The 61,942-nt window shown below is 48.5% G+C and overlaps 2 protein-coding genes across 2 annotated transcripts in view; one reads left to right on the forward strand and one right to left on the reverse strand.

Moving 5' to 3' along the window:
- The window catches only part of LOC311235454 (spindlin-1-like), a gene marked incomplete at both ends in the record, with an annotated part of 13,744 nt that extends 3,445 nt beyond the window's left edge, over window positions 1–10,299 (forward strand). The window contains 2 exons of the mRNA XM_084322915.1: window positions 9,576–9,752; window positions 10,028–10,299. Of these exons, the coding sequence (XP_084179041.1) occupies window positions 9,576–9,752; window positions 10,028–10,299 (449 nt within the window). The remainder of the gene's footprint in view (window positions 1–9,575; window positions 9,753–10,027) is intronic.
- Window positions 10,300–15,381: 5,082 nt separating this feature from the next.
- Window positions 15,382–50,683, reverse strand: LOC311235455 (serine/threonine-protein kinase SBK1-like; the record flags this gene model as incomplete). The annotated part of the gene is made up of 4 exons (XM_084322916.1): window positions 15,382–16,233; window positions 19,059–19,261; window positions 28,767–29,002; window positions 50,583–50,683. 4 exons carry the CDS (start codon window positions 50,681–50,683, stop codon window positions 15,382–15,384), a joined length of 1,392 nt encoding a protein of 463 aa, XP_084179042.1.
- Between the last annotated feature and the right edge of the window lie 11,259 nt (window positions 50,684–61,942).

Genomic DNA, 61,942 nt, shown 5'->3' on the forward strand with positions numbered 1-61,942 from the left:
TTTATCATGTGACCTCGACACGACCACAGGGTCTGACTTCGTTTACATCACCTTGCCCATGTACCATATCTGGGACCTATATGTTTACAATTCGTATGACACCTCAAATGAGATAAGCCTTTGATATACAACTAAATACTGTGTCCATAATGACCGCATGGCCCATTGTAATATCTGGGACCAAGGTCTGTTTTATATTCACATGCTAAAGCACATAATGTCTTTTGTTCCTATGATGTGAGATATGTACCAAGAGGTCAGACCCATGACTCGATTTTCATTGCGACACAAGGCAGACACTTGACCTTCTTACAATCTCTGCCAGGCAGCATAGCTTTCACATTTGGGCCACCTTTCACTTCCTGAAAACACACACACATAGACACACACACATAGACACACACACATAGACACGCACACATAGACACACACACACATAGACACGCACACACATGCACACACATGCATGTGCACGACAATTGACCCTTATGCGATCTCTGGCAAACAGGGACTTCCTTTATGAAACTAACTGACTACAAGTGTTTTACGGCATGTCAACTGTCTCAAGTTCACAGGTCAAGTGATGTTGCAAGACAATGCAACACCTCACTTCCTAAAAACATACACACACACACACGCCCACGCATATGTAAGCACACACACATAGCCGTGCACACACGCACATACATACACAAGCACACACATGCACGTGTAAGCATAACACACACACACACACACTTTCACTTCCTGAAGTCACACTCTCACACACACACACACTGACGGGGAGGGCTATATAATCTCCTGAATTCCATCTATCAGGGCACATGTTGGCATCTTGCATTGCTTACTGTCAGTATGTGTCCAGTCATGTGTGACTGCCCAAATAAAACGAACGAACGTATTTGTTTTGCAGTTTTCATCTTTATTTCAACAGCTCTCTTGTTATCATAGATATTTTTCCATTACACCGCGTCCCCGACCGCCAAGAACCTTGGTGTTGTCCTCGACGACCAGTTGAACTTCTCTGCTCACATCGCAGCGACAACCAGAACCTGCAGATTCCTCCTGAGCAACGTCAGAAGGATATGCCCCTTCCTGACAAAAGAAGCCACCCAACTCCTCGTCCAATCAACAGTCATCTCCCGCCTCGACTACTGCAACGCACTGCTAGCTGGCCTCCCGGCCACTGCCACCAAGCCTCTTCAACTCATTCAAAACGCAGCGGCCCATGTCACCCCACTTCTTAGGGACCTGCACTGGCTCCCCATTGCTGCACGTATCCGCTTCAAGGCCCTCGACCTAGCATTCCGTGCGGCAAAGGGAACCGCTCCCGCCTACCTCCGGTCAATGGTCTCTAACTACACACCCTCAAGACCCCTATGCTCTGCATCTTCTGGCCGCCTCAGACCTACTCCTATCCAAGCTCCGGGAGGGTCATCAAAGAGAAGCCGCCTATTCTCAGTCCTTGCCCCACAATGGTGGAATGAACTACCCACCTCAGTTAGGACAGCCGAATCCCGTCCAATCTTTCGCCGTCGACTAAAGACGCACTTCTTCAACCATTATCTGAAATAATGAAAAAAAAAAAAAAAATCTAACCCTAACTAACCTTACTGTGATGCACATGTCCTAATAAACTAACCTACACTGTAACACGCAACACTTTGATGAACATTGTTACTCAGCTGATAGAGTTGTACCCTTCCTGATGACCTGTCGTACAGAACTTGTAAGTCGCTTTGGATAAAAGTGTCAGCTAAATGACTAAATGTAAATGTAAAGAATTCCTGTTTAGTTACCGTTTAGTCCCACTGTTTAGTTAAAGGAACACGCCGACATTATGGGAAATGTGCTTACAGTCTTCTCCAGAGTCAGACAGGAAGATAGATACCAATTTCCTCTCTGTGCGTTCAGTAGAAAGCTATCCAGCTGCAAGCTAGCCTAGCTTAGCACAAATGAATGGAAGCTTAAAACTCTGGGAGAGGCGGCTAGGTGGTGTAGTGGGCAAGGCACTCGCCACCAACGCAGGAGACGCTGGGTTCGAGCCCAGCTCTCGGCGTTGCTACCAGCTTGGCTGGTCGCTTATACTAACACAATTGGCAGTGTTAGGGGTGGGAAAGCTGGTGGGTGGGTCCTGGTCGTTGTAAACAGCGACTCCTACAGTTCGGTCGGGGCGCCTGCACAGCGAGGGAAGGATCTGGAGGGAGGTAGTGTGACCTTCCACACGTTACACTCTCCCAGTGAGAGTCTGCGCTGCCAGGCTGGCTGCCGGCTGGCTGCACATGTGTCGGAGGAAAGCATGTGATAGTCTCCGGCCTCCCGGACCAACAGTAGGGGGGGGGTGCGCAGCAACCAGGAAGGGGGTTGGGAATTGGCATAACGACTGTGGGAACAGTGGGATGGGAGAAAAATCGGAAAAAAGGAAGGGGGGAAAAAAGATAATAATAAAAAAATAAAATAAAAACTCTGGGAGCGGTGTTTTTGTCCAACAGGAAGGCTAGTGGTCCATATCCGCTTCCATTAATTTGTACTTAATGCACAGAGAGGAAATTGGCATCTGACTCTGGAGAACACGGTAAGCGCAATTCCCATAATGTTGGCATGATCCTTTAAGTACTCCTTTAAATGTTGGCATGTTCCTTTAAGTACTCCTTTAAATGTTGGCATGTTCCTTTAAGTACTCCTTTAAATGTTGGTGTGTTCCTTTAAGTACTCCTTTAAATGTTGGCATGTTCCTTTAAGTGCTCTCCCCAAACAACAATGGGTCTCATTCTCCAACGGACTTAAGACAAAAAAAGATCTCTATATTTAAGACATCTTAGGGCCGGTTTTGGGATTCCCCAACCGTCCCTAAGCTTGGATTCCGCCCTGACTAAGAGCAGGATTTAGGAGCAGTCTTAACTTGACAGACTGTTGTGCTCCGTGTTCTTAACGGCTTTATTTGGGAGGAATCATAGTGATTCATTCATGTCAACTCTACAGGCCTCCTTGGAATAAATGTATCATAATTTAAATAAATATGACAATGTGTTATATTTATTTAAACCTTATATTTACTGTTGTTAGTGGGGACGGTTGGGGAATCCCAAAATCGGCCCTAAGATGTCTTAAATGACCCTAAGAGCAAATTTTTTGTCTTAAGTCCGTTGGAAAATGAGACCCAATGTAATGTGTTTACGACACATTATGCTGACATGCATGGTCTGACTGCTGTGCTCATTCAAACAGCTGGATCTGCACTGAAACAAGTCCGGGTGGGAGGCTTCCTTGAGAGCACAGCCTCTGTAGAGGTGACCCATCATGTACAGTTCACCAGCGTGACACAGAAAATATTTGCATATTTGTCATTTGCAGGCCGTATGCCCCTAGTTACACATGTACTGTATAAAGAATATATAAATAAATAAACAAAAGAAAGATGTGCTCCAATCCTAGCGGACAAAAAATAGGTTCAAAACCAGATTCTTTCTGTGTACAAGATTTATAAAAAAAACCTGAAAATGAAAAGCCACATGTACATGTATTCATTTACATTTAAATTCCCCATGTGGACAACCTTGCCTCCAAGTTGCGACACAGAAAATTGGCTTCCTATACAGAAACAGAACCAGCTTTCCTTTGATTAGTAGGAAGAGAGTTAATGATGCAGTATTCTTATCAGTCCTGGACTATAGTGATTTATAGGCTGCGGCCTCAACCCTTACATCCCTGGAATCTGTCACTCTGGCCTCAGATTCATCACTAATGATAGATACGACACTCATCACTGTGTCCTTTATGAGAAGGTTGGTTGGTCCTCTCTGACGGAGAGGCGCAACAAACACTGGTATTTGTTCATTTTTAAGGCCCTTATTGGTAAGATACCTCCTTATACTACATCATTGTTGGTAAGCTACCTCCTTATACTACATCATTATTGGTAAGCTACCTCCTTATACTACATCATTATTGGTAAGCTACCTCCGTATACTACATCATTATTGGTAAGCTACCTCCTTATACTACATCATTATTGGTAAACTACCACCTTATACTACATCATTATTGGTAAGCTACCTCCTTATACTACATCATTATTGGTAAGCTACCTCCTTATACTACATCATTATTGGTAAGCTAAACTACCACCTTATACTACATCATTATTGGTAAGCTACCTCCTTATACTACATCATTATTGGTAAGCTACCTCCTTATACTACATCATTATTGGTAAGCTACCTCCTTATACTACATCATTATTGGTAAGCTACCTCCATATACTACATCATTATTGGTAAACTACCTCCTTATACTACATCATTATTGGTAAGCTACCTCCTTATACTACATCATTATTGGTGCTACCTCCTTATACTACATCATTATTGGTAAGCTACCTCCATATACTACATCATTATTGGTAAACGACCTCCTTATACTACATTTACATTTACATTTAGTCATTTAGCTGACGCTTTTATCCAAAGCGGCTTACAAGTTCTGTACGACAAGTCATCAGGACGGGTACAACTCTATCAGCTGAGTAACAATATTCATCAAAGTGTTGCGTGTTACAGTGTAGGTTAGTATATTAGGACAAGTGCATGACAGTAAGGTTAGTTAGGGTTAGATATTTTTTTTATTAAAAAAATTAAAAATAAATAAAATGTCAGATAATGGTTGAAGAAGTGCGTCTTTAGTCGACGGCAAAATATTGGACGGGATTCGGCTGTCCTAACTGGGGTGGGTAGTTCATTCCACCATTGTGGGGCAAGGACTGAGAATAGGCGGCTTCTCTTTGATGACCCTCCCGGAGCTTGGATAGGAGTAGGTCTGAGGCTAATAATACTACATCATTATTGGTAAGCTACCACCTTATACTACATCATTATTGGTAAGCTACCCCCTTATACTACATCATTATTTGTAAGCTACCTCCTTATACTACACCATTATTGGTAAGCTACCTCCTTATACTACATCATTATTGGTAAGCTACCTCCTTATACTACATCATTATTGGTAAGCTACCTCCTTATACTACATCATTATTGGTAAGCTACCTCCTTATACTACATCATTATTGGTAAGCTACCTCCTTATACTACATTGTTATTGGAATGGAATGGAATTTTGGAACCTATGGAACCCGTTCTAGTGACTGGCTGGTCCTTAACTCATTGGCTGCCAGCTATTAGCCTTATCCTGTGCCACGCTGTAAACGATGGGAGTTAGTCACCTTGTTTGTAGAGCTAAATCTATATTCTATATTATAGCCATGGATACAATACTATAGTCATTTGACATTGAGTTTCTTCCGGTCAAGATGCAAAAAAGAGATAATTTTTCCATCCATACGTTCCCGTGTTATACTGTGGTGAATATAAGTATGGTTTTAGAGCGGTCTAGGGTAATTCATGAAATGCGTATGGCAGTATACATCGATTCCATTGTAGACATTGCCGTTTCTTGCCTGAACCTGCTATTGTTCCGGAATAAAATGTACATCATAGGTATTATGTTCCATCATGAATGCATGAAAGGGGGGGGGGGGGGGGGGGGGGGTCGTTTCTGATTATTTGATTGTTGGTAATGGATTCGTATTCAACACTAAAAACACTTATCAGCCCGATCGGATCAAGCTAAAATTGACATCAAATCGTCTTTACCTGCGACTGGGAGTATTCCAAAAACAATATTCCAATTTCTTGATCGTCATCTGGTACATCCAATGTCCATTTGCTCGACGGCATAATCCACCGGATCGAGCATATTTGACGGGCTTCAATGTAACCGGCAGAACCGTTCGTCTTGCCCGACAAGGAAAAATGTAACCCGAAACCCTTGGCCATCCCACAGCCCAGGATACAATGTTAGAAAGGGTGCTCGAATAGGGCTTTCATGTTACCCAGAGATTAATTAAGACATTTCAACTAACATTTCAACACACCCATAGCGATGCGTCGTGAGCTGCACTGTAATGTGTCGACTCAGACGTGTCGCGCGACCTTCCGCTGTAATTGCGCTGCGCGGTGCAGACATCACTCTGTCATTGATCGACGGGATATTATGACAGGGATCAGGACTGAGAGCGGGCGCCAGTCAGTCATACGGCTGATTCATGTTCACACTGGCTTCAGCCCCCTGCTGAGAGAGAGCGTAAAGATCTCTATCTATCTATCTATAACGGGAGAAGATTTAACACCTAAGATCAATTAAAATACTTGATTGCCTATATTTATAATAGTTGTGGGCCGCATCACTTATCACGCACAATTGGTGCAGACATTCACTGGACTTGAGGAGCGGAGTGAGTGCTCCTTTAAGCCTGGGGATTCTGGGAACAGGGTGTGTATTTGTTAACCTATATTATGTCAGCTGTCAGCTGTCAGCTGGCTGCTGTCACTTTCGAGGAGTAACGTTAACGTCTCTGCACTCTGTTGGATGTATGTAATTTATGTTGGGAAGTAAAAGGAAAGAGTCGACTACCGTCTCCCGTTTCATCCTTTCTTGCGCTCCCACAATAGAACCGATCTCATCTGCATCTTTGTTTACACTGTTTATTTCCCCTCATATTTTTATATTCAGATGTATTGAATAAAGTGCGGCCGGGTAGCGCAGTGGACTAAGCGTCTCTCTACCACTGCAGAGACAGTGGGATCGAATCCGGCTGCCACGGTACCTCCGGCTTGGTCGGTCGTCCATACTGACACAATTGGCAGTGTCAGCGGGTGGGAAGCCGGTGGAGTGGGTCCTGGTCGTTGTAAACAGCGACTCCTACAGGTCGGTCAGGGCGCCTGCACAGCGAGGGAGGGAACTGGGGAAGTAGTGTGATCCTCCCACGTGTTACACTTCCCCAGTGAGAGTCCTCGCTGTCAGGTGAAAAGAGGCTGCTGGCTGCAGGGGTGTAGCTCCAGATTCTGGGCCCCATGAAAGAATGTATTTGTAGGCCCCCAGTGAATGCGAGCGTGCGTAAGCGCACAAGCGGATTTTTTTTTTGTCATTTTTTTATTGATGAAAACGCATAATATGGTTTTTACCTATACATTCGGATCAGCAGTTCAGCACCTGCACTGTTGGTGGGTGAGCCTAGTAAAGGATGTCGCATTGCGTTCATCTTCAATTAATGGACCAATGCAATAGTCTACCAAAGCCCCCCCTCTCTCTATATATATATCTCACACACACACACACACACACACACACACACACACACACACACACACACACACACACACTTCAGAAACAAACATAGTATCAATGAGAGCATCAATAATACACCTGAGTGATGTCTAGTAAAAAAAAAAAAAAAAAAAAAAAAAAATTGGGCCCCCCCCCCCCCAGTGCTGGGCCCTTGGAATCATCCTAAGCTACCCCCCCCCAAGCTACACCCCTGGCTGGCTGTCTCCACATGTATCGGAGGAAGCATGTGATAGACTTCAGGGCTCCCTAGACCGGCAAGTGGGGGGCAAATGCGCGCAACGACCAGGAAGGGGAGGGGGGAATTGGCATAACGACTAAATTGGGATGGGAGAAAAAATACAGAAAAATAGGAGGAGAAAAAGTAGATAAAAAAAATGATGTATTGAATAAAAAAATATAATTGTATTGCCTATATCTATGTCTTTCACAGGTATTTGTTCATTTTTAAGGACCTTATTGGTAAGCTACTTCCTTATACTACAACATTATTGGTAAGTTCTTACACTACATCATTATTGATAAGCTACCTCCTTATACTACATTATTATTGATAAGCTACCTAATATACTACATCATTATTGGTAAGATACCTCCTTATACTATATCATTATTGTTAAGCTACCTCCTTATGCTAGATCATTATTGATAAGCTACCTCCTTCTACTACATCATTATTGGTAAGTTACCTCTAGTTCATGGAATGAACTCCAACGGTCCTTAACGCTTTAGATTATCCCCTCTGTTGCAGAGTTAAAAACCTTGATCTCCAACCTTTGTCAATCAAATTGTACGTGTTTTTAATGGATTGTTATCCTTACTTGTCTTATTGTTATGATTGTATATGCAGTGTGATTTTATATGCCTTTTTCCCCCTTAAATCTGTATGTTTTGCTTAACTCTGTGTTTTGCTTAACTCTGTATGCTTTGCTTAACTCTGTATGTTTTGCTTAACTCTGCATGTTTTGCTTAACTCTGCATGTTTTGCTTAACTCTGCATGTTTTGCTTAACTCTGTATGTTTTACTTAACTCTGCATGTTTTGCTTAACTCTGCATGTTTTGCTTAACTCTGGGTTTTGCTTAACTCTGTATGTTTTGCTTAACTCTGCATGTTTTGCTTAACTCTGCATGTTTTGCTTAACTCTGCATGTTTTGCTTAACTCTGTATGTTTTGCTTAACTCTGTATGTTTTGCTTAACTCTGTATGTTTTGCTTAACTCTGTATGTTTTGCTTAACTCTGCATGTTTTGCTTAACTCTGCATGTTTTGCTTAACTCTGCATGTTTTGCTTAACTCTGTATGTTTTACTTAACTCTGTATGTTTTACTTAACTCTGTATGTTTTACTTAACTCTGCATGTTTTGCTTAACTCTGCATGTACACTCGCGTGACTGCAAATGAGGGAAACCAAATTTTTTTAACTTTGAGTTTAAATAGTGGTTTGAAATTAAATTGCCCTGCCCATACCTGTACCTCACCTCCCCCCTCCCCCATGCTTCTCTGGCGCCCGAATTTCCCCCAATGGGATCAATAAAGGAATAATCTTATCTTATATCTTATCTTATCGCAATTATGCACACCGTTCAGCCGCTGCAGGTACCCCAGCCCCCCCCCCCCTCTCTTCCTCCTCCCGTGCTGTCTGAGCTGATTCGCATATCGCAGCGCGGGGCTCCGCCCGCCTCGCCTCAGACTGTAGAGCTGCTATTCAACACTCGTTTTAACAAAGACAATATGACTCACCGCACCTTTAACCCTTTCACTACCACACTACAGGTTAACCTTTCACTACCACACTACACTACAGACTGTAGTGTCTAACCGTCTGTAGTGTGGTAGTGAAAGGGTTAACCTTCTGTAGTGTGGTAGTGAAAAGGTTAACCCTTTGTGGTGTGGCAGTGAGAGGGTTAACCTTCTGTATTGTTGCCATGAAAGGGTTAAGAAGGACTGCACCTCTAATGGCCAGCAGCATATTTGGCAGAGAAAACAAACCACAGGAGCCCAGTTTATTTAGACATATATTAAACATTTTATTTATTCCTTTGTGTTAAAGACATAATACATACAGTATTTACATTAGGCTATACAGTACACAATACCTGCTGGCAGAACACCAGCTTTATTGAGTCAGAACCAAACTGAGGTAAAGGGAAATCTACTCACTAGAGCAAAAGATAACAAATTACATAATGTCATAACTTGTCATAGAAAAGTTCCCGTCATAACAGACCGTGACAAACAGTTTTACACTTGTGTGGCAGCTGATGACAGTGATGTGACAGCTGATGACAGTGATGTGACAGCTGATGACAGTGATGTGACAGCTGATGACAGTGATGTGGCAGCTGATGACAGTGATGTGACAGCTGATGACAGTGATGTGTAGATGTGACAGCTGATGACAGTGATGTGACAGCTGATGACAGTGATGTGGCAGCTGATGACAGTGATGTGACAGCTGATGACAGTGATGTGACAGCTGATGACAGTGATGTGGCAGCTGATGACAGTGATGTGGCAGCTGATGACAGTGATGTGACAGCTGATGACAGTGATGTGACAGCTGATGACAGTGATGTGTAGATGTGACAGCTGATGACAGTGATGTGACAGCTGATGACAGTGATGTGACAGCTGATGACAGTGATGTGTAGATGTGACAGCTGATGACAGTGATGTGACAGCTGATGACAGTGATGTGACAGCTGATGACAGTGATGTGTAGATGTGACAGCTGATGACAGTGATGTGACAGCTGATGACAGTGATGTGGCAGCTGATGACAGTGATGTGGCAGCTGATGACAGTGATGTGACAGCTGATGACAGTGATGTGTAGATGTGACAGCTGATGACAGTGATGTGACAGCAGATGACAGTGATGTGGCAGCTGATGACAGTGATGTGACAGCAGATGACAGTGATGTGGCAGCTGATGACAGTGATGTGACAGCTGATGACAGTGATGTGACAGCTGATGACAGTGATGTGACAGCTGATGACAGTGATGTGACAGCTGATGACAGTGATGTGGCAGCTGATGACAGTGATGTGGCAGCTGATGACAGTGATGTGGCAGCTGATGACAGTGATGTGGCAGCTGATGACAGTGATGTGTAGACGTGATGATATTGAACAAAGCCACAGCTGTTTGTGTCAAAACCCTGCGTCACTCATCAGCGATGGAGGCTACATGTCACTTTCTAGGCGTATCTACTGGATTCTACATTGTTCGACAGTCAGGCAGAACTTGCGGGACATAAGGCAGGGCTATTTCACATTCCTACAGCCTACTGGGGGGGGGGGGGGGGTCTTCATAAACCCTTTCACAAATAATAACTATAAAAGAAATCTCCGCTCGGACACTTCCCAGGAGATCTCAGAACGACAGCCGGACCAGAGCCTCAACGTAGTGACCGCCGGGTCACCGGTTCTGGTTGATGTCGACGGGGGTTTCGCCTCCAGTCGCCTGTACAGTTTGCACAGTAGTGGTGATTGTGCTGCACACAGTTAACGGAACACCAATCCATAACCGCAGCCACGTGTGGTGTGTGATCTATCGGCCGATCGGTTGCCATGGGAACTCGTAGATAATGGGCGGGTGGGCGCGTTGAGATTCCTTTTATTTGGGCGCGCGCGTGGCGCCGAGAGTCCATCAGTTCAGCCTGATGTTTTACGGCGGGGGACGGAGGCTGACGGCGTTACCATGGCGACAGAGATGATGGGCTGTCATGGGAGGACAGGTAAGGGAAGGGAAGGACTCAAACAAATGTACACACGCACACACACACACACACACACACACACACATACACACACACACACACACACACACACACACACACACACACACATACACACGCACACACACACTGCTAACACACCTGTCTGATACAGCAGTAAACAGTCTTTCTGGGAAAATTTTGATGATGGTACAATGAAGCATTGAAGCCGAACATACTGTTCTCAGATCTGCTTCTCGGATCTGTTGTGATCTGGCACATTCTGAGGGGGGGGGGGGGAGAGAGAGAGAAAGAGAGACAGAGAGAGAGGAGAGAGAGAGGAGAGGGAGGGAGAGAGAGGGAGAGAGAGAGAGGGAGAGATAGGAGAGAGAGGAGAGGGGGGGGGGGGTGCGTTCCATCTGGAAAATACTAATATCGGAACGGCTTTGGCAAATGTTAAAGAACGCATTTATAAGACGGCTGCCGGTGTAACGGAGGTCCGTGAGTAATATCCACAGTCATCACGATGAACGTGTGTGTTGTGAAGTGACTGTGGCAGTAAGCGGGCTACGGGTTAAACTCACTTCCCCACAACAGGGTTAATAGACACATAGGTACGGTACCCAGGAGTGTGAATTCATCTCTTAGTGCAGCGGTCTATGTTGTCGCGAGACCCGTGTTCGAAACTCCCTTGGGGCATCGACGTTTAACACAACGCAGAAGGAGTACCATACGATCGGTCACACCGGCACTCGGCACAGCAGGCTGTCCGTGGTGGAGGGGGGTGTATTGATAGTGGACAGGACTGGACTTATTGATGACCAGGAAACGCCACTGATTGTATCCTGGATATGGACAAGGAAACTATGAAAGAAGGAAGGGACATTACTTGTGCCAACACTCATTTGTGCCAATTTTTGTTTTTTGTGTCTTTCTAATTTTTCTCACATACCCCAATTTAGTCGTGCCAATTCCCTTCCTGGTCGTTGTGCTGCCCTACTGTCGGTCTGGGGAGGGTGTAAACTACCACATACTGCCCTACTGTTGGTCTGGGGAGGGTGTAGACTACTGTACCACATACTGCCCTACTGTTGGTCTGGGGAGGGTGTAGACTACCACATGCTGCCCTACTGTTGGTCTTGGGAGGGTGTAGACTACCACATGCTGCCCTACTGTTGGTCTGGGGAGGGTGTAGACTACCACATGCTGCCCTACTGTTGGTCTGGGGAGGGTGTAGACTACCACATGCTGCCCTACTGTTGGTCTGGGGAAGGTGTAGACTACCACATACTGCCCTACTGTTGGTCTGGGGAGGGTGTAGACTACCACATACTGCCCTACTGTTGGTCTGGGGAGGGTGTAGACTACCACATGCTGCCCTACTGTTGGTCTGGGGAGGGTGTAGACTACCACATGCTGCCCTACTGTCGGTCTGGGGATGGTGTAAACTACCACTTGTCTCCTCTTTCGGTCTGGGGAGGGTGTACACTGTAGACTACCACATGTCTCCTCTGTTGGTCTGGGGGGGGTGTAGACTACCACATGTCTCCTCTGTTGGTCTGGGGGGGGTGTAGACTACCACATGTCTCCTCTGTTGGTCTGGGGGGGGTGTAGTCTACCACATGTCTCCTCTGTTGGTCTGGGGAGGTTGTAGACTACAACATGCCTCCTCTGATACATGTGGAGTCGCCAGCCGCTTCTTTTCACCTGACTGCGAGGAGTTTCACTGGGAGAACGTAACGCGTGCAGAGGTTCACGCTATCTCCCCCAGATCCCCTTCCTGCTGAACAGGCGCCTCTACCGACCAGTAGGAGTCGCTGTTTTGCAACGACCAGGACTCATACCCTCGCCAGCTTCCCACCGGCGAACACTGACGATTGTGTTTGTAGAGACGACTGACCAAGCTGGAGGTACCGCTGGTAGGCGAGTGCTTAGACCTCTACGCTACCCAGTCGCACCTTTTTGTGCAAGAATGTAAAGCTATCTGTGCAATTAGCATAGTGGTGAATGGACAACAGCAAATAAACTAATGCACAGATTTGGGAAAAACCCATCAGTCAGTTTTCTCTGAAATGTGTTCTTTCATTCAGTAAAGGCATTTCTTCATCAACGCTCATACGACTAGGGCTGTACCGAATGTCATTTTTATTAATTTTTTTACATTCAAAGCTTCTATTGAAGTTTTCAAATGAAGCTTCGAATGTCTGTCGTCCTATTTTATGACGCAATCATAAAAATAATATAATAATAATCCTCAGAAAAAAATCTCAGTTTGAATAAAGGGATTAATCTGATTACATTTGTATTTTTTTTTATGAAATCAACTTTCTTTAATGAATATAACTCGTCAGTTTCGTCAACATAAATAATCCAATAAGGGCACGGTTGGTACGAAAGTGACGGTGACGTCTTGATGGAGCGCCAAGCGTACATGCAGATAGGCTACATCATTTATGATAAAGGTTTTATAAAAAATACTATAATAGTATAATACTATAATATTAGTGTAGTCTAATGTGTATCTGCAACTGTGAAGAAAAACCCCATTGGTTTAAACAGAATGAATAGACAACATTTATTTTTTTATCGAATGTTGATTTAGAATTCGAACGTCAACGTTATGAATGAAGCGTCGAAGCTTCGAACTATTCGGTACAGCCCCTACATACGACCTGGACATGTTGGCTTTTTAAGTCTGCTTCTGTGTGCATCTTCCATAGGCTTCAATAGAACCAAAGTCTGGCACTGGTGTTACGACGGAATGACCCCTCCTTCTCTTATAGTTCCCTTGGATATGGAGGTTGCTGGAGAAGAAGAGGCTGTGGTGATCTCAGCTGATCAGCAAAAGGGAGGAATGAGTCTCATACAGTACGGTTCAGACGGACCCCGGGTCGGATTCAGACAGACCTCGGGTCAGATTCAGATCAAAGACGAGAGCAGCTGCTAAACATATATTGTGATCCTATTCTCTACTACATCACGTCTTCATGTTTTCTTCATAACTTTGATATACTGTACACGCTTTGTCATATTCTGTTGCTACATACAGTGCATCGCCCACGACGACAACTGTCACACCCTGTGACCCCCGGCCCCTATTGTAGAAAATTAGCAGAGCTACAGTTGAACTACCTGACGTTACAGTGTATCGCTGGACATATTAAATATTTACAGTATAAAGTAGATCTATCTATTTCCCCGTTAACATCTTCTCGTCCTTTATAAAGAGCTTGTGCTTTAAGTAATTCAAACTCACGCTGATTGACCACGTGTAGCGCGCCCATACGGCAGGTAGAAAACAAAGAAAGATAAAGCTTCCTGTTCTTCCAGTCCCCTTCCGGAATAGAGCCGGGGAGTGACCTTTGACCCTCAAAACGAGTAGTCACCGTGAGCCAAGGAGTGGTCCTGAGATAATTCCACGACAGCGAGGATCCGTCTCAGTCGTCCCGGGCGCCCGTACGGACAGCGTCTCGTACGAACTGCTACATTTTTCATCCCGTTTTCCCAAGTTCCTTTCTTATAGTCTTTCCCCCACGTGGTCAATAACCACTTTTTACCCCACACATCGCACACAGAATCCCTTCAGTGCGAACGTACAGCAATCACATGTACTTGTGTCCGTTTGCCCTGCGGTCACTGGCCTTTGACCGGGGCAGGTGTGTCTCCGACTCCTCCGGGTCTCCCTGACGCTGTGTATTTATTAAGAGAGAAAAGAGCTGAAGACAGAGCGAGAGAGAGAGAGACGAAAACGTCGGCTCTCGTCGGAGAACGTGTTCCCCACCGAAGGCGCTTGAAGCGGTTATCGCCGTGTCTAATTCTAGCGCTGAAGAGCTGAAGACAGTCGAGAGCTGAGTGAGAGAGAGGAGAAGGTCGGCTCTCGTTGGAGAACATTGGAGAACGTCGGCTCTCATTGGAGGACATTGGAGAACGTTGGCTCTCATTGGAGAACGTCAGTTCTCATTGGAGGACATTGGAGAACGTTGGCTCTCATTGGAGAACGTCAGCTCTCATTGGAGGACATTGGAGAACGTTGGCTCTCATTGGAGAACGTCAGGTCTCATTGGAGGACATTGGAGAACGTTGGCTCTCATTGGAGAACGTTGGCTCTCATTGGAGAACGTCAGCTCTCATTGGAGAATGTGTTCCCCACCGAAGGCGCTTGAAGCTGTGTCTAAATCTAGCGTCGCTACAGTTTGTGAGCAGAAAAAGACAAATTGAAACGTTGTAGAATGTAGTTACTGAGAGAAGCGACATCGGGGGACTCTTAAATGTCGTCTGCCCCCCCAGGTCTTTGGTCACAAAACGACAGAAGCATGCGCTGGCGATGGGTCGTCCAGGGACAGGGGGCGGGGCGTCGAGCAATGACATCTATTCCTGCAGCCCGAGGGATCCGACACTGACCTTCTTAGCATCTCTCTCTCTCTCTCTCTCTGGCGGTCGCTCTCACTGTGACCGCCGCCCCCCCCCCCCACCCCCCGGCTCACACGCAGATCTCGATGGCGGTAGCCATCACCATCTGGCTCTTGCCCCCCTTGTCTCGGCCCGGGGAGTGGTGCTGCCCGGGCTGCTCCTCCCGGGGGGACAGCGGGTCAGACATGACGCTGCGCTTGAGGGGCGCCGGGCGCAGGCAGGACGTCCCCGGAGGGGTGGAGGGCTCCGGGTGTCTGTGGGAGGCGGAGCGGGCCGAGGAGGAGGAGGAGGAGGAGGAAGAGGACAAGGCGGCGCAGGTCCCGGTGCACACGCCCGAGCTGGACCTCTCGCCCCGCTTGGCGCGGCAGGACGCCCGCCGGCGCAGCTCGCTGACCAGCTCGTACTTGACGAAGCAGAAGACGTCCTTGACGCCGCAGCGCCGCTCGGGGTCGGCGGCCAGCAGCCGCTGGAACATGCGCAGGGCGTCGTCGGTGAAACGCCGCCACTGGGACGGGTAGACGCCGGCGGGGCAGCCCGCCTTCTGCCAGCGCCGGAACTCCTCGTAGAAGGCGTCGGCGGCCAGCGCCGCCTCCCAGGGGAAGTTGCCGGTGAGCATGCAGAAGACCAGGACGCCGAACGCCCACACGTCCAGGCTGGTGGTGACCAGGAAGCCCTCGGCGCGGCTGGCGCGGCACACCTCCGGCGCCGTGTACGGGATGGTGCCGCTCACGCGCTTCACGCGGCAGCCCACGCGCCGGGTCATGCCAAAGTCGGCCAGCTTGACGCGCCGGCACTCGCGGTCGAAGAGGAGCACGTTCTCGGGCTTCACGTCCCGGTGCACCAGGCTCTTGCTGTGCATGAAGTCCAGGGCCAGCCCTAGCTGCTGCATGCAGCGCTTCACCATCTCCTCCGGGAGACCCACCTGGGGGAGAAGGGAGAGGGAGGGGGGAGGGGGGAGAGGGGAGGAGGGGGGAGGGGGGAGGGAGAGGGGAGGCGGGGGGAGAGGGGAGGAGGGGGGAGGATGGGGAGGAAGGAGAGGGAGGGGGGAGGAGGGAGAGGGAGGGGGGAGGAGGGAGAGGGGGGGGAGGAGGGGGGAGGGAGAGGGGAGGCGGGGGGAGAGGGGAGGAGGGGGGAGGATGGGGAGGAAGGAGAGGGAGGGGGGAGGAGGGAGAGGAAGGAGAGGGAGGGGGGAGGAGGGAGAGGGGGGGGAGGAGGGGGGAGGGAGAGGGGAGGCGGGGGGAGAGGGGAGGAGGGGGGAGGATGGGGAGGAAGGAGAGGGGGGGAGGAGAGGGGGGGATGTGGAAGAGGGGGGTGGAAAAAGGGGGATAGGGAAGAGGGGGGATGTGGAAGAAGGGGGATGGGGAAGAGGGGGGATGGGGAAGAAGGGGGGATGTGGAAGAGGGGGGGTGGGAGAAAAGGAGGAAGACGGAGAGAAATTAGATACAAATTTGATTAAAATGTATTGCCATCACATTGTCAGCACAAGTACAGTACAACGAAAATAAGTTTGGCATCCAACCAGCGATAGCCGTGAGGATCGTGCAGGGTCGAGAAAAGAGGGCGGGGCTTGAGGCCGCTCAATTCTAAGTTTCCTCGCGCTCATTTGTAACAAGCCTGCGGAAGAAGCGTTTAAGGCGAGCAGGGCCATCACCGCCGCTGAGAAGCAGAGAGAGAGAGAGCTCTCCTCGTGCGCGGCAAGGACATCGAGGACTCAGGCGAGGTGCCGGTCCCAGGAGAGCTCTCCTCGTGTGCGGCGAGGACCTCGAGGACTCAGGTGAGGTGCTGGTCCCAGGAGAGCTCTCCTCGTGTGCTGCGAGGACATCGAGGACTCAGGCGAGGTGCCGGTCCCAGGAGAGCTCTCCTCGTGTGCGGCGAGGACCTCGAGGACTCAGGTGAGGTGCTGGTCCCAGGAGAGCTCTCCTCGTGTGCTGCGAGGACATCGAGGACTCAGGCGAGGTGCCGGTCCCAGGAGAGCTCTCCTTGTGCGCGGCGAGGACATCGAGGACTCAGGCGAGGTGCCGGTCCCAGGAGAGCTCTCCTCGTGTGCGGCGAGGACCTCGAGGACTCAGGTGAGGTGCCGGTCCCAGGAGAGCTCTCCTTGTGCGCGGCGAGGACCTCGAGGACTCAGGCGAGGTGACGGTCCCAGGAGAGCTCGTTGAAGCTGCAGCTCTCTCAACACAGAGATTGGTGGAGGTGTGTTTTCGAATATTCAAATAGTCATTGAATTATAAAAAGAAAATCTAATAGTTTGTTTTGTCTCAAAAAATATATTTTTCCATAGTAATGACTCTGTAATATGAAGTGCTTATTCTTATTTTTTTTATATTTTGGTGTTTTTTTATTATAATTTATTTTGTATGCCTATGTTTGTTACGTCTGTATTGTCTACTGTAATGTCTAAAAAATAGTAGTGTATTGAGAGGGGACCCTATTAACTGTTACACTGCTGAACGGCATGCTGGGTACAGCTCTCTAGCTAGCCAGGTAGCGTAACAGTCTGTTAACAGCTGGGAGAACAGAGACGAAAGATGACGAAAGAGAGACCGGAGATGTTACACGGTAGCAAAGTTTTGTACGTTTGCCGTGTTGTTTCACTAACCGCACACATTTCAGGCATCAGTGATGTTACGTTCAGAATGAATGCCTTTGTCCCCAGAAATACGCTAGCCTGGTCCGTTAGCGTTAGCTATTAGCAGTGACAGCAGCCAGCTAGATCGCTTGTTGGACTATCTCACTTTCCCTTTTAAGTAAAAAACAAAACCATACATTAACTCATTCAGCGCCAGCGTGTATCCCCATCCCTGCTGTCAATGGGCCACGCTTTAAAAGGCAGGCATTTTCACGTTGCGTCACGATGTTTGCAGAGCTATATATATTCTATATTATAGCTATGGAGACAATACTATGGCTCATTTGACAGTCACTATCTCTCGTCCAACATGTAAAAAATAGTACATTTTCTCATGTATACGTTTGCGTGTTATCCTGTGGTGAATAGTTTCAGAGTGATCCAGGCTAATTCCTGGAAGCTGAGTTATGGAGCGCTATGTGCATTTTGCGAAGGTCGTTCACGTTGCTCGCCTGGACACGATACTATTTCCAAATCAAAGGTATATAATAGGTATTATGTTTCATCATGAAGGCATCAAAGGGGGGGGGGGTCGTTTTATGATGCTCTGATCGTCAGCAACGGCATATGTTTCGGAGTACGTGATATATGATCGTTGCGATTTATGTGAAATCATTGTGGGATCAAAGTAGGATTGATGTCATATAGTCCTTACCTTTGCTAGGAGGTATTCCAAAATGAATATTCCAATTGTCTGTTCGCGATTTCCAGTATTGATGTCCATCGGGTCCCTGACATGAAATGGGACAAACTATGCATCAAGTGTGCTGGACGCGTTCCAAGTGGCTCGAATTAAGCCTTTCACTTGCCCGGGTACCATTTCTCCGCCCGGACCATATAAAATGTAACACACAGTGTCAAATAAGGTTTCAAAGGGTAGGCGATACTGCCACCTAGCAGGATTCGGCCGGCATTGCAACCTCAAAGTCTCAGAATGAGTCCCAATGATACACCTAGGTCCGCGGGACTGTATAGAATATTAAAATCGAATAAAAGAAAAAATATATCGGGTATACTATACTCGCATTTTGGCGCTCAACGCATGGCGAGATAACCCGACTATAGTCGTGATTGGCGCTGAAAGTGTTAACGTGTGTGTGTGGGGGGGGGGGTGTTACCTGGGGCGGAATGATGTCAAACAGGTCCCCGGCGGGGGCGTACTCCTGTCCGAACACGTAGCTGTCCTCGGTCTCAAAGAGGACGTCCAGGACCTTGATGATGAACGGGCTGCAGCCCAGCGAGCCGGTCAGACTGAACTCCCGCAGGAAGCTCTTCAGCTTCGTCTTGCTCTTGGTGACGAACTTCAGCGCCATCTTGGTGCCTGGAATGGAACCAAATACACATACATTTTAACGTCAGCGCCATCTTGGTGCCGGTAATGGAACCAAATACATATATACATTTTAACGTCAGCGCCATCTTGGTGCCTGTAATGGAACCAAATACACATACATTTTAACGTCAGCGCCATCTTGGTGCCTGTAATGGAACCAAATACACATACATTTTAACGTCAGCGCCATCTTGGTGCCTGTAATGGAACCAAATACACATACATTTTAACGTCAGCGCCATCTTGGTGCCTGTAATGGAACCAAATACACATACATTTCTTTTTTTTTAAGATGAATTTTTTAGCATTTATTGCTTTTCATGGTCAGACATGACCGACAGAGGAGGAGAGGATGAACGGGAGAGGAGGCGGGGAAGACATGCGACAAATGTCACCGGGAGCGGGAGGCGAACCGGGGACGGCCGCGTAGGTGTGCGAGGCACTATGCAGTGCGCCACAAGGGCACCCCTATACACATACATTTTAACGTCAGCGCCATCTTGGTGCCGGTAATGGAACCAAATACATATACAGTACATTTTACTATAATTTTATTCTATATCTTATTCTATCTATTTTATGCTTATGTGTATTTTCATTTGATATTTAATTTGTATGATTATTGTCCTGTATATGAGAGATATTTTATTTCACTGCTTTTATTCTGTCTATTTCTATTTATTTTATTTTATTTTTAACCTTCTGTAGTGTGGTAGTGAATGGGTTCTTTGTCACGTGGCAGTGAAAGGGTTAACTTTATGCATTGCCCTTTAGTAGTGTGGTAGTGAAAGGGTTAATGTACAGTACATGCTATCATACAGACAATAATGTAACCAAATAGACATGTAAACAATAAACACGTGTGCGCTCGCACACACACACACACACACACACACACACACACACACACACACACACACACACACACACACACACACACACAAACACACACACACACACACACACACACACACACACACACACACACACACACGTTAACCCTTTCAGGTGTGAGTTTTTGGGGGGAATCTTTCCTAAAAAGTTTATACTGATATCATTAAAATGTTCTCAAAATCCGAATGATCAATTATAACGAATAATCAACCTAATAACGAATTCCTTCTACTGCCCTCCACGACTATATGAGCAGGCCAGCCTATCGGAGGAATAACACTGACAATTTATTATATCACCCCCAAGCAAAAATATTTAAAATAAAAAATGCTGAATATTTAACATTTGACTGAGAGGAGTTAAATGTAATTAGGAAGGGAAGCGGGTATCTGATATTATGAGAGGGAGGGGAGATTCCTACTACCCCACCCTGTCTTTATATCAGCTGCTAGGAACATTCACACACACACACACACACACACACACACACGTAACCGGTCTCGTATTGCTCTGCGTTGTGTTTCAAATTCCGATTCGACCCCTGTTAATGGATTGCCCTGAGTGGGAGTTGAACCCCGGTCTCCCGCACCGGGGCCGACATCACAAACCGCTGCGCCAAGAAAGAATATCCCCCCTAAGCGCTCAGTTTGGATGCCTCTGGGGAGTGAGTTTACTTGCAGTACTGCTTAACATCCACAGCCACCGAACAACTTGTACCACGTGACTGTGGATAGACTGCGGTACCTCCGTTACACACACACACACACACACACACACACACACACACACACACACACACACACACACACACACACACACACACACACACACACACACACACACACACCCCAGTGGTGGGAAGTAACTGTGGTAATATTGACCTTGAATTTCATAGCTAATATGTGTGAATAATTAGAGAACCATAATGTAAAAGCCAGGTGTACCTTTCAACAGCAGAATGGATTTTCAGTGCTAAAGTAAGGAGCTGATACTGGTGTTACAGAGACAGCTGGGTTGAACACAGGGCAGACCAGCTTAGACTTGTTGAAGAGCAGAATATACTTACAGGATGATTAGTCATGGACACTAATTCACAAACAAAGTTATCTATTAATCAACTGTTTAGTATCAAAAGGTAAGCCAAGAGTAAAACCATAATATTATGCCTTGTATACTTTTTAGCAGCAGAGTGGGTTGCAGGGCTAAATGAGGAACGATTCTAGAGACAGTTGCATCAGATAACAGCAGGAACAGTTATTTCAACCCCCACTAGCAGAGGTACTCAACACTAGAACAAAGGAACTGAAAAGTCACACCCAACTGGTAGAAGATTTCAGCAGCGACAGCAGAGACCAGATAACTGGCTCTGATAGTATAAGACAGGACTAAAGATCATTAATCAATAAGGACATGTTTCAAAGTTAAATGAAAAAGCATGATACTTGATTGGCTTTGATTGGATTGACAACTCTATAAAGAAACCAATAAAAACATCTATATAGATATTTAGAATTAAGAATCCTGGTATATGTATCACAGTTATATTACAGAGTTTCAGTCTGGTAAATAAAGGTTGGTGTAGTCTCATATGATGTCTGGTATCAGCCTAGAAAGCAATGACTGTACTTGGGTGATATTAGAAATCTATAGGTCATTGCATGAACCATATAGAAGGAATGTTAAAGTATTGGATTCATTCAGAGGAGACTTGAGCAGCCAAGGAGGGGGGTCATCAAAAGCGCCCTCCTCTGTACTCCACACCGATGGGGGCCATCAGCAGACCCCCCCTGTTCACTGAAGGAAGACACCGACGGGGGCCATCGGCGGCCCCCCCTTCTGTTTACTGAAAGAAGACCGGTACTTGTGATTGGTTCAACCAATTTAAAAATAGTGAGGTCATTTAGGCCTATAAGTATGAGATCAGAACAGTTAGTTGGCAGGCCAGCCCACCGACCCCATTCCCCAGGGGGGGTCAGGCTGAGCCTCCCACCACGCCACCAGAGAAATGTGCTGCCGTTTCATGTGAGTAGAATCATGGACCCAATTATTGTTGGTTAGAGTAACATGTACAGATTCCGATCTGTTGACCAGGTCTACTCATGTGAAATGCTCAGAATATTCTCTATTCCATTGATAAACATGACTGCTATTTTATGTGCAACAATGTCTTGATGTAGGGAAGCCACCGTGTTCTGGGCTATTTTGATTAACCTCATCAAACCTTCTGTACAATCATGTATTATGCTGAATAATTCCTGTGTGTAACTGATTGCCTTATCCACCCTTGACCCTTTGGCAAATAAATCAGTTGTGTAACTGAGGGGTACAATTCCCTGACTGTATTGATAAGTATGGTATCATTAAACCACTACCGCTTGATGTACTTTAACTTCTGGCCATACAGTACACGATATCTAAGTATGATGAACACTTTCCCACATATGAAATTAGGTCCACACAAATATAACAGTCGAAGGTTTAATATAGCAAAAGGTATATACAACATTCACTTAATTACATTTATGATTTGAATGCACTTGTAAGGCAAATGAGTATTCGTAGGCAAATCAACACTGAATGTCCAATCTCTGGTTACGCAGGAAGCAAGTATACAACCTGGTTCTTTAGGGAACTATAGCGATGGTACTTAAGGATTATAGCGGGATACTAAAGGGGTCCTGCTGGTTGTAAGTCAGTAGGGGGGGGGGGGGGGGGTTGGAGAGCCGTCAGCTGCATCCCATCTGGCCAACGATTCCTGGGGAGAATTCAGGTACAGAACACAGTGCCCGCAGGATCTTGATCCACAGATGAATACACTTGGGCCCTCTTGTAGACGGTAGCTGTAGGCTGTAGGTCCACAACGAAGGAGAAGCGAGGCGGCCTCGGTCTGGGTTGAGCGCCGTCTCACCTGGGCTCCTCTCGGGGGTAATTCCAACACTCACCGGCGTTGGCTGTTATCCGCTCCACAAATCAAAGCACCCAAAGCAAATAGATATTCCATGCCGTATAGGCTCAGCAGTCGTCCGGGTAGGTAATCCAATGTGCAGGTCCCCCTCGGTCCTCGTCTAGAACTCCTCGGATGCAAGCACCACACGTGGTCTGCCCAGCCTGGTTAAGCTTCTAGATAACACGAGGAGGCGATGGGGGTGCTACTCACTTTAGAACTCGATACCGCACGATGCACCATACATAATAGACTATTATTAACTTAATAGAAATACGTCCCACTCGACGGTACAGTGCCAAACTATGACAATTCAGCTATGAATTTACACGAGGTCTCAATGCCTATTCTGGGGCCAAATAGGCCATACTACACCACACGTGGGTCGTGGGTGAGGCTTCACGTCTGTTACTAGGTTGGAGGGTAAAGGACTAATGGACTAAAAGAAAGTTCTACTTTACTTGCGCCATATTTATATGCACGGTGAACAAATAGTACCATTCGTATTTCGGTAGCCGTATTCCTACGCGGAACCGGGGCTAGTTGGGACATGTTCGTCGGCACTATTGAACTTGACTCAAGGGGCTTGTCTGCTGGCGCCAGGTTCTTGTCCAATGAGAGAATGAACTATTATGGGCTGTAGTAGACTAAAGGGATATTCAGTGTATATGTACAAAGAATATACAAGGGATATCAAACGATATACAAATACTATTAAATATATATCCATAAATAAATATATATATATTCGGTTTAATCTGATCCTTCACAACAGCTGCCCCCTAATTAGTCCCACCTAATTAGCTAAGCAGAGACAGATTAACCGCACTGTCTACCACTCAAGGTCCGCTGTAAGGGTCAGTCAACTCACAAAGTCGTGGGGTCATGGTCGTCATCGATAGTGTCTGGGAGTCTTGGCAGTTCTATTAGCCTCGCCACGGGTCGTGTGTAAGTCCGCCCTTGGACGAGCACTTCAGCTGCTCGGACCTTGCCATCGGCACCGGTGATCACTTTGCTTACGCGGCCAGCCGGCCACATAGCTCTGGGTAGTGACTGGTCGATAATCATGACGACTGTTCCTTCTGTCAAATTGTCTCTCTCTTTTACCCACTTCTGGCGGGTCTGTAGAGACGGTAGATAGTGGAGTAGGAAGCTATTCCAAAACTTGTCAGCCAGTACTTGACTGTACCTCCACATTCTTCGGCCGTTCGCTTCTTCAGGCCTGTACATTGTCTGGGGTAGCGCGGGGTCCAGCCGCCCCATCAAGAGTGTGTTGGGGGTGACTGGGTCGACATCTGCTACATCACTTGAGACGTAACCGAGGGGCTTGGAGTTCAATACTCCCTCGATCTCCGTGAGGACTGTCATTAGGACTTCTTCCGCCACAGTCTGGGCCCCAAGCACGGCGTACAGGGCTGTCTTTATAGAACGTACTTCTCGTTCCCAGGTTCCACCGAAGTGGGGTGCGTTCGGGGGATTAAACTGGAAGTCAATCTGGGATGGAGCGAGGTGGGTCTTAAGTTCTGGGCCCATAGCTTGGAAGCTCTCTCTCAGCTCTCTTTCTCCGCCTTTGAAGTTTGTCCCGTGATCAGACAACAATGTAGACGGTTTTCCTTTCCGCGATGTGAATCTTCGGAAGGCCATAAGGAATGAGTCTGTGCTCATGGTTGGAAGGAGTTCGATATGTATCGCTCTGGTGGTCATGCATTTGAATACAATACCCCACCACTTCTCGGTTCCTCTTCCTTTCTTTTTATACAACGGGCCAAAACAGTCCATGCCTGTGGAGTGAAAGGGCTTGTCGCCGAGTCGGAGGCGACAGGGAGGTAGGTCAGCCATCCGGGGTATGCTGGGCTGCGCGCGCCACTTTCGGCAGTCTAGACAGGTTCGCTGGAAGCGTCGCACGGCTTCTCTCCCTTGAAGTATCCAATAGCGACGTCTGATCTCCGCGAAGACTCTCTCTGCTCCTGCGTGGTGCACATCCTCGTCGTATTTCTTTATGATCAGCTCTGTGACCTTGTGTCGGCTGTTCAAGACTATCGGGTACTTAACGTCATCCGGTAGGTCGGGGGCTCTCCGCAGACGACCACCCACTCTGATGAGATTATGGGCGTCACTCTCGGGTGCCAGGTGGAGCAGTCTGCTGTCTGATGGGACGGGCTTTCCTCCCTGTAGACAGTCTAGCTCATCGGGGAACGAGTCTCTCTGGGCTCGTTGTAGTAGAAGAAGTTCTGCTTCTTCGTAGTCAGCTGCTGAAATGTCAGTGGTGGGCTGAATCTCTGGGTGGTGCCACAGGAATGTCTTTAGCTGCGCACTCTGTAGGGTGAGGCAATCATCTATGTTGGGGTCTGTGGAGGCGACTGTGCTCAATCCACAGAACATAGGTTTCTTGTTTTCAGCCTCCTCTTTACTCGCCTCCCGTGGGGTGGGCGTAGGCCACTCTTCTTCCGGGAGCTTGAGGAACTCTGGTCCGTCACTGTAGATGTTGTGACGGGTGAGGTCATCTAGGGACATTCCCCGGGTGATGACGTCAGCTGGGTTGTGTTTGGTGTCCACATACCGCCAGCTTGCTGCTTCTGTTAACTCTTGAATCTCTGTGACTCTGACTCCCACGAAGACCTTGTATCTGCATGAATCAGACTTGATCCATGTGAGTACTGTCGTAGAGTCTGACCACAAGATTGTTCTTTGCACCGGGATGGTGAGTTCACGTTGGATTAACGTGGCTAGATGCGCTCCTGCTAGGGCTGCGCAGAGCTCTAGACGCGGGATAGATTGTTGCTTTCGTGGGGCTATTCTTGAGCGAGCCAGGATGAAAGCGGTGTGTATCTCTCCTCCCTTCTCTTGGGCACGCAAGTAGGCCACAGATCCATAGGCTACTTCGGAGGCGTCGCTGAAGACGTGTAGATCCATCTTGCATGTCTCTGGCCTCACTGTGGGTGGGAAGTAGCTGCGGCGTATGTTGACGCCTGGGAGTGAGCGGAGTTCCGTCTCCCACTCTCTCCATGTGGAGGCAAGGTGTGCGGGTATTGGGTCGTCCCAGCCCTGGTCCTTGTGCCATAGTGCTCGTACAATCATCTTTGCCCTGGTGGTGTAAGGTAGAATACATCCCAACGGGTCATATTGTCTGGCGAGTGTTCTGTACACACTCCGTCTGGTGGTCGGTATCGCCGTCGACCTTCCCTGCTCCGTGGTCAGGGGTTTGTGTCTATAATGGAGCGAGTCTGTTTTGAAGCGCCAGACTAGTCCTAGTGTCATTTCTTGGGCTTCTCCTGGGATGGTCGCCATCCAGGTCTTGCTACTGGCTGCCTTGTCCGCGGGGGAGAGGCTGCGCAATACTTGCGGGTCGCTGCTGGCCCACTGCCTGAGATCAAAGCCGCCTTTGATCAGGGAGGCGCGTAGCTTGAGTAGGAGAGCCTCGGCTTCTTCTTGGGTCGAAACGCTTTGTAAACAGTTGTCCACGTAGAAACTGTTCTTCACACTGTGTCGGACCTCTTCATCTGCTGCTGGGTCCTCTGCGACGTGTTTCTGCAGTGCAAATGTAGCACAGCACGGGCTGCATGTGGTTCCGAAGGGGAGGACTTCCCATTGGTAGATGGCTGGGTGCTCATCTCCGATCCTCTCTCTCCATAGGAACCGCAGTAGGGGCTTATCCTCCTCCACTAGTCTCACCTGCAGGAACATCCCTTTGATATCCCCGCTGATAGCCACCTTGTCCTGGCGGAAGCGTAGTAGCACGCCTAGTAGAGAGGGGCCGAGTGTGGGGCCGGGCAAGAGCTCTTTATTCAGATTCTGGGATCCGATCTGGTAGCTGCAGTTAAACACAATGCGATCCTTGCATTGTGTTTAATTGATTAGTCGAATAGTCGATCGAAAGGAGCCGTAGTCGACTGCCAACCTCTTAGTCAGATGCAATTTTTATTTATTTTTTATAATTTCCTCCAAAAGCAAAGAGGCCTAGAAGCGTGGCTAACGCCTAAGAAAACGGGCACAGAGGCACTGAAAGAGGAGTTCACTCAAGATGTATCCATCAGTGGACCAATTGCATGCTTTCGTAGAGGACAAGAAGCCTTCAGTCGACTTCTTCAGACATTAACTCATTGACCGCCGGGGATTAGACGGGTCCTGTTGTAGCTATGCCATGCTTTAAAGATAGGAGTGCGTCACCTTGTTTGTAGAGCTATATCTATATTCTATATTATAGCTATGGGGACAATACTATTAGACAGTGACTTTCTTCCGTCCAAGATGCAAAAAAAAGAAAATGTTTCCATGCATACGTTCGCGTGGTGAATATAAGTATAATTTCAGAGTGGTCTGGGGTAATTCCTGAAAGGCTGAGTTATAGCCTTATACGTAAATTCTACAAAAAAATATTTTGAATTCTATTCCAAAAATAATATTCCAATTGTTTGATGTCCATCTGGTCCACGACATAACCCACCACATTTGACGCGCTTCAATGCAATCGGGAGAACCGCTCGACTCGCCCGACCCAGAAAACTGCACCGGAGACATTTGAGTGTAACACAGGGTCTGGAACAGGGTTTACTGCACTCTCGATACTGCCACCTGGGAGGATCTGGCCGGTATTGCACCCTTGGGGTCGCCGCAGTATGCCTTCTAACAGCAACATAGGGTCCCTGACATTGAATAGAATATTAAAATCGAAAAAAAGGAAAAACGATCAAATAATGTATATATACGTGGTTGGCGTTCAAAGGATGGCGCCCAATAACGTATAAACGTTGTTGACGGAGAATGAGTTGAGCACCCCGCATAGCCCAAATGGAATGACCCCCCCCCCCCCCCATTTGCACCATAAATTGGTGCAGAAAAGGCACACATTGGTGCAGAAAGGTACACCAGAATGCAGGAAATGCTCGAAATGCTGTTCACAGCTAATCAAATCAAATCAAATCAAATTTATTTTAAAAGATTAAAGATAGAGCTGATAGCGAATCTATTTGAATCTAATGGTGCCCCATGCTGTGTCTTCAGATCCTGAAGTTCCTGTGTCCAGTGTGTCTGACTCTACTGGTTTACTACCAAGTCTGTTATGCCTGCACCACTAAAAGTGGCTGTGTGTGTGTGTGTGTGTGTGTGTGTGTGTGTGTGTGTGTGTGTGTGTGTGTGTGTGTGTGTGTGTGTGTGTGTGTGTGTGTGTGTGTGTGTGTGTGTGTGTGTGTGTGTGTGTGTGTGTGTGTGTGTGTGTGTGTGTGTGTGTGTGTGTGTGCGTGCGTGCGTGCGTGCGTGCGTGCGTGCGTGCGTGCGTGCGCGTGTGTGTTATTTTATCGTTTATTTTTCTGTCACTCACTCTCTAATTAGCCTTCAGAAATAATTACAGTGTGATTTGATATCTTTTTGACGTCTTTTGCTTTGTAATACAATATTGTCACGGTGCTCTTTCATTAAAATGTGTGTATTTTAATACATTTCTATTCCACAATCTTTATAATACTGCTGGAAGGATTTTTCTTTTTTACTTATAAAACCTGTATCATTTTATAATTTGTATATATATATATATATGGTTGATGGATCGACTAAATGGATCGGTATATCTCCCAGCCTCAACCGTGTACATACACACTGAATCACCGGGACTCCGGTGACCTTTGACCTGGCTACGGGCCCTCTGACCCGCTGACTCACCCTGCGTGCGGTGCGCCACCAGGTCCACCTTGCCGTAGGTTCCCTTCCCCAGCTCGCGGATGTGCTCGTAGTGTTTGGCCACGTCTGCCGCCGACAGCGAGGTGATGGCCAGGGCCTGCATGTCCTCCACGGGCGCCCCCCCTCCTCCTGCTCCTCCTCCTGCTCCCCCGCCGCTGCCCACCTGTCCCGGCCCGGACGGGGACAGAGACAGGCTGGTCTTGACGCTGTTGGGCAGACTGTGGGGGGGAGAGAGAGAGAGAGAGAGAGAGAGAGAGAGAGAGAGAGGGAGATGATGTTCTCAGTGTTCTCTGTTAGGTGTATGAGTCACAGTGCATCTGTGCGTGTGTGTGCGTAAGGTATTCCTTTATTGATCCCCTTGGGGAAATGCAGGCGTCATAGCAGCACGGGGGAGGGGGGAGGGGAGATACAGGTATGGGCAGGGTAATAGTAGAAGACATAAATATAGCCAATAAAATTATAGAAAGATAAAAATAAGCAGTATAAACAATAGAATTAACTCTGAATATAAGCGTATGAGCAAGTAAGCAGTGTAAACAAAGGTGCAGATGAGGGTCTGTATGTCCTATCAGTTATATTATTATTATTATTATTATTATTATTATTATTATTATTATTATTATTATTATTATTATTATTATTATTATTATTATTATTATTATTATTATTATTGTTATTATATTATAAATATGGTCAATAACACTTAGACTCTGAATATAATAGAGAATAAATATACGTTGTAGTCTAGGTCCAGTTTAGGTTAGTTCCCCGGCTGCTGGCAGCAGTCCCTGCCTACCGTCCCTGTCCTAGTTCTGCCCGCTGTTGTGGAGCCTGATGTCGAAGGCACGAGTGTCGAGGGGGGGTATGAGATTTAAACTGTCCAAAGGATACTAATGTCTCTTTGCACGAAATTAAATAATGTTACGGTATTAATATAGCCATCAATATCTTATGCCAAATGATTAGGGCCTATTACAAACAAACAAACAAAACTGTACATTCTATCAATGAACAAGTCCGAGTCCTCGTCTGCCCCTTCCGAGTCCGAATGCAGTCAATGCTCGAGTCCGAGTCCAAGTCCGAGTCATCATCAGTGCTCGAGTCCAAGTCGAGTCACAAGTCCTGAAAATCAGTCCAGGACTCGGACTTGAGTACTACAACACTGTAAGGGCCAGACAACACCGCGTCACGGGGGGGCTCCACCACCACCACGCCTTCGACGGACATTAACTTCCCTATAATCAATGCAGTGTGGGGGTGTGGGGGGGGGGGGGACATCTGTAGAGGATCTCTGTAGACATATTGGATTTCCTGTCCCTGTTCCTGCTTTAACCTGCTCTCAGTCATGGCTGCCTGAACGATCGGCTTCAGACAACAGTTACTGACAGAACGCTATGGGAAGATCAATACCACCCCGGCTGGGGAAGGAGGGGGGGTCTCAACGGAGCTGGTAATGCATTTCACAGATCACCGTCTCTGCTCTGTGTATCTGGCAATAATATATTATCCCGCCCCGCCCCGCCTCACCCCGCCCCGCCCGCCTCACCCCGCCCTGCCTCACCCCGCCCCACCCCGCCTCACCCCGCCCCGCCCGCCTCACCCCGCCCCGCCTCACCCCGCCCCGCCCGCCTCACCCCGCCCCGCCTCACCCCGCCCCACCCCGCCTCACCCCGCCCCGCCCGCCTCACCCCGCCCCGCCTCACCCCGCCCCGCCCCGCCCGCCTCACCCATACATTTATTTAACCTTTATTTACCCAGGCAAGCAAGTAAGAACCAATTCTTATTTTATTTATTGTCAAAGTATGCATGTTGGTTTAATAATAATAATAATAATGGATTGGATTTATATAGCGCTCTTCTCTGACTGACTGTTGCTCTGACTCAGAGCGCTTCACAGAGTCCATTATTCGTTCATACACAGTCATACCGGTGGTGGTAAGCTACAATTGCAGCCAGACTCACGGAAGCGTGGCGAATAATCAACGCCTACGGCCCCTCCGACCACCACCAACATTCATTCACATGCATACACATTCATACGAGGCAAGTAGGTTAAGTGTCTTGCCCAAGGACACAACGGCAATGGGATGGACATGGGCTTTAGCGGGATTCGAACCACCAACCCTTCGATCATTGGACGCCTCGCTCTACCCCTGAGCCACGCCGCCCCACAATTAATTAATTAATTCAACAACAAGAGATATGTAATGTTAATTTTTACTTTTTTAATGATCATATTTTGCACAGATAATGCTTACATTTAGAAAGCCTTTTGAATGCATCCAGTGAAATTATTAGTTACCTGAAATTATTCAGTTTTTTTGGGGGAAACCCTGCATATATCGGTATCGGTTGATATCGGTATCGGTATCGGAAATTAAGAGTTGGACAATATCGGAATATCGGTATCGGTAAAAAAGCCAATATCGAGCATCCCTAGTTGTAACAGAAATGTAATGTTGTAATGGAATATTGTAACGGAAATGTAATGTTGTAATGGAATATTGTAACGGAAATGTAATGTTGTAACAGAAATGTAATGTAATGTTGTAACAGAAATGTATCGTTGTAACAGAAATGTAATGTTGTAACAGAAATGTATCATTGTAACAGAAATGTAACGTTGTAACAGAAATGTATCGTTGTAACAGAAATGTAACGTTGTAACAGAAATGTAACGTTGTAACAGAAATGTATCGTTGTAACAGAAATGTAATGTTGTAACAGAAATGTATTGTTGTAACAGAAATGTAACGTTGTAACAGAAATGTAATGTTGTAACAGAAATGTAACGTAACAGAATGGCTGATTGTGTGCAGAGTCTGAAACGGGTCAAAAAGGGACTCTGAGAGGCGGAAACTGCGATTTTAACAGTCAGTCACGTGTCAGTCACGTGTCAGTCACAGTGTCAGTCACGGTGTCAGTCACGGTGTCAGTCACGCATGCTAAGTGTGTTGGAGTGCGTTGAACCACAAGCGTGGCATTCTTTTGTGTGACGGCTGTAGTTGACTTCACCCACAGATGTAATGATTTATTCCATTGTCTCTGTATCTACTGTGTCTGTCTTTCTTTCTTTCTCTCTCACTCACACACACACACACACACACACACACACACACACACACACACACACACACACACACACAACACGTCAAAGATAATTTCAGTTACACACATGCACGCACACACACACACACAGCAACACATAAAAGGAATTGCAGTCACACACATGCACACACACTGATGACCCTCTCTCTCTCTCTCCTCTCTCCTCTCTCCCTTCCCTCCTCAGCCATGCTTTTGTTCTCCACTCTCTCCTCTCGACCAATTAAGATTACTCAGCTATCTTGAGGGAACAGCGCAATAAATATTGCAGGGAGAATTAAGACAGAGGAAACTAGGAAAATAGGATGCAGCCATTTGCCGCCTTGTAACCTCTCTCTCTTTAACCCCTCTCTCTCTGTAACCTCTCTCTCTCTCTTTAACGTCTCTCTCTCTCTCTCTCTCTCTCTCTCTCTCTCTCTCTCTCTCTCTCTCTCTCTCTCTCTCTCTCTCTCTGTAACCTCTCTCTCTTTAACCTCTCTCTCTTTAACCTCTCTCTATCTCGCTCTCTGTAACAGACCAGTGTTTCCTGACCCCCAGCTAGTCAACATGGTCGTCATCCAGAGCGTTTAGGTTCAGCGATTACAACGTTTTAAAATTGGACAGTGGGAGAGGGTTTCACCAAACCTGCCATGTTTCGGGATTAAGGTTATATTTTAAATGAATGTACAGTAATCCGTGAGCGATTACCTGCTTAACACTATAATCAGTAATGTAATACTCGGTAATGTAATCTCTCTGATTACTTTCCCTCCAAAAAACGCATGGCGCTATATAGAAATTCCAATTCTGGATACTTTCAATACTGTTGTAATCATCCACAGCCATTTAGCACTGTTATTTCAAATGCCAAAACCATATATATATATATATATATATATATATATATATATATATATATATATATATATATATATATATATATATATATATATATATATATATATATATATATTAAGGGTGGGAATCACCAGAGGCCTCACGATACGATACTATCACGGTACTTGAGTCACGATGTGATAGTATTGCGATACTAAATATATTGCGATATGCTGAGTATTGCGATATTTATATTGCGATATATTGCCATTTATTACCTTTTTTCAACTGCAAAGTAAAACTTTGTCAACATGTTTTATCTAATAAAATAAAGTTCAGTCTGTTTATCTCACTTCAATAATTTTTATTGCAGAACATGGTATTTTCTCAAGCAGACAGATGTAAACACTGTAATCTGTGTTGCATGTACCTGACAAACTGAACTTGTTTGTATTACAGTCATATTCCAACTTAACTGAATGCACATGTGTGCGTGTGTGGACTACTGTACTATTACAGGTATTGAAATGAACAATGCAATTATACAAAAAAATATATATACAAATGTTTTTTTATGAATAATTAAATATCGATACTTGGCGTCCCTGTATCGATACAGTATCATCGCCACGCAAAGTATCGCGATACTACTACGTATCGATTTTTTCCCCCACCCCTAATATATATATATAAATATATGATATACGGTATATACATATACTATCATACAGAGTTATATGGGTAGACTACAGTACGAGGTAGGTAGTTATGACTAGGTTAAGAGTAGGTAAGGGATATGTACAGATATAATTATATGTGGTATCTACAGATGTAGGTTTATATTATGCAGGTATGTACAGACAGATGTGGATAGATATATATACGGTATGAATAATAATAATAATAATAATAATAATAATAATAATAATAATAATAATAATAATAATAATAATAATAATAATAATAATAATAATAATAATAATAATAATAATAATAATAATAATAATAATAAATGTATATATATTGCATGTACCACTCTGGGGACCACCCACCCTGAGCTGCCCCCCCCCCCCCTATCAATCACAGTGAGATGAGGGAGAGTTTATTTACTGGCATTCCTCCTCAGCTCTGCTGGGGGGGGGGGGGGGGGGGGGGGAGGGCACGGAGCGTAATCACATTACTCAGCGCCTGGGAAGACAAAGCCCCCCCCCCCCCCCCCCCCCTCCAGAACCCTAGGATACTTTGTGTTCATTTCCTTTAGCGAAACATGATTAAGAGGGTCTTGAAATACCATGGGGGGCGGGGGGTGGGGTGGGCTAGGGGGGGCGCAGGGGGGGGGGGGGGGGGGTGGGAGCTCCGCACAGCTGCACTGACGTTATAAATGCGAAGCGGAATCTTCCATGCAGCGCTTTGTAGGTGTGTGGATGGAGTTATGAGTTACGGACTCTGTGAGAGGCTCTCTGTGTCTGTAGGCGCGTGCACGTGTGTATGTGTATGTGTGTGAGTGAGTGTGTGTGTGCGTGAGTATGAGAAAGAGAGAGAGTGTGTGTGTGCGTGAGTATGAGAGAGTGAGAAAGAGAGAGTGTGTGTGTGTGTGTGTGTGTGTGTGTGCGCGTGCGTGCGTGTGTGTGTATACAGTACATTGTGAGTGCATGTGATTGTGTATGTTTGAGTGTGTAGGTAGGTACATGATTATATCTGCATATATTACAAAATATGTTTGTGCGCCTATGTCCTTGTGTGTCTGTGTACGCGTATGAATGTATGTGTGTGTGTGCGTGTGTGTGTGCGTGCACGCGCGCGCGCGTGTGTGTGTGCGTGTGCGTGTGTGTGTGTGTGTGTGTGTGCACGCACGTGTGTGTGTGCACGCACGTGTGTGTGTGTGTGTGCGTGTGTGTGTGTGTGTATGTGTGGGTCATTCCGGCAGTGACACTCTATCAAAGGGCCTTTGTGTTCCTCCCTCAGAGGGAGCAGCTGCAAGCCTCCTCACTGAGATCCCACCTGAGAGAGCTGCCCCTCCTCACTGAGCTCCCACCCTGCCCTGTGTCCACGTAGTAGTGGGGGTCTATGGGAGTTCATGGTTATATAGTGGTTGTCTATGGGGGTCCATGGATATATACAGTACAGTAGTGGAGGAGAGTCCACATCAAGTCCCCTGAGCCGGCTGGAGACAAGGAGGACCGGGAGGAGCATGTGGTAGTCTACACCCTCCCCAGACCGACAGTAGGGCAGCATGTGGTAGTCTACACCCTCCCCAGACCGACAGTAGGGCAGCATGTGGTAGTTTACACCCCAGACTGACAGTAGGGCAGCATGTGGTAGTCTACACCCTCCCCAGACCGCATGTGGTAGTCTACACCCTCCCCAGACCGACAGTAGGGCAGCATGTGGTAGTCTACACCCTCCCCAGACCGCATGTGGTAGTCTACACCCTCCCCAGACCGACAGTAGGGCAGCATGTGGTAGTCTACACCCTCCCCAGACCAACAGTAGGGCAGCATGTGGTAGTCTACACCCTCCCCAGACCGACAGTGGGGCAGCATGTGGTAGTCTACACCCTCCCCAGACCGCATGTGGTAGTCTACACCCTCCCCAGACCGACAGTAGGGCAGCATGTGGTAATCTACACCCTCCCCAGACCAACAGTAGGGCAGCATGTGGTAGTCTACACCCTCCCCAGACCAACAGTAGGGCAGCATGTGGTAGTCTACACCCTCCCCAGACCGACAGTGGGGCAGCATGTGGTAGTCTACACCCTCCCCAGACCGACAGTGGGGCAGCATGTGGTAGTCTACACCCTCCCCAGACCGACAGTAGGGCAGCATGTGGTAGTCTACACCCTCCCCAGACCGACAGTAGGGCAGCATGTGGTAGTCTACACCCTCCCCAGACCGACAGTGGGGCAGCATGTGGTAGTCTACACCCTCCCCAGACCGACAGTAGGGCAGCATGTGGTAGTCTACACCCTCCTCAGACTGACAGTAGGGCAGCATGTGGTAGTCTACACCCTCCCTAGACCGACAGTAGGGCAGCATGTGGTAGTCTACACGCTCCTCAGACTGACAGTAGGGCAGCATGTAGTACTAGTAGTCTACACCCTCCCCAGACCGACAGTAGGGCAGCATGTGGTAGTCTACGCCCCCTCCCCAGACCGACAGTAGGGCAGCATGTGGTAGTCTACACCCTCCTCAGACTGACAGTAGGGCAGCATGTGGTAGTCTACACCCTCCTCAGACTGACAGTAGGGCAGCATGTGGTAGTCTACATCCTCCCCAGACCGACAGTAGGGCAGTATGTGGTCGTCTACACCCTCCTCAGACTGACAGTAGGGCAGTATGTGGTAGTCTACACCCTCCCCAGATCGACAGTAGGGCAATGCACGCAACGACCAAGAAGGGAATTGGCATAACGACTGAATTGGGATAGAAAGGCAAAAAGAAAAGAAAAAGACGAGGCCTTGGACTGGTGTTACATTATAATGCCCCCTGGTCATCTCCAAACTGGTGTTACATTATAATGCCTCCCTGTCAGCTCCAGACTACTAAATCATCACTAAGCTTTTTTTAAAAGAGATCCCTGCCTGGAACCTCTTACTTTTCACAAGTATTTCATCCACTCGTTTCTCCTCCAAGGGAGATTTGCTCATGGAGATATTGCTCCGACTAGCAAGTATTTGAAGGGTTTATCATTTAGATAAAGGTCAACTCTGAATCAGCTTTCACCGAATGTGATGTTGTCGAACCCAGTTCACAGGGCTGGGGGCGAGATAAATCGAGATAAAACTATTATTGTGCCGAATGCCGCGTTGCTCTCATTTACAGTCTTGTGTTGTAAATGCAGCGCACCCTTCCTTCACAGCGGTGCACTCCACCCCTCGTCCCCCTCAAACCCAAACAGTAGTTTCAGCTCCTGTTGAGAGGGAGGAGGGAGGAGCCACGACATGTGAATGGTAGATAGATAGATAGATAGATAGACAGACAGACAGACAGACAGACAGACAGACAGACAGACAGACAGACAGACAGACAGACAGACAGACAGACAGACAGACAGACAGACAGACAGACAGACAGACAGACAGACAGACAGACAGACAGACAGACAGACAGACAGACTACAACGACTACCGCCCTGTAGCTCTCACCTCCATAGCCATGAAGTGCTTTGAGAAGCTAGTAAAGGGCTACATCTGCTCCTCCCTCCCCATCAACATGGACCCCCTGCAATTTGCATACCGCCCCAACAGGTCCACGGAGGACGCCATATCCCATGTGCTGCACACAGCAGCATCACACCTGGACAAGAGGCAGGGGAACTATGTGAGAATGCTATTCATCGACTACAGCTCGGCATTCAATACCATAGTCCCCTCCATACTCATAGCCAAGCTCAGGGACCTGGGCTTGGGCTATGACCTCTGCCAGTGGGTCTTGGACTTCCTGACTGGCAGACCCCAGGTGGTGAGAGCAGGCAACTGCACCTCCTCATCCATCACCCTCAACATAGGGGCCCCCCAGGGCTGTGTTCTGAGTCCCCTCCTCTACTCCCTGTACACACACGACTGTGTGGCTCAGCGGAGTAGCAATACAATCGTCAAATTTGCTGACGACACAGTGGTGGTGGGCCTGATCTCTGCCAACGACGAGAGGGCCTACCTGGAAGAGGTCAAGGTCCTGGCGGGATGGTGCCAGGAAAACAGCCTCTCCCTGAACGTCAGCAAAACAAAGGAGATGATTGTGGACTTCAGGAGGTCGGGGGTCAAGGACTACAGCCCCCTCAGCATCGACGGGGCACCGGTTGAGAGAGTCAACAGCTTCAAGTACCTCGGAGCCCACATATCCGAGGACTTGAAATGGACCATACACATTAACAGTGTGGTGGAGAAGGCACGACAACGCCTCTACTTCCTCAGGCGCCTAAGGAAGTTCCAAGTCAGCCAGAAGATCCTTAAGAACTTCTACTCATGTACAATAGAGAGCATCTTGACCGGCAACATCACCTCCTGGTTTGGGAATAGCACTGCAAAAGACCAAAGCAGACTACAAAGAGTGACACGTTCAGCCGAACGCACAATTGGAGGGGGGCTCCCCACTCTCCAGAACATTTACAACAAGCGTTGCAAGGGGAAGGCTAAGAGAATTATTAAGGACTCGAGCCACCCGAACAACTGCCTCTTTGAACTGCTGCCGTCAGGCAAGCGACACAGGAGTCTCAAGGCGAGCACAGAAAGACTCAGAAGTAGCTTCTATCCCCAGGCCATCAGGCTGCTAAACGAACAATGAATGAACACTACACAACAACAACCACCAAACACACATAGCACACACATCCACACGCACACACTCACTTTAAACAAACACACTGTAGCACCCACTACACACACTTTATAGCACACACCCACTTTAAACAAACACACTGTAGCACCCACTCCCCACACTTTATATTTATGGATGAAGGATTGCACTACAACTCGTACACCTTACTGTAAATTGTACCTAAAATTGTACCTCATCCCATTTCTGCTTTGCACTAGATAGTACTGTACATTAGTACACTGCATAGTATTGTGTATTGTATATTATATGGTAACTCAGAACATTGTACATATGTCTATACCGAACAACTGTGACCTCATTCTTCTTCTAAATTCATGCTATATTATGTTATTATGTTATTTGATACTATCTTGTCTAGCACAGTCTCTGGAGCGTAACAGTAAGAAGCATTTTGTATGAAAGTATTCTGTACTTCTGTATGACAACTATTAAAGAACTTGAACTTGAACTTGAACAGACAGACAGACAGACAGACAGACAGACAGATAGATAGATAGATAGATAGATAGATAGATAGATAGATAGATAGATAGATAGATAGATAGATAGATAGATAGATAGATAGATAGATAGATAGATAGATAGATAGATAGATAGATAGATAGATAGATAGATAGATAGATAGATAGATAGATAGATAGATAGATAGATAGATAGATAGATAGATAGATAGATAGATAGATAGATAGATAGATAGATAGATAGATAGATAGATAGATAGATAGATAGATAGATAGATAGATAGATAGATAGATAGATAGATACTTTATTAATCCCCTTGGGGAAATTCAGAGTATCTCACTGCAGTTCACACAGCATACAGATGTTGACAGTTCATCAAGTCCAAGCACATGATAAAATCCAACTAAATCATATCTATCAATGTCAATAAGAGCGTGGTGAGATAAAAAGCAGGTGTATAAAAACAAGTGTGTAAAAACATGTGTATAAAAACAGGTGTCTAAAAACCGGTGTAAAAACAGGTGTGTGTGGTAAATGGTGCATTTATATAGCAGCTCTTATCCAAAACTGTAACGTTTGGGGTTTTGCTCTCCTCCTCTGGTGGTAATTGACCCGTCTATCTGCCATGATTGCATTCATTGGCACCTGGTGTGTCTAGTTACGGTGGCTTTATATGCTCTTCCGTGTTACAGTAACACTGTCGAGGCTGGGTTGTAGCTACGTGAACCAAAATACCAACTCTCGACTTTTACACAATGATGCATTGTGGGTATTGAGTTGGCGTTGGCAGCATGTTCCGAGTCGGTGGCGTGAGGATGACGGAAGGGGAAGCAGAGTCGCACCGCCGGGAGGGGAGCGTTTTGCCGATTGAATGTTTTGAGTCTGGTCCTGGTGTGCCGGAGCGGTGGTGTCGAAAGCGAGAGAGACTTAAGGTTACTTGTCGAGAGAACTGTTTGATGGGATATGGAGACATGGAGGCGGCTCTAGCATGGAGGGTGGGCTCCCGTTGTCGTGCTGTGTTCCCCGGGGATGGCAAGGTGTATCTGGGGTTTGTTTCCTGGATCAAGGGTGAAGACTGCAGGGTCACGTTTGACGGATATGTAGGGAATGAGCCGTTGGGTATGTCCGCCTTGCTGCTCCCTGAGGGAGTGAGTTTGGCGATGGGAGATGACAGTATGGAGTGTGGTTCGGGGGGTGAGAGCGGGGGAGAAGGGTGGAGTAAGGTGGAGAAGAGGGGCAGGGATAGTGGGGGGAAGGGGGTGAAAAGGAAGAAGGGTAGGGGGGATAGCTCGAGTGGATCAGATGGTGAGGGTAGAGGCGAGGTTGTTGCGGAAGTGATTCATGTAGTGGTTAGGTTTGAGGGGGTGGGGGGAGTGAGCAAGTTAGGGTTGTTCGAGCTGCCAAAACTCGTAGGTAAGCAGTTAGGAGAGGTAGAGTATGCTAGAGTTTTGATAGATGGGAATTTGGCAGTAGGGTGTGTAAGTGTAGGGCAGGTGGAGATGGCTAGGAAGATGAGGAGCATTGGTGGCGTGGGTATAAGGGAGGTAGTGAGAGTAGGGGAGAAGAGGGAGGGGGGATGTAAGGGGGTGATAGCTGGGGTACCGGTTGAGGTTAGCGTGGAGCAGCTGGTGGAAGGGTTAGGGAAGGACGGGCGTAATGGCATGGTTAAGGGTGCAGAAAGGATGAAGAGGGGAGCAGATAGGGTAGAGACGGAGACGGTAGTGATTAAGTTTGAGGGTAAGGTTGTTCCTAGTGTAGTGTTTGTAGGGTATAGGATGTTTAGGGTTAGGGAATTTGTTCAGAGTCCTCTTAGGTGTTATAGGTGTCAGGAATTTGGCCATGTAGCTGTTTCTTGTAAGAAGGGACAGAGGTGTGCTAGGTGTGGCGGGGAGCATGAATATGGGAAGTGTGGGGAGGGAGTGAAGCTGAAGTGTTGTAGTTGTGGTGGGGAACATAGTGTAGCGTTTAGGGGTTGTGCGGTGATGAGGAGGGAGGTTGAGGTTCAGAGAGTGAGAAGGGATGATAGGATTTCGTATGCGGAGGCAGTTAGGAAGTTAGGTCAGGGAAAGCAAGGTGAGGAAGGAGAAGGGCATTTGGCAGTAAGGGTAGTGCAGGAGGATCAGGGGAAGCAAGGTGTGGATAAGGGGTTTAGGAAAGGGCATTTGTCGGTAGAGGAAGTGCAAGAGGAGAAAGAGAGGGTGTGGGGGGTGAAGTTGGAGATAGTGGCATTTGTGACGAGAGTGGTGAATACTATAGTGATGGTTAGCAGTAGGACAGAGAGGTTAAGGTTAGTAGTTGAGGCGGCAGTATTAGACATGGGTATGAAGGGGTTGACAATAGGGCAAGTATCGAGGGAGTTAGGGAAGTCAGGGAAGAAGGTTGTTGTGAGGGATCAAGTAAGAGAGTTAGGGAAGGGGGTGGTGAGTGTTCAGGAAGGCCAGAGTCAGTCGCTGGAGGCAATGAGTGACTCATAGATTAGGTTGGATAGGGTGGTGATGTTAGGGATGGGTTTTGTTTTGTTTGGTGTGTTAGGGGGTTGAATGGATTTGGTCGTGATCTGACATTGAACCGTTGAATAAGAAAAAGAAGAGGGGAGAATGGAAGACTGGCCCGATTTCCGGGTCGGTAGGTGGCGGTAAATGCCCCATTTATGGTGGCCGTCCGCCGTAAAACACCAAAAAGAAGAAGAAGAAGAAGAAGTAACACTGTCAGTCGATCACTGAACTTTGCCGTGAGTAATACTATGCATTCATGTTAAAGCCTTGTCGTCCCTCTCGCCACGGAAGATAAGTAAGATATGTGTTTGCTTATAGTTATCGGGTCATTGATGCCTAGCCGTGTTTAAATGCGTTTTTGGAGACTTGCTTTCTCCACCTTTATTTTCCCCGTTTATGTTATTGTTTCGTGTATGCACCTTGCTGTTGTATTTTGTATAAGAGTTCACTCGCTACTAGGGATGTTCGATATTGGCATTTTTACCGATACGGATATACCGATATTGTCCAACTCTTAATTTCCTATACCGATATCAACCGATACCGATATATGGAGGGTTTCTCCCCCCAAAAAACGTAATAATTTCAGGTAATTAACATTACATATCTCTTGTCGTGGAATTAACGCAACATTATGCATACTTTTGACAATAAATAAAATCAGAATTTGTTCATACTTGCTTGCCTGGGTAAATAAAGGTTAAATAAATGTAAAAAGAATTATAAAAAATCATTTTTATTTTTATTTATTTTTTGATACCGATAATTTGCTATATCACATTTTAATGCCAATATCGGCCGATAATATCGGTAGGCCGAAAATATCGGTAGGCCGAAAATATCGGACATCCCTACTCGCTACTCAAGATAAAGAGTACTGCTTCATTTGTGAAAATCAACATCTGTCTCTCGTCGTCTCTGTTCTCCACTGCACCTGGGTCCAACACACCTACACAACCGTAACACAAAACATATATTATAGGGGTTAAATGTCTTGCTCAAGTACACTTGGACACGCTGCCCGGGAGGAGCGGGAATCGAGCCGGGAACCTTATGATTACCGGACGACCGCTCTACCTCCCTGAGCTACTGTTGCCCCCCGCATGTGTAAAATCACTGATAAACGGTGTCTTATTTTTGTAAGCTCATCGTCGCTGTAAATGAGGGCAATCTCTGTGTCTCACGGGTTGAAATAAAGGTTTGAAATTAAATGAAATGAAAGATCACTGTTCTGTCCTGTTTTGCACTTCATAACTATTTATTATTATGTTATTCTTATTTGTGAAAAAAATCATGCACTGACTGTAATGTCGAATTACGTTCCATTTGTATATACAATATGGTGAATAAAGTCATTTGAATCTGAATCTGAATCACAGGTTTTCATCTGTGTTCCTTGTTCCACCGAGAGGCTCTGCGCCGCCGTGTGCCCATGGCTCCGTGTGCCCATGGCTCCGTGTGCCCATGGCTCTGTTAAGTTGCATGTGGGGAAAACCGTTGATTTTGCACATTTCCCAGGATATGATGAACGCTCTGCCAGGTCGGTGAATCATGTGAGATAGAAACGCGCACCAGGAGCAGCGGAGCGGCCCTTTAATGATGTCACACGCGCGCCCCGCGGCCTGGTGAGTGTGCATCTAGTTTGCGATGAATAATTTAAACTGATGAGAATATCAACCACCAAATGTTCAGCACAGTGGTCTCTATTGTAGGTTCGGGACCAGGCGCGTCGTCTCCAGTGAGGTTAAAGGAACACGCCAACATTTGGGGAAATTAGCTTACCGTCTTCTCCAGAGAGAGACAAGCTTAGCACAATGCATGGAAGCGGACAGTGCCGGTTAGCCTTCGGGAGAGGTGTTAGTTGGACAATGCCTAGGCTAACCGGCACTGTCCGCTTCCATTCATTGTGCTAAGCTAGGCTAACGTGCAGCCAGATAGCTTTCTACTGAACGCACAGAGAGGAAACTGGTATCTATCTTCTCGTCTCTCTCTGGAGAAGACGGTAAGCTAATTTCCCAAAATGTTGGCGTGTTCCTTTAAGGTGAGCTTTAAAGGAACACACAGACATTATGGGGAATGTGGTTTACCATCTTCTATGGGGGCAGACAAGAAGATAGAGACTGTAACGAGTGGATTTGAACCTGGGACCGTAGGATTCACAGCCGGCCGCACCAACCAGCTGAGCTACATGGGTCAGACCCATTAGCAGGTGCTGATTGACTGCAGAGGTGCGTTCCTGATTGGCTGACTGGTTGCACTGTATTTTAATGCCGCCACGTGCACGCGCGCTCCCGGGCGCGTGCGCATAAATGTTCCCTTGCATACGCACAGACTAAAGACAGTGCCTAATAATTGCCTCTACGAATGGAATGTAACACATTTCATTCACAAGTTTTGTGTGAATGTATCTGAGAGAACGTATTTGAACACACTTGACGACCTGAGCTATTGTTATGCAAAGTAGCCATGTGGGTACTTAGCGAGTTGGCGCATCAGTCGAGTGCAGCGCATTCCTCAGGTTTGGTGTGAACGGTGGTCTGACTCAGGCAGAGCACCGTTCACACCAAACCTGTGAATGTGATTGCCATGAATTGTTATGCTTATGCGAGGTAGCCAGGTACACGCGACGAGTCGAGTGCAGCGTGTTCTTGCGTGCACGCGCTTCTGCTCACAAAAGCTTGGTTGCACGTCGTGCAACCCCGTCCCATGAGCAACGCACCTCTGGTTGACTGTGACCGACCAATTTCCTCTCTGTGTGCGTTCAGTAGAAAGCTATCTGGCTGGGCGCCCTCGTGGCGCACCGCATAGTGCCTCGCACACCTACGAGGCCGTCCTGGGTTCGCCTCCCGCTCCCGGCGATATTTGTTGCATGTCTTCCCCACATCTCCTCCCATTCTCCCTCTCCTCTATCGGCCCTGCGTGACCAGAAAAGCTGTAAAAATGCTCAAAATCATTTAAAATTTTAAAGAAAAAAGCTATCTTGCTGCAAGCTATAGCTTAGCTTAGCACAAATTAATGGAGGCGGATACGGACCACTAGCCTAGCCGTTGGCCAAAAACACCTCTACCGGAGTTTTAAGGTAAGCTAGTGGTCCGTATCCACTTCCATAAATTTGTGCTAAACTAGGTTATAGCTTGCAGCCTGAAGCTTTCTACTGAACGCACAGAGAGGAAACTGGTATCTACAGTATCTTCTTGTCTGACTCTGGAGAAGACTGTATGCACATTTTCCATAATGTTGGCGTGTTCCTTTTAACGCTTTAATTGCCAACGACGAGTATACTTGTTATAGCCCGCCAATCGTTGGACGCCAACAACGAGTTTACTCGTTATTATGGTCGTTATTTCTTTTATTCGATATTTCCATTCATAAACATGCAGGCAGCTGTGTGTTATCACTGGGGATGGGTCTGAGATCGTAAAAGTCCAATACCGCCGCCTGCCGATGTGGCTTGGTGTCTGGGCCAATCTACGGCCTGCGGGCGGAGTCTAACTACTCGGGCAAGCCAAGCGCTTATAACGCATGCATCGACGAGGGTCGGGCCCCCCTGGTTCGTGTTCATGGCTGGATTACGTTGGAAACACAGTCGACATCAGTACTTGGAATTGCGATCAGATAATTGGAATATTCTTTTCGGGACAGATCCTGGTCAAGGTAAGGACTATATGGTATCAATATTGCGTTGGTCCAAAAATGCCTTCATGCGATCGGGGCGTGTGTGTGTGGCGTGTTCCGTTGGTAGCGATCAAAGCACGGAGGGGCGGTCCCCCCCCCCTTTCATGCATCCATGATGAAACATAATACCGATCATCTAAAATTTTATTTGAGAACAGTAGCTAGTCCAGGGAAGAAACGATCACGCTTTTACTAGAATACAAGTTGCCGGCGATTACCTAGCATTTTGGAAATTACACCAGACCGCCCTGAAACTACACTCATATTCACAACGGTATAAAACGGGAATGTATGGATGGAAAAATTATCTGTTTTTTGCATCTTGACCGGAAGAAACTCAATGACAATCGACTATATTATTAGATCCATAGCTATAATATATAATATAGCTTTAGGCCTGCAAACACAGCCACGTATCCCCATGTTAAAAGGCGACAGCATTTCAATGGTAAGGTAAACAGCGACCCCTGGCGCTGAATGAGTTTTAAGGTAAGGGTTAAAAGATGAAGAGAGAACCATCAAGTGTTCACTTTATTACAGCCTTATTAACAGATTACTGGCCTTAACCCTTTCACTGCCACATGACAGAAGGTTAACCCTTTACTATGTTGTGTGATAGTAAAGGGCTAACCTTCTGTATTTAACTGGCTGTCGTGTGGCAGTGAAAGGGTTAAAGATCTCACGTGGAAGGAAAGATGTGGGATATGTGCAAATATCCTGGGAAATATGCAAAAACAGAGGTCTTCCCCACAATTACCCGAACAGATGAGGCTCTTTGATCTCTGATCTCTGAGATGAGTGCTCGCTGTGAAACCATTTCCTCTCATAACTGAATGAAGGGGGGGGGGGGGGGGGGGGTGACGGGCGCAAGTGGACAATTCTCATTCATCAGACTGTGATGTGAATCTCATCAGGGATTATGGTCATAAATACACTCTGGAAATGGGGCTCTCTGACCCCCCCTAATGCAAACCGTATGAATAATGCAAGCGCGTTAGATTTGCGATATGACCTTCATCGCCCAAAACGAAGAGTTTGTCGTGCGGAGAGAGGGTTGAATACGAATGCAGGGGCCGGGGGACAGGGATGGGGGATGGGGGACGGGGGATGGGGACAGGGGACGGGTGACAGGGGGTGGGGGATGGGAGCGGGGGACAGGGACGGGGGACCGGGACAGGGGACAGGAACAGGGGATGGGGGACAGGGGATGGGGAATGCTAAAAATAATAAAAAATACAAAAAATAAAGCTATCTTGCTGCAAGCTATGGCCTAGCTTAGCACAAATGAATGGAAGCGGATACGGACCACTAGCCGTTGGCCAAGGGACGGGGAACAGGGACAGGGGACAGGGGTTGGGGGACAGGGATGGGGGACAGGGACAGGGGATGGGGGACCTCTCACCCCTCCCTTCTCCTCCTCCCTTCCTCCTCTCACCCCCTCTTCTTCCTCTCCCTTCCTCCTCTCACCCCCCACCTCTCCTTCTCCTCCTCCCTTCCTCCTCTCACCCCCTCTTCTTCCTCTCCCTTCCTCCTCTCACCCCCCACTTCTCCTTCTCCTCCTCCCTTCCTCCTCTCACCCCCTCTTCTTCCTCTCCCTTCTTCCTCTCCCTTCCTCCTCTCACCCCCTCTTCTTCCTCTCCCTTCCTCCTCTCACCCCCCACTTCTCCTTCTCCTCCTCCCTTCCTCCTCTCACCCCCTCTTCTTCCTCTCCCTTCCTCCTCTCACCCCCCACTTCTCCTTCTCCTCCTCCCTTCCTCCTCTCACCCCCTCTTCTTCCTCTCCCTTTCTCCTCTCACCCCCCACTTCTCCTTCTCCTCCTCCCTTCCTCCTCACCCCTCCCTTCTCCTCCTCCCTTCCTCCTCTCACCCCTCCCTTCTCCTCCTCCCTTACTCCTCTCACCCGCCCTCTCCTCCTCCCCTCCTCCCCCCCCTCTTCTTCCTCTTCCTTCCTCCTCTCACCCCCCCCCCCCCCCCTCTCCTCCTCCCCTCCCCCCCCCTCCTTCTCCTTCTCTGTCCCGGAGAGATGGAAAACGAGGGTGTAATGAAAGCAGTAATTAGATTGCAGTGTCTGTCTCCAGTCTCCGCTCCTGTAATGGACCGCTCGCTCCACTGATGACTCATTATCGGCGTAGACTGATCTCATGTGTCCAATTTACCGTCAAAGTGCTCGACGCGCCGCGCATCTGGGTCACTTCAGAGGCGACAGGTGAAACGCATTGTGACTGATATTGTTTCTCTTTCGCTCTCTCTGCGAACACTGGGACAGAGCGTGCACACACACACACACTCACTGACACACACACACACGCACACGCACACACACAGGAATCTCTCTTTATTTTTCTCTCTTTGTCTTCTTCTGCCCTCTATCCCTTGTGCGCATGCGTGTGTGCGTTTCATTTAATTTCCAACCTTAATTTAAACTCAGACACAGTTTGCCTCCTGAGCCACTGTCGCCCCGAGAATATGACGACAAGCTGTTTTACTCTCATGAAGCCTCAATCTAAAGCCAGGCTGGACCTCAGGCTCTTCTACCAACTGTCCGTCTGCAACACTACTATCACCGACATCTAAGAAGGGAGATCCCCCCTTGAATGGCCCTTCTAAGGTTTCTCTCCTCCACACTGCCTGTGGAGCATTTTTTCCTATTGTTAGGTTTTAGTGAGTTTTTCCTTACCTTCGCGTGGGGTATGTCTGGGAGTGTTGCATTCTTTCATTTATTTGCATTTATTTTAAATTTGTTGGACCTTATGGTGTCCTTGTTCTGTTCTTGACTTATTGTTATGTTTTCTTCTTGACTTGTGTAACGGCCAAAATGGACTTAATGTGCAATGGATTTATGTGACCAGGGGGTGGCGCTTCTTTTATATAAGCGTCAGGTACACCTGTAGGAGGAGGAGTTTTGACCCGGAAAAGGCAATGGTTTTTGACCGCACGTACGACGCAGGTCTCAGGTCGAAATGTTTGTATCCAATTAGGTATCATATTCATTATCATTTAATCAGTTTAAGGAACAAAAAACAAGGATATTCTGTTTGCACGGTGAAGCAAATAAATATCATTTTCCAAGAAAGCTGCCTGCATTGTGTCATTGGGACAAGGACTGTTTGGTATGAGACCAGGAATATAACGGCGCGTCAGCCAGTCTAACTGGGGATCAAGATTTCTCAGTAGCTCCGTATAAGACGGGAGCTCCTTTAATATTAGTCAAAAACCGCGCACCAGTTGGACTCTTGCTTGGAGACTGGGGAAGATTCGATGCGTTAGGGGACGTCGGAGAATCTCCACCGGAGGAAGGCGAGGAGCTGCTGCTGTTGTTGTGTGGAGGAAGAGGATTCTACTGTTGCTGCTGCATCGCGGATCCGCCTGCAGCCGTTCGTGGAGAAGGAAGACACCGGTGCTGACCCGAAGTGGCTGAGGATCAGTACTGGACCGCGAGTACTGATCCGTGAGGCGACATCATGGTACCCAACGCAAGGAGGTATGTGAATAGCGCTATATAAATACATGGCCATGTAAAATTGTGTGCACACATAACTTGGGGTTGAGCGTAAATCCATGGTTGCTGAAGAGGAATAACACTTGACTACGCGGACCTTTTTTGTAGTGACTATGTTGCGCGACTCGTCACCAGCCGTCTCGTTTTAATTCAGACAATCTAATAACATGGCGACACGCAAAACGGCATCAAACGTTTCCATGGAGACCACAGCGCGCTCCGCTGTTAGCGGTGACGTCACTGGGAAACGTGGCGTTAAAATGACTGCCAAGGCTGTTGCAGAACATTGTGGCAAATTGGATGCCAGCAGAAAACGTAAATTTAACATGGCAGCCAAGATAAAAGATTCAATTCTTGGTTTCATGTTAAATAATGAGAAGGAAAAAGTAGAGAATGCTCTTACAGATTTGAATCAGGTGTGTTATGAGGCGAAATGCATACATGACAATCTTCTGTTGGGTTATACGTTACATGATGAAAAAGAAGAACAAGACACCTGGTTTAAAGCAAAAATGTTGTCAATCAATGAGTGTATTTCAAATGCAAAACTGTGGGTTTCAAATATTGAAGGTATAACGAATGTACATGATGAATATGATGGTAAAACAACTGAAGGTGATTTGCATTTAATGGATGATGGTATTGCTCCAAATGACAGTGTGTCAAACATTGTGAGCAAATATTCAAAAACAAGTAGCAGGTCATCTGCCAGGATCTTAGCTGAAGCCGATAGAGCTGCACTTCTCGCTCGTGCTGATTCTCTAAAAGAAAAACATGCTTTGGAGGAGCAGGAGCATCAGTTGAAGGAGCAGGAGCATCAGTTGAAGGAGCAGGAACTAAAGTTGAAGGAGCAGGAGCATCAGTTGAAGGAGCAGGAACTAAAGTTGAAAAGAAAAAAGGAACAACTAGAGGTGGACACTGAATTGGCTGCAAGCACTGCAAGGTTGGCCGTGTTGCACTCCTCTGAAAGTAAGCGTTCATCTCATGCACCTTCAAATGCAATGAATTCCTATTTTGAAAGGGAACACCACAAGCTAAATCCTGTTGCAAGGGAATACCAACCTGGGACATTAACACAACGAAGTAAATTGACACAATTGTCAATACCACCAAACAAGCCTGTGGATGTGAGACCAAAGGAACGTGGTCAATGGCATAGCACTGCTGCTAACCGCCAATATAATCACAACCACAAGGAACAGGAAAGCAGAATGGGAACAACTGACAATGTTCAAATCAATTCAAACCAACCTGCAAACATGCTTACCATCATGGAGAGGCAAAATGAGATAACTGCTGCTCTGGTGCAGCAACAGCATTCCAGGTCTCTGCCACCACGAAATATCCCAACATTTGAAGGTGACCCTCTCCAATACAGAACATTCATCAAAGCATTTGAACAAGGAGTGGAGGAAAAGGCAACAGACGCTGATGCTTTGTATTATCTGGAGCAGTTCACAAGAGGACAGCCACAGGAATTGGTGCGTAGCTGCCAGCATATGGCTCCTGAGCGTGGTTACGCAGTGGCAAAGGGTCTTCTTAAAGAACACTTTGGAAACCAGTACAAAATAGGAAGTGCCTACATGCAAAAGGCCTTGGCATGGCAAACAATAAAATCTGAGGATGTCAAGGCACTTCAAGCCTACTCCTTATTCTTGCGTGGCTGCTGCAATGCAATGGAGGAGCTTCAGTACATGCAGGAGTTGGACATGCCTGTCAACATGAGGGCCATTATATCAAAATTGCCATTCAAGATGAGGGAGCAATGGAGGAGTACGGCTCATGGCATAATGGAAAATACACAGGAAAGAGCTCACTTCGGTGATATGATCAGGTTTGTGGAGCGACGCGTCAGTATTCTTTCTGACCCTCTGTTTGGTGACATACAGGATCCAAATTCTGGTGTGGTTGGCACAAAATCTCTCACCAGGTTTAAATCATATCCACCCAACAGAGTAAAAGGAAATATTGTCGCCACCACAGTAACAACCATGGACATATCGGAGAGAGCCAAGGAGCTAACATCACCAACATCAAGTACAAGGAATGCTAGGAGAGCTGGATGCCTTTTGTGTGCTCGCAGTCACTCATTGGAGGAGTGCAAACAACTTCAGGAAAAGCGGCACAAGGAGAAAATACACTTTCTGAGGGAAAAGGGAGTTTGCTTTGCATGCTTATGTGTTGGTCACATGAGCAGAGATAGCGAAAGGCGCTTGGAATGCAAAGTCTGTGGTCAAACTCACCCCACCCTGCTTCACATTAAAAGGCAACCATCTTCTCCAGAACAGTTAAAGCAACCAACGTCACTGCAAACATGTGGACATACAGGGGCCGGTAAGGACCGGTGTGTGTTATCCATTCTCCCTGTACGTGTGAAAGCAGCAAAAGGAAATGCCATCATACAAACCTACGCCTTCCTAGACCCTGGTAGCTCAGCCACATTCTGCTCTGAACGCCTAATGCAGAGGCTGAATATCACAGGCAGAAGAACCAACTTCCTGTTGAGCACCATGGGGCAAGAGACAGTTGTTCCAGCTTACTCCTTGACTGGGTTGGAGATAGCTGGTTTGGACAGCGATGACTTTTATGTTCTTCCGGAAGTTCTCACACAGAAGAAAATGCCAGTCACGGCTGAGAACATGGTGACACCCGAAGAACTGTCGGAATGGCCATATTTGTCCAACGTACACATCCCACGCCTAAAAGCAAATGTCGATCTGTTGATTGGAACCAACGCTCCCAAGATATTGGAACCTTGGGAGGTCGTCAACAGTCACGGGAATGGCCCGTATGCTATAAGGACGGTGCTGGGATAGGTCGTTAATGGTCCACTGAATGGAAACAGTGGTGTTGTGGAGACAGAGTTTCCCTCTGCTATGGTCAACAGGATCTCAGTGTGCAGACTAGAGGAAATGCTGGCCAATCAGTACAATCACGACTTCAATGAAGTAGCTGTGAAAGAGAAGGAAATGTCTAGAGAAGACGTAAGGTTTCTGGAAATTGTGGAAAGTTCAGCAGTGCTTCAGGAAGGGAGGTACTGTTTGAAATTGCCTTTTAGGAACAAGGAGGTCTGTCTGCCCAACAATGTGGGAGTCGCTAGGCAAAGGATCCAGGGTTTGAGGAAACGGTTCCTAAATAACAAAAGCTTGCACCAGGAGTATGCAGCATACATGAACAAGCTTATTGGGAAGAACTATGCAGAGAAAGTACCGCAGCAACAACTGCATGGTGAGAAAGGAAAAGTGTGGTACATCCCACACCATGGTGTCTACCATCCGAGGAAAGGAAACCTCCGTGTGGTGTTTGACTGTGGAGCCACATTCCAAGGAGCATCCCTGAACAGTGAACTTCTGCAGGGTCCTAACCTTACCAGTTTACTGCTTGGAGTGCTAACTCGCTTCAGAGAGGAACCAGTGGCATTCATGGGTGACATTCAAGCCATGTTCCACCAGGTGAAGGTCGCTGAGGAGGACAGGGATTTTCTGCGCTTCCTCTGGTGGCCAGAGGGAGATGTCACTAGGGACCTTGAGGAGTACAGGATGACTGTGCACCTGTTTGGCGCTGTATCATCCCCTAGTTGCGCAAGCTACGCCCTGAGGAAAACTGCTGATGATAATCAGGCTGAGTTCTCAGCTGAAGTCACCCAATCTGTCAAGCAGAATTTCTATGTGGATGACTGTTTGAAGAGCTCAGCGACTGAAGAGGAAGCTATCCAGATGATAACGGATCTTATTGTTCTGTGTCGCAAGGGGGGCTTCATCTTGGAGAAGTGGATCAGCAAGAGTCGTGGTGTTTTACAGTCCATCGTAGCAGAGCAAAGGGCCAAGGATCTAAAGGAGTTGGATCTGGACAGAGACAAACTTCCAATGGAAAGGGCTCTTGGCCTACTATGGTGTGTGGAGACGGACTCTTTCAGGTTCAAGATCGAGTTGAAACGACAGTCTCTCACCAGACGTGGTATGCTGTCCATTGCCAGCTCAGTATACGATCCTCTAGGTTTCCTGGCACCAGTCACTTTGCGTGCAAAAATAATGCAGCAGGAACTCTGCAGAAGAGGATGTGGGTGGGATGATGACTTGCCACGGGACATCATACACCAATGGAAAAGGTGGTTGGAGGAATTGGAGCAGCTGGCTGCATTCCAGACGAATAGGTGCATTAAGCCAGTGGATTTTGGGAAGGTCAGACATGCCCAACTACACCACTTTGCCGATGCCAGTGAAGGTGGATATGGAACGGTATCGTATGTCCGGATGTTGAGTCAGGAAAACCACATCCAGGTTACCTTTCTACTTGGCAAAGCCAGAGTAACACCACTGAAAGCTGTGACTATTCCTCGGCTGGAGTTGACGGCTGCTGTCCTTGCTGTCAGAGTGGACTCACTGTTGAAGGCAGAGCTGAAGTTCCAGTTGGAGGAGTCGGTATTTTGGACTGACAGCACTTCAGTGTTGAAGTATATTAACAATGAGGACAGGCGTTTCCACACATTTGTAGCCAATAGGGTCTCGACCATCAGAGAAAGGTCTGAACCCTCACAGTGGAGACATGTCTGTTCCAAAGACAATCCAGCTGACGACGCGTCAAGAGGAATGAGGGTCTTGGACTTCCTGAATGGCAGCAGGTGGCTTGAAGGTCCTGCATTTCTTTGGAAGCCAGCAGTGGAGTGGCCCAAAACTGTGTTGGACGTCTCAGTGGATTCAAATGACCAGGAGGTCAAAAAGGAGGCAACCGTAAACGCCATCAGTGTGGGTGACATAGCCAGTCCTACTTACCAGCTAATTTCCTACTTCTCAGACTGGAAGAGGCTGAAGACTGCAGTTGCCTGGTTCCTCAGGTTGAGGGTCATGTTGTTGGAACAGAGCCGTCTGAGAAAGCAGGCTGCAAGTCAAAAGCTCACAGCAACATCTATGAGCGGCACTTTGACGCTGGAGGATCTGCAGAGAGCAGAGGTTGCCATCGTTGGCTACTGTCAGCGACTGAGATTCGGTGAAGAGATTGCTGCTTTAACATCTGGGAAGGCAGCAGTGAGTCGACAGAGTCCCATATATAAGCTGGATCCAGTGTTTGAAGATGGACTCTTGAGAGTTGGAGGAAGACTGAGCAGAGGATCAATGCCAGAGGAAGCTAAACATCCGCTCATTCTCTCCAAGGACCAGCATGTTTCAATGCTCATTCTCAAGCACGTACACCAGAATCTGGGACATGGTGGAAGGACTCACACACTGTCCAAAGTGAGGAAGAGATTTTGGATCACCAACGCCCATGCAGCTGTTAGGAAGATCATCGCTGAATGCAGCTTTTGCAAACGCTACAATGGCAGAGCAGTGGAGCAAAAGATGGCAGATCTTCCAGCAGATAGAATCCTTCCTGACCTACCACCTTTTACCAACACAGGGGTAGATTACTTTGGACCAGTCGAAGTGAAGAAAGGAAGATCAACCTGTAAGAGGTACGGAGTCATATTTACCTGTATGGCAAGCAGGGCCATCCATCTGGAGGTTGCGGTGTCATTGGACACAGACGCATGCATCAATGCTCTGAGGCGTTTTATCAGCAGGAGAGGACAAGTGGCGCACTTACGGTCCGATAATGGTACCAATTTCGTTGGGTCAGAACGAGAACTGAAGGAGGCTCTGGCCGTTTTGAATCAAGACAAGATTCATGGAGTTCTGGCACAAGTTGGAATCTGTTGGAGCTTTAATCCACCGGCAGGTTCACATCACGGTGGCGTCTGGGAACGGATGATCCGCCTGGTGAGAAGGGTTCTCAGTTCTGTCCTACGTCAGCAGAGGTTGGATGATGATGGGCTTCATACAGTGTTTTGTGAAGTGGAGGCCATTTTGAATGACCGTCCAATAACCAAGCTCTCGGATGATCCCAACGACCTGGAGCCACTTACACCGAACCATCTTCTTCTCTTGAAGGGTAAACCAGCTTTGCCACCTGGAGTGTTCGATCCACATGACCAGTATGTAAGAAGACGATGGCGGCAAGTCCAGTATCTTTCAGATCTTTTCTGGAAAAGATGGGTAGGTGAGTACTTGCCCTTGCTTCAAGAGAGGTAAAAGTGGAACCAGAGGAAAAGGAGTTTGACAGCTGGTGATATTGTGGTCATCATGGACTCTTCAGCTCCTCGTGGGTCCTGGCCACTTGGCAGGGTTCTGGAGGTCTTTCCAGACAAACAAGGTCTGGTGCGGTCTGTGAAATTGCAGACTAAAAGTAGCACCATTGTAAGGCCGGTGACCAAACTGTGTTTGGTTCATGAAATGTAAATGCACTTAATCCATGACATGTTTTGGCTCTTATTTGTTTTGTTTATTTATTTTTTGAATTGTTATGTCTGCCTGCCTTAACAATTAGGGGCCGGTGTGTAACGGCCAAAATGGACTTAATGTGCAATGGATTTATGTGACCAGGGGGTGGCGCTTCTTTTATATAAGCGTCAGGTACACCTGTAGGAGGAGGAGTTTTGACCCGGAAAAGGCAATGGTTTTTGACCGCACGTACGACGCAGGTCTCAGGTCGAAATGTTTGTATCCAATTAGGTATCATATTCATTATCATTTAATCAGTTTAAGGAACAAAAAACAAGGATATTCTGTTTGCACGGTGAAGCAAATAAATATAATTTTCCAAGAAAGCTGCCTGCATTGTGTCATTGGGACAAGGACTGTTTGGTATGAGACCAGGAATATAACGGCGCGTCAGCCAGTCTAACTGGGGATCAAGATTTCTCAGTAGCTCCGTATAAGACGGGAGCTCCTTTAATAACTTGTTTAAAGAAGACATGTACGGCCCATGGGGACATTAACGTGTGTTGTCGGGCCTTATAAATAAATTTGATTTGATTTGATTCTGGTTCAGTCAGGCTGGACCTCATGGTCTTCTGGGAGGTCAGCCTGGACCTCATGGTCTTCTGGGAGGTCAGGCTGGACCTCATAGTCTTCTGGGAGGTCAGGCTGGACCTCATAGTCTTCTGGGAGGTCAGGCTGGACCTCATAGTCTTCTGGGAGGTCCGTTTAGCCTCAGTAGTCGCCCCCACTCCAGAGTAAATAAGTGAATCATCCACCCTGGACGAGGAGCCGATGGGATGGTTAGAGAGAGAGAGAGAGAGAGAGAGAGAGGACTCGCCTGGGAGACTCCCTGCTGCGCTGCGATGGGCTGAGCAACAGCCCGGACCACGGAGGTTCAGTTTGACAAATCACCTCTCTCTCGCTCTCTCTCTCTCTCTCTCTCTCTCTCTCTCCTTCTGCTCTCTCTCTCTCTCTCTCTCTCTCCTTCTGCTCTCTCTCTCTCTCTCTCCCTCTCCCTCTCTCCGCCGAGCCTGCCTGCCTCTCTGTCCTGGGAGGAACCCTGCTGGGTCCATGAGCCATGTGACCGCCCCTGGGTCTCCCCCCCCCCCCCCCCCCCCCCCCCACCCAGAGAGAGGGGGAAACCTCCTCGGCTGTCACTCTGTTTAGGATTAGTGCTAAAATGTCAAAATCCTAATCACCGCCGCCGTCTGCCTCATTGTCGTCATGTCTCTGAAGCACTCGACACTGAGATGCAGTAATTGCACCGAACCACGCCGAACAGAACACTGTAGCTTCCTCCTCCTACCATAGCAGAGCATTCTAGCTTCCTCCTCCTACCATAGCAGAGCAGTGTAGCTTCCTCCTCCTACCATAGCAGAGCATTGTAGCTTCCTCCTCCTACCATAGCAGAGCATTGTAGCTTCCTCTTCCTACCATAGCAGAGCAGTGTAGCTTCCTCCTCCTACCATAGCAGAGCATTCTAGCTTCCTCTTCCTACCATAGCAGAGCAGTGTAGCTTCCTCCTCCTACCATAGCAGAGCAGTGTAGCTTCCTCCTCCTACCATAGCAGAGCATTGTAGCTTCCTCCTCCTACCATAGCAGAGCACTGTAGCCTCCTCCTCCTACCATAGCAGAGCATTGTAGCTTCCTCCTCCTACCATAGCAGAGCACTGTAGCCTCCTCCTCCTACCATAGCAGAGCACTGTAGCCTCCTCCTCCTACCATAGCAGAGCACTGTAGCTTCCTCCTCCTACCATAGCAGAGCACTGTAGCCTCCTCCTCCTACCATAGCAGAGCACTGTAGCCTCCTCCTCCTACCATAGCAGAGCACTGTAGCTTCTAGGGGTGGGAATCGCCAGAGACCTCCCGATACAATACTATCGCGATACTTGCGTTACGATACGATAGTATCGCGATACAAAATATATCGCGATACGCTGAGTATTGCGAAACAAATATATATATTTTTTTTATCACATTTAATTTATTACCTTTTTTCAACTGCAAAGTAAAACTTTGTCAACATGTTTTATCTAATATTTTATTGCAGAACATGGTATTTTCTCAAGCAGACGGATGTAAACACTGTAATCTGTGTTGCATGTACCTGACAAACTGAACTGTTTGTATTACAGTCATATTCCAACTTAACTGAATGCACATGTGTGTGTGTGTGTGTGTGTGTGTGTGTGTGTGTGTGTGTGTGTGTGTGTGTGTGTGTGTGTGTGTGTGTGTGTGTGTGTGTGTGTGTGTGTGTGTGTGTGTGTGTGTGTGTGTGTGTGTGTGTGTGTGTGTGTGTGGACTACTGTACTATTACAGGTATTGAAATGAACAATGCAACTTCCTTATACAAAAAAAATCAAAATAAAAGAATGTTTATTTAAAAAAAAATTATGAATAATTAAATATCGATACTTGGCGTCCCTGTATCGATACAGCATCGCCATGCAAAGTATCGCGATACTACTACGTATCGATTTTCCCCCCACCCCTAGTAGCTTCCTCCTCGTACCATAGCAGAGCACTGTAGCCTGGGGGGGGGGGGGGGGGGGGCAGGACCGGGGACATCCAATGAGACAGAGCCAAAGCATCACCCTGATGCATACAGTACAGGTACACATACAGCACCGCACAAGAGACTGTGCATGGGTCTTCAGGGTTATATAGTGGTTGTCTATGGGAGTCCATATATATATACAGTATAGTAGTGGAGGTCAATGGGAGTTCATGGTTATAATGTGGTTGTTCATTGGGAGTCCATGGATATACTGTTTATTTTTCTGTTTATTTTACACTTTTCTTTGTACTTAGCTTAGCTATGTGAAGCACTTTGGTTGACAAGCGTCATGTTTAAACGTGCTATACAAATAAATTTGATTGATTGATTGATTGACAGTACAGTAGTGGGGATCTATGGGTCTTCATGGTTATATTATATAGTGGTTGTCTATGGGAGACCATGAATATATATACAGTACAATAGTGGGAGTCTATGAATGGGTGAAATGTGAGGGAACAAAAATTGTAAAGCGCTTTGGATAAAAAGTACTAAGTATAAATGCACCATTTACCATTTTACTATGAGTCTATGGGAGTCCACGGATACAAAGTGAGCGATTCGGCTGAATGACATCATCACGGCGCCGCCAAACCGGAGCTCAGGTTTCCTTCCACGTGGGAACAGTAACCAGAGACAAGTGTGATATATGGCCCTGCTGCCTGAGGGAACCCTCCATCCTGCCTGGAGAGAGAGAGAGAGAGGACCCCCTCCGTCCTGCCTGGAGAGAGAGAGAGGACCCCCTCCGTCCTGCCCGGAGAGAGAGAGAGGACCCCCTCCGTCCTGCCCGGAGAGAGAGAGAGAGAGGACCCCCTCCGTCCTGCCCGGAGAGAGAGAGAGGACCCCCTCCGTCCTGCCTGCAGAGAGAGAGAGAGGACCCCCTCCGTCCTGCCTGCAGAGAGAGAGAGAGGACCCCCTCCGTCCTGCCTACAGAGAGAGAGAGAGGACCCCCTCCGTCCTGCCTGGAGAGAGAGAGAGGACCCCCTCCGTCCTGCCTGCAGAGAGAGAGAGGACCCCCTCCGTCCTGCCTGGAGAGAGAGAGAGAGGACCCCCTCCGTCCTGCCCAGAGAGAGAGAGAGAGGACCCCCTCCATCCTGCCCGGAGAGAGAGAGAGGACCCCCTCCGTCCTGCCCGGAGAGAGAGAGAGAGGACCCCCTCCGTCCTGCCCGCAGAGAGAGAGAGAGGACCCCCTCCGTCCTGCCTGGAGAGAGAGAGAGAGGACCCCCTCCATCCTGCCTGGAGAGAGAGAGAGAGGACCCCCTCCGTCCTGCCCGCAGAGAGAGAGAGAGGACCCCCTCCGTCCTGCCTGGAGAGAGAGAGAGAGGACCCCCTCCGTCCTGCCTGCAGAGAGAGAGAGGACCCCCTCCGTCCTGCCTGCAGAGAGAGAGAGAGGACCCCCTCCATCCTGCCTGCAGAGAGAGAGAGAGGACCCCCTCCGTCCTGCCTGGAGAGAGAGAGAGGACCCCCTCCATCCTGCCTGGAGAGAGAGAGAGGACCCCCTCCGTCCTGCCTGCAGAGAGAGAGAGAGAGGACCCCCTCCGTCCTGCCTGGAGAGAGAGAGGACCCCCTCCGTCCTGCCTGGAGAGAGAGAGAGAGGACCCCCTCCGTCCTGCCTGCAGAGAGAGAGAGAGGACCCCCTCCGTCCTGCCTGCAGAGAGAGAGAGAGAGGACCCCCTCCATCCTGCCTGGAGAGAGAGAGAGAGGACCCCCTCCGTCCTGCCTGCAGAGAGAGAGAGAGGACCCCCTCCGTCCTGCCTGCAGAGAGAGAGAGAGGACCCCCTCCGTCCTGCCTGCAGAGAGAGAGAGAGGACCCCCTCCGTCCTGCCTGCAGAGAGAGAGAGAGGACCCCCTCCATCCTGCCTGGAGAGAGAGAGAGAGAGGACCCCCTCCGTCCTGCCCGGAGAGAGAGAGAGGACCCCCTCCATCCTGCCTGGAGAGAGAGAGAGGACCCCCTCCGTCCTGCCTGGAGAGAGAGAGAGAGGACCCCCTCCGTCCTGCCCGGAGAGAGAGAGAGGACCCCCTCCATCCTGCCTGGAGAGAGAGAGAGGACCCCCTCCGTCCTGCCTGCAGAGAGAGAGAGAGGACCCCCTCCGTCCTGCCTGCAGAGAGAGAGAGAGGACCCCCTCCATCCTGCCTGGAGAGAGAGAGAGAGAGGACCCCCTCCATCCTGCCCTGCAGAGAGAGAGAGAGGACCCCCTCCGTCTGCCTGCAGAGAGAGAGAGAGGACCCCCTCCGTCCTGCCTGCAGAGAGAGAGAGAGGACCCCCTCCGTCCTGCCTGGAGAGAGAGAGAGAGGACCCCCTCCGTCCTGCCTGGAGAGAGAGAGAGAGGACCCCCTCCGTCCTGCCCGGAGAGAGAGAGAGAGAGGACCCCCTCCGTCCTGCCCGGAGAGAGAGAGAGAGAGGACCCCCTCCGTCCTGCCTGGAGAGAGAGAGAGAGGACCCCCTCCGTCCTGCCTGCAGAGAGAGAGAGAGAGGACCCCCTCCGTCCTGCCTGGAGAGAGAGAGAGAGGACCCCCTCCGTCCTGCCGGGAGAGAGAGAGAGAGGACCCCCTCCGTCCTGCCCGGAGAGAGAGAGAGGACCCCCTCCGTCCTGCCTGCAGAGAGAGAGAGGACCCCCTCCGTCCTGCCCGGAGAGAGAGAGAGGACCCCCTCCGTCCTGCCTGCAGAGAGAGAGAGGACCCCCTCCGTCCTGCCCGGAGAGAGAGAGAGAGGACCCCCTCCGTCCTGCCTGGAGAGAGAGAGAGAGAGAGGACCCCCTCCGTCCTGCCTGGAGAGAGAGAGAGAGGACCCCCTCCATCCTGCCTGGAGAGAGAGAGAGAGAGAGGACCCCCTCCGTCCTGCCTGCAGAGAGAGAGAGGACCCCCTCCGTCCTGCCTGGAGAGAGAGAGAGGACCCCCTCCGTCCTGCCTGGAGAGAGAGAGAGAGAGGACCCCCTCCATCCTGCCTGCAGAGAGAGAGAGAGGACCCCCTCCGTCCTGCCTGGAGAGAGAGAGAGAGGACCCCCTCCGTCCTGCCCGGAGAGAGAGAGAGAGGACCCCCTCCGTCCTGCCTGCAGAGAGAGAGAGAGAGAGAGGACCCCCTCCGTCCTGCCTGCAGAGAGAGAGAGAGGACCCCCTCCGTCCTGCCCGGAGAGAGAGAGAGAGGACCCCCCTCCGTCCTGCCCGGAGAGAGAGAGAGAGGACCCCCTCCGTCCTGCCTGGAGAGAGAGAGAGGACCCCCTCCGTCCTGCCTGGAGAGAGAGAGAGGACCCCCTCCGTCCTGCCTGGAGAGAGAGAGAGGACCCCCTCCGTCCTGCCTGCAGAGAGAGAGAGGACCCTCTGTCCTGCCTGCAGAGAGAGAGAGAGGACCCCCTCCATCCTGCCTGCAGAGAGAGAGAGGACCCTCTGTCCTGCCTGCAGAGAGAGAGAGAGAGAGGACCCCCTCCATCCTGCCTGCAGAGAGAGAGAGGACCCCCTCCGTCCTGCCCGGAGAGAGAGAGAGAGGACCCCCCTCCGTCCTGCCTGGAGAGAGAGAGAGAGAGGACCCCCTCCGTCCTGCCTGCAGAGAGAGAGAGAGGACCCCCTCCGTCCTGCCCGGAGAGAGAGAGAGGACCCCCTCCATCCTGCCTGCAGAGAGAGAGAGAGGACCCCCTCCGTCCTGCCTGGAGAGAGAGAGAGAGAGAGGACCCCCTCCATCCTGCCTGCAGAGAGAGAGAGAGAGGACCCCCTCCATCCTGCCTGCAGAGAGAGAGAGAGGACCCCCTCCGTCCTGCCCACAGAGAGAGAAAGAGAGAGGACCCCCTCCGTCCTGCCTGGAGAGAGAGAGAGAGGACCCCCTCCGTCCTGCCTGGAGAGAGAGAGAGAGAGGACCCCCTCCGTCCTGCCTGGAGAGAGAGAGAGAGAGGACCCCCTCCGTCCTGCCTGCAGAGAGAGAGAGAGAGGACCCCCTCCGTCCTGCCTGCAGAGAGAGAGAGAGGACCCCCTCCGTCCTGCAGAGAGAGAGAGAGAGGACCCCCTCCGTCCTGCCCGGAGAGAGAGAGAGAGGACCCCCTCCGTCCTGCCTGGAGAGAGAGAGAGAGGACCCCCTCCGTCCTGCCTGGAGAGAGAGAGAGGACCCCCTCCGTCCTGCCTGCAGAGAGAGAGAGGACCCCCTCCGTCCTGCCCGGAGAGAGAGAGAGGACCCCCTCCGTCCTGCCTGCAGAGAGAGAGAGAGGACCCCCTCCGTCCTGCCTGCAGAGAGAGAGAGAGGACCCCCTCCGTCCTGCCTGCAGAGAGAGAGAGAGGACCCCCTCCATCCTGCCTGGAGAGAGAGAGAGGACCCCCTCCGTCCTGCCTGGAGAGAGAGAGAGGACCCCCTCCGTCCTGCCTGCAGAGAGAGAGAGGACCCCCTCCGTCCTGCCCGGAGAGAGAGAGAGAGGACCCCCTCCGTCCTGCCCAGAGAGAGAGAGAGGACACCCTCCGTCCTGCCCAGAGAGAGAGAGAGAGGACCCCCTCCGTCCTGCCTGGAGAGAGAGAGAGGACCCCCTCCATCCTGCCTGGAGAGAGAGAGAGGACCCCCTCCGTCCTGCCTGGAGAGAGAGAGAGGACCCCCTCCATCCTGCCTGGAGAGAGAGAGAGAGGACCCCCTCCGTCCTGCCTGCAGAGAGAGAGAGAGGACCCCCTCCGTCCTGCCTGGAGAGAGAGAGAGAGAGGACCCCCTCCGTCCTGCCTGCAGAGAGAGAGAGAGAGGACCCCTCCGTCCTGCCTGGAGAGAGAGAGAGAGGACCCCCTCCGTCCTGCCTGCAGAGAGAGAGAGAGGACCCCCTCCGTCCTGCCCGGAGAGAGAGAGAGGACCCTCCGTCCTGCCTGGAGAGAGAGAGAGAGGACCCCCTCCGTCCTGCCTGCAGAGAGAGAGAGAGGACCCCCTCCGTCCTGCCTGCAGAGAGAGAGAGAGGACCCCCTC

This window comes from Notolepis coatsorum, assembly GCF_963971535.1.
Source record: "Notolepis coatsorum genome assembly, chromosome: 10".
Taxonomy (NCBI): domain Eukaryota; kingdom Metazoa; phylum Chordata; class Actinopteri; order Aulopiformes; family Paralepididae; genus Notolepis; species Notolepis coatsorum.